General features: G+C 34.7%; 3 protein-coding genes across 3 annotated transcripts; 2 read left to right on the top strand and 1 right to left on the bottom strand.

The window, feature by feature from the left end:
• Positions 1-8,274: 8,274 nt before the first annotated feature.
• On the bottom strand, positions 8,275-14,635 carry LOC127838074 (uncharacterized). The gene is made up of 2 exons (XM_052365639.1): positions 14,465-14,635; positions 8,275-9,389 (listed from the first exon to the last, which is right to left on the bottom strand). Exon 2 carries the CDS (start codon positions 9,139-9,141, stop codon positions 8,563-8,565), a length of 579 nt encoding a protein of 192 aa, XP_052221599.1. The 5' UTR covers positions 9,142-9,389; positions 14,465-14,635; the 3' UTR covers positions 8,275-8,562.
• Positions 14,636-35,338: 20,703 nt separating this feature from the next.
• LOC127839639 (myosin-9-like) lies at positions 35,339-37,375 on the top strand. The gene has a single exon (XM_052368023.1). The coding sequence runs from the start codon at positions 35,339-35,341 to the stop codon at positions 37,373-37,375; it is 2,037 nt and encodes a 678-aa protein (XP_052223983.1).
• Positions 37,376-50,370: 12,995 nt separating this feature from the next.
• Positions 50,371-63,032, top strand: LOC127839637 (uncharacterized). The gene is made up of 6 exons (XM_052368022.1): positions 50,371-50,559; positions 54,437-54,563; positions 56,769-56,919; positions 57,284-57,395; positions 60,336-60,522; positions 62,667-63,032. Exons 1-6 carry the CDS (start codon positions 50,546-50,548, stop codon positions 62,889-62,891), a joined length of 816 nt encoding a protein of 271 aa, XP_052223982.1. The 5' UTR covers positions 50,371-50,545; the 3' UTR covers positions 62,892-63,032.
• Positions 63,033-72,089: the final 9,057 nt, after the last annotated feature.

Genomic DNA, 72,089 nt, shown 5'->3' with positions numbered 1-72,089 from the left:
AATACTAGGATTAGCGTTGAATACAGAGAAGTATGTTGCTCGGCTCGAACACCGAAAGCGCTCGCCAAGGCTCGCGCTTCCGGCGTTCTAAGCCTCGCAACATAAACTTCTCTGTATTTAACGCTAACCTAGTATTCTCTATATCAAAGCGTTCAGTAAACTCACACATTTCCTGGGTTGGCGGGTTTATTATTACTAAGTAAACATACTTATTGAAGTACCAGACAACTTCTCTAATTGAATCAGGCGGGTTTATCATTACTATGTAAACATACTTATTGAAGTACCATACAACTGCTCTAATTGAATCAGGCAGGTTTATCATTACTATGTAAACATACTTATTGAAGTACCAGACAACTGCTCTACTTTAAGGGTTTATCATTACTAAGTAAACATACTTATTGAAGTACCATACAACTGCTCTAATTGAATCAGGCGGGTTTATCATTGCTAAGTAAACATACTTATTGAAGTATCAGACAACTGCTCTACTTTAAGGGTTTATCATTACTAAGTAAACATACTTATTGAAGTACCAGACAATTGCTCTACTTGAATCAGGCGGGTTTATCATTACTAAGTAAACATACTTATTGAAGTATCAGACAACTGCTCTACTTTAAGGGTTTATCATTACTAAGTAAACATACTTATTGAAGTACCATACAACAGCTCTACTTGAAGGGTTTATCATTACTAAGTAAACATACTTATTGAAGTACCAGACAACTGCTCTACTTGAATCAGGCGGGTTTATCATTGCTAAGTAAACATACTTATTGAAGTATCAGACAATTACTCTACTTGAATCAGGCGGGTTAATCATTGCTAAGTAAACATACTTATTAAAGTACCAGACAACTGCTCTACTTTAAGGGTTTATCATTACTAAGTAAACATACTTATTGAAGTACCAGACAACTGCTCTACATGAATCAGGCGGGTTTATCATTACTTAGTAAACAAACTTATTGAAGTACCAGACAACTGCTCTACTTTAAGGGTTTATCATTACTATGTAAACATACTTATTGAAGTACCAGACAACTGCTCTACTTGAATCAGGCAGGTTTATCATTACTAAGTAAACATACTTATTGAAGTATCAGACAATAGCTCTAATTGAATCAGGCGGGTTTATCATTACTAAGTAAACATACTTATTGAAGTACCAGACAACTTCTCTAATTGAATCAGGCGGGTTTATCATTACTATGTAAACATACTTATTGAAGTACCAGACAACTGCTCTACTTTAAGGGTTTATCATTACTAAGTAAACATACTTATTGAAGTACCAGACAACTGCTCTAATTGAATCAGGCGGGTTTATCATTACTATGTAAACAAACGTATTGAAGTACCAGACAACTGCTCTGCTTGAATCAGGCAGGTTTATCCTTACTAAGTTAACATTCTAATTGAAGTACCAGACAATTGCTCTACTTGAATCAGGCGGCTTTATCATTACTAAGTAAACATACTTATTGAAGTACCAGACAACTGCTCTAATCGAATCAGGCGGGTTTATCATTACTAAGTAAACATACTTATTGAAGTACCAGACAACTGCTCTAATTGAATCAGGCGGGTTTATCATTACTAAGTAAACATACTTATTGAAGTACCAGACAATTGCTCTACTTAAATCAGGCAGGTTTATCATTACTAAGTAAACATACTTATTGAAGTACCAGACAATTGCTCTACTTAAATCAGGCAGGTTTATCATTACTAAGTAAACATACTTAATGAAGTACCAGACAATTGCTCTACTTGAATCAGGCGGGTTCATCATTGCTAAGTAAACATACTTATTGAAGTACCAGACAATAGCTCTACTTGAATCAGGCGGGTTAATCATTACTAAGTAAACATACTTATTGAAGTACCAGACAACTGCTCTAATTGAATCAGGCGGGTTTATCATTACTTAGTAAACATACTTATTGAAGTACCAGACAACTTCTCTAATTTAATCAGGCGGGTTTATCATTACTATGTAAACATACTTTTTGAAGTACCAGACAACTGCTCTACTTTAAGGGTTTATCATCACTAAATAAACATACTTATTGAAGTACCAGACAACTGCTCTCATTGAATCAGGCGGGTTTATCATTACTATGTAAACAAACTTATTGAAGTACCAGACAACTGCTCTGCTTGAATCAGGCAGGTTTATCATTACTAAGTAAACATACTTATTGAAGTACCAGACAACTGCTCTACTTGAATCAGGCGAGTTTATCATTACTAAGTAAACATACTTATTGAAGTACCAGACAACTGCTCTAATTGAATCAGGCGGGTTTATCATTACTTAGTAAACATACTTATTGAAGTACCAGACAACTGCTCTACTTGAATCAGGCAGGTTTATCATTACTAAGTAAACATTCTTATTGACGTACCAGACAACTGCTCTACTTGAATCAGGCGGGTTTATCATTACTAAGTAAACATACTTATTGAAATACCATACAACAGCTCTACTTGAAGGGTTTATCATTACTTAATAAACATACTTATTGAAGTACCAGACAACTGCTCTACTTGAACCAGGCGGGTTTATCATTACTTAGTAAACAAACTTATTGAAGTACCAGACAACTGCTCTACTTTTGAATAGTTAATCATTACTTAGTAAACAAACTTATTGAAGTACCAGACAACTGCTCTACTTTAAGGGTTTATCATTACTAAGTAAACATACTTATTGAAGTACCAGACAACTGCTCTACTTGAATCAGGAGGGTTTATCATTACTTAGAAAACATACTTAATGAAGTACCAGACAATTGCTCTACTTGAATCAGGCGGGTTTATCATTGCTAAGTAAACATACTTATTGAAGTACCAGACAATTGCTCTACTTTAAGGGTTTATCATTACTATGTAAACATACTTATTGAAGTACCAGACAACTGCTCTACTTGAATAAGGCAGGTTTATCATTACTAAGTAAACATTCTTATTGACGTACCAGACAATAGCTCTACTTGAATCAGGCGGGTTTATCATTACTAAGTAAACATACTTATTGAAATACCATACAACAGCTCTACTTGAAGGGTTTATCATTACTTAATAAACCTACTTATTGAAGTACCAGACAACTGCTCTACTTTAAGGGTTTATCATTACTAAGTAAACATACCTATTGAAGTACCAGACAACTGCTCTACTTGAATCAGGCGGGTTTATCATTACTAAGTAAACAAACTTATTGAAGTACCAGACAACTGCTCTACTTTTGAAGAGTTAATCATAACTAAGTAATCATGCATATTGAAGTACCATACAACTGCTCTACTTGAATCAGGCGGGTTTATCATTACTAAGTAAACATACTTATTGAAGTACCAGACAACTGCTCTAATTAAATCAGGCGGGTTTATAATTACGAAGTAAACAAACTTATTGAAGAACCAGACAACTGCTCTAATTGAATCAGGCGGGTTTATCATTACTAAGTAAACAAACTTATTAAAGTACCAGACAACTGCTCTACTTGAAGAGTTAATCATTACTAAGTAATCAAACTTATTGAAGTACCAGACAACTGCTCTACTTTTGAAGAGTTAATCATTACTTAGAAAACATACTTATTGAAGTACCAGACAACTTCTCTAATTGAATCAGGCGGGTTAATCATTACTTAGTAAAAACACTTATTGAAGTACCAGACAACTGCTCTAATTGAATCAGGCGGGTTTATCATTACTAAGAAAACAAACTTATTAAAGTACCAGACAACTGCTCTAATTGAATCAGGCGGGTTTATCATTACTAAGAAAACAAACTTATTTAAGTACCAGACAACTGCTCTAATTGAATCAGGCGGGTTTATCATTACTAAGAAAACAAACTTATTAAAGTACCAGACAACTGCTCTAATTGAATCAGGCGGGTTAATCAGTACTAAGTAAACATACTTATTAAAGTACCAGACAACTGCTCTAATTGAATCAGGCGGGTTTATCATTACTAAGTAAACATACTTAATGAAGTACCAGACAATAGCTCTTATTGAATCAGGCGGGTTAATCATTACTAAGTAAACATACTTATTGAAGTACCAGACAACTTCTCTAATTTAATCAGGCGGGTTTATCATTACTATGTAAACATACTTTTTGAAGTACCAGACAACTGCTCTACTTTAAGGGTTTATCATCACTAAGTAAACATACTTATTGTAGTACCAGACAACTGCTCTCATTGAATCAGGCGGGTTTATCATTACTATGTAAACAAACTTATTGAAGTACCAGACAACTGCTCTGCTTGAATCAGGCAGGTTTATCATTACTAAGTAAACATACTTATTGAAGTACCAGACAACTGCTCTACTTGAATCAGGCGAGTTTATCATTACTAAGTAAACATACTTATTGAAGTACCAGACAACTGCTCTAATTGAATCAGGCGGGTTTATCATTACTTAGTAAACATACTTATTGAAGTACCAGACAACTGCTCTACTTGAATCAGGCAGGTTTATCATTACTAAGTAAACATACTTATTGAAGTACCATACAACAGCTCTACTTGAAGGGTTTATCATTACTTAATAAACATACTTATTGAAGTACCAGACAACTGCTCTACTTGAACCAGGCGGGTTTATCATTACTTAGTAAACATACTTATTGAAGTACCAGACAACTGCTCTACTTGAATCAGGCAGGTTTATCATTACTAAGTAAACATTCTTATTGACCTACTAGACAACTGCTCTACTTGAATCGGGCGGGTTTATCATTACTAAGTAAACATACTTATTGAAGTACCAGACAACTGCTCTAATTGAATCAGGCGGGTTTATCATTACTTAGTAAACATACTTATTGAAGTACCAGACAACTGCTCTACTTGAATCAGGCAGGTTTATCATTACTAAGTAAACATTCTTATTGACCTACTAGACAACTGCTCTACTTGAATCGGGCGGGTTTATCATTACTAAGTAAACATACTTATTGAAATACCATACAACAGCTCTACTTGAAGGGTTTATCATTACTTAATAAACATACTTATTGAAGTACCAGACAACTGCTCTACTTGAACCAGGCGGGTTTATCATTACTTAGTAAACAAACTTATTGAAGTACCAGACAACTGCTCTACTTTTGAAGAGTTAATCATTACTTAGTAAACAAACTTATTGAAGTACCAGACAACTGCTCTACTTTAAGGGTTTATCATTACTATGTAAACATACTTATTGAAGTACCAGACAACTGCTCTACTTGAATCAGGCGGGTTTATCATTACTTAGAAAACATACTTAATGAAGTACCAGACAATTGCTCTACTTGAATCAGGCGGGTTTATCATTGCTTAGTAAACATACTTATTGAAGTACCAGACAACTGCTCTACTTTAAGGGTTTATCATTACTATGTAAACATACTTATTGAAGTACCAGACAACTGCTCTACTTGAATCAGGCAGGTTTATCATTACTAAGTAAACATACTTATTGAAATACCATACAACAGCTCTACTTGAAGGGTTTATCATTACTTAATAAACCTACTTATTGAAGTACCAGACAACTGCTCTACTTTAAGGGTTTATCATTACTAAGTAAACATACTTATTGAAGTACCAGACAACTGCTCTACTTGAATCAGGCGGGTTTATCATTACTAAGTAAACAAACTTATTGAAGTACCAGACAACTGCTCTACTTTTGAAGAGTTAATCATAACTAAGTAATCATGCATATTGAAGTACCATACAACTGCTCTACTTGAATCAGGCGGGTTTATCATTACTAAGTAAACATACTTATTGAAGTACCAGACAACTGCTCTAATTAAATCAGGCGGGTTTATAATTACGAAGTAAACAAACTTATTGAAGAACCAGACAACTGCTCTAATTGAATCAGGCGGGTTTATCATTACTAAGTAAACAAACTTATTAAAGTACCAGACAACTGCTCTACTTGAAGAGTTAATCATTACTAAGTAATCAAACTTATTGAAGTACCAGACAACTGCTCTACTTTTGAAGAGTTAATCATTACTTAGAAAACATACTTATTGAAGTACCAGACAACTTCTCTAATTGAATCAGGCGGGTTAATCATTACTTAGTAAAAACACTTATTGAAGTACCAGACAACTGCCCTAATTGAATCAGGCGGGTTTATCATTACTAAGAAAACTAACTTATTAAAGTACCAGACAACTGCTCTAATTGAATCAGGCGGGTTTATCATTACTAAGAAAACAAACTTATTTAAGTACCAGACAACTGCTCTAATTGAATCAGGCGGGTTTATCATTACTAAGAAAACAAACTTATTAAAGTACCAGACAACTGCTCTAATTGAATCAGGCGGGTTTATCAGTACTAAGTAAACATACTTATTAAAGTACCAGACAACTGCTCTAATTGAATCAGGCGGGTTTATCATTACTAAGTAAACATACTTATTGAAGTACCAGACAACTGCTCTAATTGAATCAGGCGGGTTTATCATTACTAAGTAAACATGCGTATTTTGAAGTACCAGACAACTGCTCTTCTTGAATCAGAGGAAGGGGAAGAATAGAAGTAAAAATGAGTCTTTAACAAATGCACAAAATCGTTATGTGACTAGGATGAAAATCGAAACCGCGATTCTTTGATTTGAAGTCCAGCACTCTGCAAACTAAAATACAAATCCGAGGACCGCGGACTCGATCCCCGGCCCAGTCACATAATTGATGTTGTTGTTTTATGTGAGCTTGTATAGATCTGCAAATGTTTAAGCAAGCGTTGAAAGACTGCTTGTGTAGCTCGGTGACTTAAGTGATTATAATATGGAGATCAGAACATAAAATTTGGAAGATTAAAAGACATTCCTCACAAGGAGTTTTAATTCACATTTTGTTCAACAAAAATGTAAATACACCGTAAAGACGACCTATTTACAAAAACATATACGTAAACATTTAAGACATTTGTCTAGTTAACGTCCTCTTTTGTTAATTTGCATGCAAATACAATGCAATTTTAATTGTAACATAGGTAATTAACACATTTTATCGCAACCGTTATCCAAAAAGGGGCATCTTAGTTCGATAACCAAAAATATTGCGCGCGATTCGCCACGAACATTTTAGACTGATCTCCAGCTTTTGATCTATATTATTATTTTCCATTAATTCAAAATCTCAAACATTAAAACGTATTTTGTTTCAAAGTTACAATGCAATTTTATGCAATGTATGAAACGCTTACACATGATTTCCACAATCGCTGATTGGGTTATCATGTAAGATAGTTTAAACATTATTGTGTCATGTTGAAGTGGCACATATCATTGGGACTCTTGAGTCGACAGAAAAGATTAGTAAACTGGGTCCAATATCTTGAAATTTCTCATGACCGATCAGCCAATATTTATATTGTTAAATAACAAAATTATAACTTAAGAACGATTGATTCAAACGTGCATATGATCGAGTAACATTTGTGTTGCGTGTGTCAGATATGAACTGCGTCTTGAGTAGTTTGAAATTGGTGGATCACTAGAACGATTTGCTAACACAACGAGTGTAATACACTAAAGTACATGTGCGGAAAAAAGCGTCATACTCGATGTATTATTCTTTTTTAATTGCTTTATCGCAGTAATAATTGATGCGATCACTAGTGTTATTTCAACACAGTTAAAGATGGCTCGAGCTGGTTTATTATTTTAATATCATTAACAAGACAAGACAATCCATGACTGTTTATAAAGATTTGAGCATATCACATCATCTATTCACACCATGACCTTACACGCTTTATCAGTTGATCTTACTCATACAATATTTTAAAACACGGTTAAACATTAATAGTTTTGCGAATGAAAGAAAAACTACGGTCAAGCTATTTTAATAAATTTACATTGAAGTATAAACTTTGTAACTGATGTTTAATATTTTTTACAGTGTATCTTTAATACGCAAAATATGTTGCCAATGGTTACATTCACATCACTTTTTGTCATGGGGACGTATATACGAAACTATAATGCCTAAGAAGCCGGTCCAAACTATTTTAAGGTGACACATTGAACGTCATTCCATCAAACGTTCTCGTATTGATGTTTTGTTTGTTATTTATAATACTGCACATGGCGTTGCGTGTTGTTAGTTTGCGTTTTGATATAATTTTTATAAAGTATTTTCATTTAAGATAATATAAACAATTATCATTAGTATTGTTATACTCGTATATAATCTGTTATTTTGTCAAATCTAAAAGATCAATTAACACTTGAAGTTTGTATTGTTTTATTATAGTCTGTCTATTTAATAATACCGCATTTGTTCGACAAAACCAACTTATACCTATATGCCACTGAACAGTTTTCCAGACAACGCGTCTGTAAATTTCATAAATCCGTTTTTATTAAACGACATTTATTTACGATATTTATTTATTTTTAATCACTTTCAGAACATTTCGAATTTAACCTGAGAATTTGTAAATATATTGTGATGACCCTGAAAACATGTCGACCTCTGGATGAACACATAAACTTCTAATAGAAGACCATTAACGTTATATATCATACATCCTGAACTCTTTAGCAAATCTTTGAGAGGGAACGCTTTCATATTTCTCGCAGATAATCTTCTGTTCCGGTGACGTCACATCTCGCAGTGACCTTTGACTTGACCTTATAGCAGCAGACAGTGTGGGAACGCTTAGTCGCTCAGTGATCTGTTCTACCTTTTCTCGGGTCGCGGGAGGCTGGGCCAACAAGGCTCGGCACTTCCGGTATCTTTCTGAGGCAGATCCTCGGACCTCCCGGTCGCATAAATCCGACGCTCGGCGACGCTCTCTAACTGTCGGTGATGATAACCGCTCCACGAGCTTTTCGACCTCGGCTTGCGGAAGTTGCCGGAACGCCGGGGCACGTGGGATCCGGGCGTTGTATTCGTAGTTAAACTCGTAATAACGATCCGAGAGGAATCTCTCACGGGGATTCGCCCGGTAGTATTGCTGGCTAGTCCGCTGTTGGCAGGTTAGAGATTTGGGCGAGGACAATGTTCGCAATCTGTACTCCTCCGGTAAGCCGCTGTATAGATTGCGTATGTTGTTTCTTGATAATGAATGGTAAGTCACTATAAACGCCATTTTTAGGGATTTCAGTCATGAAGACTTCAGAACATATAAACTATTTAATTACGCCATCGAACGCAACTCTAAGTATATCCACTAAGCAATCACGAGTGACTTCACTTATGTACGCAGCGTCAGCTCGGCTTATTATGATGCTTTAAACTGATCATTAAGTCAATAAATGTAGACAAAAAGTATAGTAAAAATCACTACGGTCTATCACGTCGTTTGGTACCGGCACATGAATCTCCACTCTCGGAACTCTGAAAATAAAGAGGAAGTGTTATAGGCCTACGGTCTGCAGTTAAATAGTTTATTTGTACTCTGGGGTATGATTGGTATGATTGGATCAAACCAAGCAGATGTAAAATGTTAAAAACACTGAATATCTAAGATTTGGGCGATGTGGTTACAGAGAACATTTTGTTATATTCTAGATGACCACTATAGGATGCTGAAGCGAGATTATACGATTTTTTTATATGTGTTAAATTGTAATATATTGATACAATTTGTTACAATAACACAAAATATGCAAGAAAAATTATACATTGAAGACGAATTTCATAAAATGCAGCCAATACAAATTAGGGCCCCGAGCCGATTGTGACGAAAATAGTTCGTACATATTTTCCTGCAATGACCGAAGCATTTTAGTTAGTGTTTGTGTGTCATATGAATATATATCCTTGCAGGAATTTCAAATGAACCGTTACACTAAATTTAGATTCACATCGTACATGCATAATTTACATGTTGGCGAATTCGAATGTACAGCCTTTTTCGATTTCAGAATTACATTTCTGGCTTATTTCGCATTTTTCGACACCTGTTCTTTTTAACATTTTAATTAATATTGAACTATATGTTTAATAAACGGTTTACACTTTTTATATTAATTAATAAATATATAACAAAATCGTATACTCTCGCTTTAAGTGCTAATTATTAAAGCTTTGCATCTTGTCGGTTTAGAAAAGAAGAGTTTCAAATATTCATTTTGCTGTATGCGTCTTTCTAAATCAAGTTGCCCTCTTGGTTATGGTAAGTTTTGACCCAATATGTCACCATTTGCATCATTTGACAATGTCAAAACATGTGTAGAAAAAAACACTATATTATAATAAATACCAAACACCGAAGCTGTGGGACTTCAGCGAACAGAGGTGAATATTTTTATCACATGCCACACCCTGTTTCCCATGTAATATAACCATTACGAATATTTTTATGTTGCACATGTGTATATACTTTTTAAGCGTTTTAATTGGCTTATTTTCGTTCGATTGACCAATCGTATTTTGTTATTTTGCTAAATCACGTTGGGACGTCAAATGACGTCACCAAATGTTAACAACATTCGGGATTTATCATTATGTTTTCGTAAATATTTGTTGAATTTTATCATTTAAAAGCATGTGATGAAAAAGATCTGACACTCGTTGTCATTTCATACCATATTTTATTAAACTCGTCCAGGAAATTCGTTAGTAAGCTCGCCAAAGGCTCGCTTACTAACAAAATTCCTGAACGTGTTTAATAAAATATGGTATGATATGACCACTCGTGCCAGATCCTATAGAAGTTTTATGTTATTTAAATAATTGATAATGCATATAACAATCCACCCCACCCGCAGGCGTGCCAAGTTTTTGTCCCAGAGCCCGTATTAACCAACCCCGTTCTTAGACCTGATAATAAAGAATAATATTAGAACCAAGAAATATACAGCCAGCATTGAATATTCATAGGCGACTACTGGAGATACTGTCCTTAACAGAAATTATATAAGAACTGAGTTGGCAAACGCCATAAATAATAAATAAAGAAAGCTTGTATATTTATTTAGTAACAAACTTAGTTGGCTTCATGTAATATGTCATCCAAAGTGGAAATAACAGACTTATTTAGTTTCAATCATCCTGTGGTGTGAACATAGTTAAGCCAGTATTGACTAATTACAGAAAAATGAATTTACCCGGAACTGACCTTTATGCATTAATATATTAGAATACCGTTACGATGAATATATTTGTTTCCGTACTGAAAGCGGTTTGAATATATTCAAGCAAATCTAAGTGAGTATATTGTTTTGACCTCGATAAATTCGTGAAAAACAAGCACGAATATAACCGAATAGATATATACGAAAAAAAATTCAAGCGTATAACGTATGTTAATCAAGTTCACGAACGCTAGGTCAATGTTATCGAGATACAGTTGTAAAGAACCATGATCATTAACACTTAGAAACACGAGAATTGTGGGCAGTTGTGTCAATACACATATATGAAAACGAAAAATAATGGACTCTAAAGATGAAAGAACCACTCCAAAACTAGAAATATATGCTGTAAAACCACTTATATTATATATTATACTCGTGATTAATTTTCGTTGATTCCGTGGGTTGACCAATCATCTAATTCACCACAAACACATCGGGCAGAATTGAGCACAAACACATCGGGAAGTATTGAACACAAACACATCGGGAAGAATTGAATAAAAACACATCAGGGAAAATTCAACACAAACACATCGGGAAGAAGTGCACACAAACAAATAAGGAAATGATCGAAAGAACAAAAAAACTTTTTTTTCAAAGACCAGAAATCCACAAAATTCTTTTTTTTTAACCACACGATTTTACGCCGACGAATATAAATGAGTTTACGAAAAACTATTGGATTAAATGAAAACAATCACTTGAGTAAGATAAAATGAAGGTCATGTAACACTTTTCAATTGTATATTTACAATCACATTAAAATATATATATATATATATATATATATATATATATATATATATATATATATATATATATATATATATATATATATATATATATATATATATATATATATATATATATATATATACATATATATTATAAACAATATGGAGGACAGTCGACTCTTATCCCGAAGCACCCGGTGAGACTTGTATTGATATGAGCCGTGCTCTGTGAAAAGGGGGTTTAATGCATGTGCGTAAAGTGGCGTCCCAGATTAGCTTGCGCAGTCTGCACAGGCTAATGAGGGACGACACTTTTCGCCTAAACTGGACTTTTGCTTAGAAGATACTTAAACTGAAAATGTTATACAAGCGCAAAGTGTTGTCCCTGATTAGCCTGTGCGGACTGCATAGGAAATTCTGGGATGACACTTTACGAACATGCATTAAACACCCTTATCACAGAGCACGGCTCATATGTCTTCGAATGACCGGATACTTTACATTTTACAGATTAAATATGGAAGAGCACAAAATAAACATGCACTTGTTTAATCCCGTTCACCTGCCAATAAATACTCGAAATACAATAGTTTATAGAGACGGTACATAGCAATATTTTCCCTCCTAACTTCCGAAGAAGCATTTATTTTGTGATAATAACAATATAGTCCTTACACAAACTATTTTGAGTGTGCAAATATTGATACAAGTTTTGAATGCAAATATCGTATTAAATTGCATTCAACTATCGATTAAGTTGGTCGGCAGGTAAACAAGATGTTCACTGTATAAGTAAATACATCGCCAATCAACCATAATGTAATGAACATGTACAATTAAAGCGAGATTATACGATTTTGTCATATTTATTGATTTATATAAACTGTGTAAACAATTTTTAAAACATATATTCAAATATAAATTAAAATAAAGGTTAAGAAGAACATGTGTCGAAAAATGCGAAATAAGCCAGATATTAAATTCTGAAATCGAAAATGTATGTACAGTCGAATTCGCCAGCATGTAAATCATGCATGTACGACGTGAATCTAAACGTAGTTTAACGGTTCATTTTAAATTCCTTTAAACGAACACTAACTAAAAACTCGAATGCTACGGCTATTGTAGGACAATATGTACGAAATATTTTCGTCACAATCGGCTCGGGGCGCTTATTTGTTTTTGCTGCATTTTATGAAATTCGTCTTCATTCTATCATTTTTCTTGCCTATTCCGTGTTATTGTAACATATTTTATCAATATATTACAATTTAACAAATATAACAAATCGTATAATCTCGCTTTAATGTCTGTCCGTAAAATATTTTCCTCCGTAATTGATTTGAATGCTCACACAAAATTACATTATTTCAGATGCCGTTGCATTGGGTATTTGTTTTATTCTAACACATCATTTCTTGTTTTCTGGCAAAGAACATAGTGTATCGTTATAAATTTTCAAGATTAAACAGCTCACAAAAAGTCGCGGTCCTGAGAATATCGTCTATATGTACAGTGACCTATGCAGTTTTCAAGTGTAAAGTATTTGTTTGAGTGTATTTACACCGAAATAAGATTCGCATTACACAGGTTTATCGACCAATAAACATGTGTTAGTCTGCTCAATGCAATCGTTATTTAAAAACAACGCACATTGGGCATGCCTTATCACGCCTCTTTAGACAACATTTAAGGTGCAATCCAAAATTAAAGATTATAAGTCAATCGTAAGTGCCATTTATTTTAAGAGTAAATTTATCCCATGCGTCCATTTTGTTGTGAGCTAAAACAAGTCGTTACTCAACTTTGCTGCAAGACGTTTCATAATACCGGGAGAAAAATCCACATCGTTGTTAATTGGCTGATAAACAACAATCAAATGTTTTTGATATCACAGGTATCAATCCGACTTAATATTATGTATGAGGTAACAAGCGACAATCTCATATAAACATTGCCATAAACATGACGCAATATTTGTGCAGGATAAGCCATATCTGTTATAAGTATAATTGTATTTGTATATGCTTCACCTTGTTGATGAAGACATTAAGCACAAAAAAACCTCTATCGCAAAATGGTTAAATCGATCTGTATCACTAATAGTGATATACATAAACCCATTAATGTACCGTAATTATAAGCTTCGAATATTATCAATACCTTGCATTTTGTATACAACTTTACCCTTTGCATGCTGGGTAATTTGTCTTCTGCTAAAATGTCGTCTGCAGAATTTCTAAAATTAGCATTTTCTTCGATTTTTTTCAAAGAATACTATCAGAATAGCAAACAGTTTGGATCCTGATGAGACGCCACGTTCTGTGGCGTCTCATCTGGATCCAAACTGTTTGCAAAGGCCTTTAAAATTCAGCTCCAGCGCTTTAAGGGTTAAAAGCAAGTTTAAACGTCATCAAAATGTAAATGCACTTTGTATTCAATTCCTTATACAAATTTGTATGTAACTATATTCCGTAAAATACTGCCACATGTACAATAACATTTGTAACATTAATGTTATGTATGTAATCAAATAACCGCTTTACTTATTATGTATTCCATAAAAGAGGAAATAAAAACGTAAATAAATACATACATAGAGTGCTGTCATCCATTCACACGAATGCAATTTCGATTGAGCAATAGTTGTGTTTAAATGAAATATATATAAAGGCATGTTGAAATTTTAAGTACGGTTGATTTAACAAAAGTAATTTATTTCCCAATAAAGACATCTTGTCAATATATCACTGTTCAAGCTTTATGCGACACGGTTCTTTAAAATGCCGCTTACAGCGGTGGTTTACTGATATTTGATTAAGACAATTTAGGCCATACATATTAGATTCTATAGTTGAGGTTCCTTAGTCAGTGAGTTTATGGATACTATAAAATGTCGAAAGCGTTTACTAATTGAGAAAAACAAATGAAGTGTTTGTTTATATTACATATTTTTTATTTTGAACAAATTAGTACTTTCAAAATGAAAGAGGATCCCACGCATATAATGATATTAGAGCAAGCATACGATTAAGTATTTGCTGAAGTTTTTGCAACTACAATGAATAAGTTTTCAACAAAATTAAATATCTACCTGTTGTTAGTCAATGCGATGATTAATTGTAAAATATATGTGTGGGTCGATGGTTTGACCTTTGGCTACAGAGTCTGAAATTAAATCAAATACAAAGTCGTTTTAACAGCTGGCTTTTTTTAATTGACATTCAATCGTGTCAATTTGAAAAAAATGTAGCGGTTAACTCGACTGCGTACTTTGATGTAAGATATATTTGGAGCGAAACAAGGGGAAAATGTTTACACAATTTTTTATTGTAAACATAACACGCGCGTTTTGACTTCCTAGCGTGTTTTACATCGGTAAAAACATCTACGTGAAACCAAGATTTACATCAACGTGTCGTAAAAGCTCTCGAGCTGTCTTGTGTTTATTTTACTGAAGCAAAGTAGGAAGTAGTTTAAAGATATTGGGTGGGTAAGTGGGTAGTTATCTATGCCAGATGTTTTCTTAAACTAAATCTCTTATAAATTTAATATATTGAAGCCGTATCCAATAATCTATGGGGTAGAATTTTATTGTAATGTTAACTGTTAACTGTTATTTAGAGAGTTATATTGTTCGCCATGCATGTAAATTAATAATAAATAAAAAAATATATTTATAATCTGATATTAATCACTGTCCAAGCGACGCCGGTCGATATGACTTACGCGGTGAATAAAATTGTAGCTATATGTGAATTTCAACATTTTTTGTCAACAATTACTACCATGTTTAAAAGTATGCACATTGTTGTTTGCGACGTTTAATGTGCGAACATTATCATAGCAACGAAAATTATATAATTTGTGTATAAGACGATTCACCAAACTGCACGATAAAGAGAAAATACAAAAATAAATTTCCCGCTTTTCTCGGGACGCATTTTGTTTCATTGAGAGCTCGATAGATAATTTTGGATATAAATTTTCAGCACGACTTAATACAATTTCGGCCACACATTCACGTAATATCAGGCAATTTAAAGCATATGCTAAACTCATCAAACATGTCAGCCGCTAAAGTCTGCTAGAAGTAAGTTATGCACGTGAACACGCCAGTACAAGAAGCTTACCGCTGGTCTCCACGCAGAGTTATAGTTCCTTGCTCTCACATTCAATATCTGCCTCCACAACAAAATCCTACCATATTTGGTAGTATTGTATTTATTTTTTTGGTTTAAGTTTTATATTATAAAAAAGTAGTATCATTTTATTTTTCATTTTGAAAATAGTGTTCAGTTTAGGTTCATAATAAAAGATAATTACCTAAATTAAAAACGTAAAAATAATAACGGTAAAATGATTATACCAAGTGGCTAGGCTATCATCATGTGGTTGGTAATGAAGGCAGGGATTTGATCCAGCTTTGCTGGTTCCAGTCAAATCTCTGCGCGGAGGTGTGCTTACTGGACCAGTCAGGAGCCAGTGCGTTCATTAATTAGTAAACCAACCAGGCGGTTAATGCTAATGATGATGGGTATCAACTCATTTCGAAAAGAAGTGTACACTCTATCATAAGCCATTAAAAGAAATTTAACAACGTACAAGTTATAAATTCATAATTCTCAATTTTTTAACGCAACAACACATGTATGTTGTTAACTGCAGTAATGAAATACAAAAAATACGAAAATATTACAACTGGTCAAAGCTCACTAAAAACAAAAACGCTCCATATCCTATCATTTACTGAAGGTATCAGGTGCTGGGCTGTGGCATATTTTCAAGACACAGCGTTTTTTTGGATACTTGTTTTTTTACATCATTTTATCGTGCCTTACTTGAAATTATTTCACTTTGGTGAAATATTAACCAGTTAAATAAATGTTATCCTTTTTAGCTGCTTAATTTGAGAATCGCTGATGTAAGTAAATAATCTTAATAATGAACTTATAGTGGTGCTCACATCGATCTTATCAAGTATTAATGCCACTCTTGGATATTGTGTTTATCGTTTGGCATTTTTGAACGGTGCACTTATTCAATTTGGATACGATTAACGCTATCGGCTTTCAATGCCTGTTTATCGTCGTCAACAGTAGATTATTGTATGCTATGGCATAGTTTTCAAGCGAAAAAAAGAATATAATTGTTAGTCGACAATATCAAATTCGCAATCGAGGACATGAAAGGTACTAGTCCTGTACCGTTCCGATTGCTACGGTTTGCTTCCATCCATTCTAGTAGTTGAATTATACTTAAATTTCAAATTAAACAGTCTATTATTTATTGATTGTTATTGATGTGAAAAATGTGATTTCCGTATGTTAATTGTATGAACATATAAATACTCTTAACATAATTGAGTGTGAAGTTTTGACTCTATAAAACAATTAAAACCTAAGAGCTTTTTATTGACCATTCCAAGAAGGTGACCTCATTTATTTTAATATTTTTGTGCTTGCCGTTTTCCCTTGAATTGTGTAGAGTTATATAACAATAGATCACTTGTCAAAATTAAAAGCCTTACCCTAAAATAGTTAAGCTACTGTGTTTCGTAAATTAGCGTCATAGCGAAACCTGTAGAAGACCTGTTTCTTAATTAAAAAAAAACACTTTACAGTTTAACAATATATCTTTGACCGGTTAATACATTAAACTCATGAGCACAATTGTACTTTACATTTCAATAGTAAGCGAGTTAAAAGGGATCATTAAATACGGTATCAGATTCTCATAACCCATATGAACCTAAACTTTAAACCGGTTTAAGCCGCCCGTATGTGTAGATTGACCATTCTTAGGCGATAAAGAATGATGTGCGTAAAGTGTCGTCCCAGATTAGCCTGTGCAGTCGTCACAGGCTAATCAGACACTTTCCGCTTTTATGATATTTTTCGTTTAAAGAAAGTCTCTTCTTAGCAAAAATCCAGCTAAGGCGGAAAGTGTCGTCCCTGATTAGCCTGTGCAAACTGCACAGGCTAATCTGGGACGACACTTTACGTACATTCATTAAACCCCCCTTTCACAGAGAGCGGCTCTTTTATTTTAAATAATGATACTCCAAAAATATTATCAGGAAATACATTACTATAAATCTTTAATTAAGGAAATTAACCAATTTCTAGTACAATACAGGACTTGAGAAATGAAGATATCTATTGAGTTGCATAATTTTAACTTGGACAAATATGGGAAACAGAATGTTCACCTTTCATTTTTAACGTCAAATATTTCTAAATAACTCTTTAATTCGTGGCAGGCAATTCAAATCATTCAATAGTGCAAATTATTTATTTATTTAATTAATTTGTACACATATAAAAGCTGAATATAATTAATTACTCATGAACATTTCAACTTTTAAGAGTCTCAAATTAAGATTGTATATTAAAATGTGTTCTGTCGCGAAAACTTTAACCAAACAGAATATTGTTGTTCTCGCTGGCAATCAACCTGAAAATTAAAAAGAAGCCTCAATAAAAAAAGTTGAACAAAAGGCAATTAAACAACTACTTGAGTAATAAAAAAATCAACAATTTATTATTTAACAATTATTTTTACTTGAGATCTATACCATTAAAATATAAACTATATACTCGTATAAACTACATGATCACATCATTGAAAAGGTAAATAATGCCAAACATCTATGTCTTACATTCCAAACTAACCTAAATTAGAATAAACATATTTACTCAAACACTAATATTTAAAACCAGGCACTCGTATTTCTTCGCCGCAACCTACAAATTATCTTATCAGAAGTTAAAGATCAGGCTAACAAAGCAACAGTTAGTTGTCTGAGACTCACATAAAGAAGCTTATAAACATCAACTGGAAAAGTATAAAGACGTGCAGCCTGATTCGTAACAATACAAGCTCATTAACTAATATGATAGACACCCTGAATTGGCCCACTCTTGAAACACGCAGATCAAAATTCCGTCTCATCATGCTATATACAATTATACACCATGTAGTTGCCATCTCTCATCTTTATTATCTCAATGTTCTTGTCGACAGCCGATCAAGACCCCTTTATCCACCTGTAAACACTCACAATGTTAATCATTTTAAATGAAAACCCAACTGACCACATTTGTACAGTGTTTACCCCTAACAAAATAGGCGCCGACACAAACTCATTTTTTAAGAAGAAATGCTGCGTCGGAAAATGAAGAAGACGACGAAGAAAAACAAACAAGCACGAATAACAATGACAGTCCAACCACAGGCAATGAGACTTGGTTCATCAGTTTGGAAATGGGTGCGGACAAAAACATATGTGAAGTAAGCATACTAGCCTTGTTAGCCTATTTAGAAGGTTAAGTACATTGGTTGATACGCACAACCTGTAAAGGCTATTTAACATATTTAACTGAAATATTATGCTTATTTCGCCTATTTAGCACGTTTGGTACAATGTTGAAGAAAATATTATATATTTTTGCGTTCTTCACATAGCGAACAGGTATGTACCTTTAAAGGCCCCTTTTGGGCAAAGAGTTATCCGCCAGTTCGGCCCGGGGATTTAATATGGGTCGGCGTCTGATACAGCCTATACAAGGTATTATGCTTTTTTTACATGGCAGGTGGGTATGTACTTTGAGGGCGCCTTTCGGACATATAAGAGGTATCCCCCTGAAGCGACCTATTGCACGCTGACCTCCCGTCGGCTGCTTATCGGGCTGATCTAGTTTCGAACCGGTGTTTTAAATAGGCTTTTCGTTACATAAAGCCTAATTCATGTAGTATGCTCTTTTGCGTGGCCAGTGGGTGAACACCTTTTAGGGTCACTTTTGCGCGATTAATAGTTATATCCCGAGAGCAACCTATTGCACGATGACCTCACATCGGATGCCTGTCGGGCTGATCTAGTGTCGGTCCGTGGTTTCAAATTGAGTCGGTGTCACATACAGCCTATTTAGCGTAGTATACGCTATCTACATGGCGATTGAGTATGTACCTTCAAGAGCCCTTTCCGACAAACAAGAGTTATCCCCCGAAAATGACCTAGTGCATGCAAAACTCAGCCCAGCTACCTGTCGGGCTTACCTGATTTAGGCACGGGGTTTTAAATAGGGTTGGTGCCACATGCATCCTTTTAAGCGTATTATGCGTTAGTAACAGTTCGAGTGGTTATCCACATTTGAGGGCCCATTTCGGACAAATAAGAGTTATCCACCGGAAGTTACCTAGTGAACGCAAACCTCCCGTCGGCAGTATGTCGTGCTGATCTAGTTTCGACCCGGTGTTTTAATAAAGGTCGTCGTCACATACAGCATATTAAGCGTTGTATGCGCTTTTTACGTTGCGAGTGGTAATGCACGTTTACGAGTCCCTTTCGGACAAACAAGAATGATACCAGGGAAGCGACCTGGTGCACGCAAAACTCAAACAGGCTGCATGTCGGGCTGAACTAGTTTTGGCCCGGGGTTATAATAAGTGTCTGCGTCACATAAACTCTTGTAAGCGTATCATGCGCTAGTTACATGGCGAGTGGGTATGCACATTTAAGGGCCCTTTTCAGACGAAAAAGAGTTATTCGAAAGCGCTTTCAATACAATTGCAATACTTCGGTGCAAGTACTTAAGAAAGCAGTGATTATTATTTAACTAAGTCAGCCTCAATCGTGCTGATATTGGTGTGTAAGCAGTAATGTAACATGTGTATAATTCTATTTGGAATGCATCAACAATATCATGATTATTTTATAAAGAAGGAAAGAATCTATAACAGTAATAATCTGTTATTACAACAGTTTAACAAACACAACTTGATTGTGTAGTTTGAATTTGAGATGATATGGTGATGCATTTAAATGTCAAATTCAAATGCGGAAGAGGTTGCATACTATTACAATCAAGTACATAGACGTAAATTATTAAGCTTTACTTTTTTAAGACCTGTTGTGTTGGAAAGTTAAACGACAACTCCGCTATCGTAATTTAAAGGGATCTTTTCACGGTTTGGTAAATTGACAAAATTGAAAAAAGTTGTTTCAGATTCGCAAATTTTCGTTTTAGTTATAATATTTGTGAGGAAACACTATTACTGAACATTAACCATAGTCCAATATAGCCATTATATGTATTATTTGACGATTTGAAAACCTAAAAATTATAAAGCGTTGCAACGCAAAACGATTGAATAATTTGGAGAGTTCTGTTGTTGTTGTTTAAATTTACGAAACTACGAAGATTGCTTATATAAGGTATAAAATACTTTAATAGTGTATACTCGGCGGAATAGCCGAGAGGGCTTATGCGTTTTTACTTCAGAATAATTCCTGGACTCCGGGGGTTAATGGTTCGAGCCCTGGTACCGGCTACTTTTTTTTCCTTTTTTTTAAATTTTATTCTTGATTTTTTTACTGGAGCTTTTAAGATCCAATGTTTACATATATCAATATAAAGCATTTTATGACAAACTTCAAAATATGCCAAAATCTGTGAAAAGGCCAATTTAATGACTTGAGTTACAGTAAGTTGAACACCCAGGCAGATTCATCGTTTTATATGCATTGAACTGTGATAAAAATAGATTGTACATAGTGTAGTAGCAAATAAGTGTAAATACAGAATTATCAATTATTATATCAAATGATTATCAAACAATTGGGGTTGCCAAATTTCATATGATGTCTGCCTAGCTACCAGTCAGTTACAGTTTGATCCTCGTTCGCACGGAGGGAGCGTTTTTACTATCTCTTAACACATCAAGAAATTGTTCAATCCAGAAAACCGTTTCGAGAGCGGTTCAATAAACCTCATATGTTCAGTGCAATATTCAGTTGAAAATAAACTGGTTTATACTAATAACTAATATAAACGTCATTAAAATTATATCATGCACATTTATGAATGTTACCTCTATGCAGGTACGATTTCAGTATTGGAGGTTGGTTATTTATTTCAAAGGCGCAAAAAATCATGAAACTCTATTATGCATATATTGCAGTGTGCCAAAGGAATAACGCTGATGGTTACTCAACATAGTGATGACAGATGAGATTTCTTCATATGTCCATTTTCAGTGACGATTTTACAATTTCCTGTTCAAAAACTTCGAACTCAGCTGAAGCACATTTCCACTTCCAATGGGACCACTTATTAGTCAACGTTCTCTTCATTGCGTACATATGTTATACCACTGCGCTTTCCGCTTACCGTGCTTGCTAATAATTAAAACATTGTGTCTAGAAATGTTCAATTGTAGTTGTCATGCCTATTGGCGATGTAGTATTGAAAATAGTACACAATGTCGCTCCATGTATCAACGTTTGAGTTATGCAATAACTCGTTTGCTGAATCATATTTTACCACCCGGCATCCTCCGTAATCGACCGGCCATCTCCGTTAACGCCCAGCCACATACGGAACCGCCCGGCCTATTCCGTAGACATACTATGAATACTTGCATACATGGATATCGACTGATGTGAAGAATCCCGTCTCTCACACGATGAAATGTTAAAGGCAATGTTTTAAGCCAATACGATCGGTATCGGCTAATGTTCGGTGTTGACGGTTGGTTGAAATTGTATACGAAGGCGTGGTTATCAATAAAGTTTAGAAATATCAATTTATATAATCACAGTTGATGTACGAACCAATCAAATGCTGAACTTACACGGTTCGGTTCGTTTAATGTTCTCTTTCATCTAGTTATATTATCAGTTAATTGGGTTTACGTCGAACACCTCTGTAAGGCAATTTATAATTAAATGAAATAACTTATATACACTAGCATATTAGATTTGAACAATACGTACCAACTAACAAAACAAATCATGGAAATCAAAGTTCGTGTAATATTTGTTTCGCTTGTAATCGGTGGAAACTGCAATCAAAGGAACATTCAGTTTGCAAAGGATTCTGCACTTTCGGGGTTCATATGTTCAGCTACGGAACAAATTGGCGATGCCATTCTAACACAGACCATCCAGATGTGCATGAGCGTGTGCGCTAGTACCGACGGTTGCAAGTCGGTATTTTACACGCATTCTGAGTGCGTTTGCTGCCGGTCTCGATACAGGAAGGCTGGCGATGTGAGGCTGCTGCCGATGGCGGGAAGTTTAAGCTACAGAACCGGCAGAGTAAAAGATGCGATATGTTATATCGTTTGTATTACGCGCTCTAGCGCAAATTGCCCTCATTGACACTCTCCTATTTGATATGTGCTTTGACATTTGAAAAGGGACCGTGCTCTCTGAAAGGAAAGTTAATGCATGTGCGTAAAGTGTAGTCTCTTATTAACCTCTGCGGACTACACAGGCTAATCTGGGACGACACTTTATGAGCATGCATTAAACCCCATTTTCACAGAGCTCGGCTAAAATTTCATACGAAATCACTCGCGTTAAATGGTATGCTCACGTCTAATATCAAATAGTTGTATAGAATATTAAAGTAAACTATTTATCCAGTCTCATTGTATCATATGTTTTAAACGATACTCTTATACTTTTTGAACTGCTCTGCTTGTGAATTGCGAATGAGAAAGTCGTGAAATAAAATGTATCATCAACTGTAGCAATATAACAAAATACTTACCAAAACAATCGGTTGTTAATATAAGTGTTAAAATAGTGTAAATACCGGTAAGATGATAGTTCAGCAGTAATTCATTGGTTGTGATATTATAAAAACAAGAGTTAAAGGTATAGTCTTTATTACGGTATATATATTCTTCAGTTGTGCGCTGTAATCCGGGATGGTTGTCGCTCCTGGACTCGTGCTATATGATGAATTCGTCAACACTGATGACCTTTGATGAAGCGAATGTAAATTCGTTTTCTCGTTTGCATTTATTCGCATAGTGTTTAGGCATAATTCATCAACAACAAAAAAGTGTTAAATAATAAATCATATCATAATTGCATTTTCCATAAAAATACTTTACATTCCAATTTGGCACTGTCGTCATTATATAATCATCACCGTATTTTATAAAATAATTCTTTAAATATATATTTGAACAGGATTATTGCTCGAGTCTTGGTGTTAGTGCGCACGTCCTGTATATTGATTCGGAAGAGGAAAAAGATGTCGCTTCAAACGTCCTACCAGGTAAACTTGTTTGGCAGTATTTCAATCGTTTCAATTTCCCGAATATACATAACATAGAGTAGTATAGCCTTAAGCATATTTAAGGCGACTCAATTGTGATACAAGGTTTCATTTTAGTGTTAATTAGTGAAGATTGTAAATCCTTACATTATGTCTATGATAAGCAATTCGAACGCGTTTGCATAGTGTCAACAAACGTAATCACATATTGCCAATATCTTTTAAAAATTGATGGTTTAACTTTCAGAAATGGCCGACAGACAGGCTTGGATAGGCATACACTTTAAAGATGGTAGCTGGATCTCGTCCAATGACGGCAGATTGGCTGCGTATGTTAATTGGGCGTTGGGTGAGCCGAATGACGGAAACGTAGAACCTTGCGCTATCACGTGGGGACGTTTTCAATGGCGATGGGCAGATGTTGGGTGTACCCATGAAACACATGCCGTCTGTGAAATAGACATGTAGTTTAAATTGTACCCATCTTCTATCTACAGTGCGCGTAAACGTCAAGAAAGCTAATAAATGCATAGTTCATTGAGGACCTCTTCACTGCCGACTGCGTTTGACAGTTTTTTACTCGAAGCAGTCGTTGTAATTTATTCCATAGCGTAAATATCATCGATAACCAATAAAAACGAACATGGATCGCTCCTTGTATATATTTTTTCTATGATTTTATGTAAATTAGTTGGATTTAACAAATGGTTGCTATTAATAACCCCTAAAGTATCAACCCTTATTTGTTTAGCTCATGTTAAGTTCCTGATCATGTTTATAGGTGATATGTATATCCCACAACGAATTTTTAGACACACACTTTCAGTTTAGTGCATTTGCAGGATAATTAATAATTAGTGAAAGTTTGATTTGCTTAAAACAAATGCCGAAACATAAAACGTTCGTTTTTTTCAATAGAAGAATGGAAGAGTGGTTTTCGCATAGGACATTTCTGAAGGCATGCGTAGCTCTTTTGAGATTGACTTTTCAATTCATGATGTGATGTTGTTGTGTTTTTTCTCCTTTTATAATATATAAATAGTGCGTATATAATTTGCATTTTTATATTTATTCAACTTACTTGACGAAAACAACAGTGACATAACTGTTATCAATAACTCCTTCAACATTTTGCACGACCGAAATAATTTTCGAAGGATTGAGTTGTTATCGAAATATTATCGAAATAAGTTTGCATTGATTTATATTGCTACACTTTTCACAGCAAGATGTTTCGTATTGATCTGTACCTCAACATTTATTGTCACAACTTGTCCATAGACGTTTAATTTACTGTGTATACGCTTGTTTATCAAATTAACACTTAATATGCCACCAACTTGCATTATTTCATTAACATCATTATTTTATCCTTATTTATTTGTCTTTTATTTTGAACTGCATACAAGCTGTAAACATTTATGCTGATGTATTTATTCTGAGATAAGTGATTTGTTTTCTTCGCAAAACAAAATATTGTCATTACAACAAGGTATACATGATAAACTTGAAATGTTATATTAAGAAATGAATTAAGAAAGAGCCAGCGTTAACATAGACATATATTACAAAACTGAACTACCATCTCTGTATTAATATTTACTGAAAACTCACAATGAAAAAGGTCTTAAAACATGCAAGTCGTACGACATTCTTTGAAAATTATTTTTAGTGTGAATTTGGTTCCATGAAGTTAGAGGCATATCACTAACTTCATATAATGTACTTATCTATATAAATGAGGCTTTAAATATAAAGGGAAATACGTTTCGTATTTTGTTTTATACTTCTTACTAAGAAAAACGCCATAAAACATTTAAGTTTTCTGTATTTTGTTTTTCTTTTTGGTTAATTTTAAAATCCGATACGAGCAAAAATGTGTTGATTTTCTGGTTTCGTTTTTATCATGATGAACAAAACAAAAATATGGCATATACACTGAACGTATTGTCAACACATATTAGTTAGTATTCCCGTTTTCAACTTATTTAAACACAAAATACGGAAACAATACAAATTGATTTATGGCGCCTTCATTTGTACCAAATTTAACAAATACCAATTATCATATTTCACTATTGATATTTCAATCTTAATGATGTAAACATAAATGTTTTAACATTGGAAAGAAGTATGTTTCATTCTACCGTGTGTTGATTGCAACTATTTTCTATTTAATTGAAAAGATCTTAAAAGGCATTACGAATTAATTGCCAGCAATGTTAAAACATAGTCGCTAACGAACTTTGTTTACACGTTTACACTTTATACATTATTTAATCCCGAATGCATCATGTTTTAAGAAATAAAACATTTCAAAGTCGAAGTATTAAAACGAAGTATATGCACGAAGTAAACGGACCTGCACGAATTTTCACACTTCATCTGTATAGCATCTTTGTAGACTTGCATGCCAAAAATTAGCTTAATATCTGAAAGCGTTGCGTATAAAACTTCCGGAAAACTGTTATTACAAAGAACATTTTTAAGTCCAATCTAATGTCGGAGTTGTAGATAATTGATATTGTTCATCTGTGTTGATGATGGCAAAATGTAACATGTGAAGTAGATGATAAACATTTTATTAGGAATTAACTTTAAAACTTTAGAGGAGTTTCGAATTCAAGGAGAGAAAAAACAATTACGGTTATATGTCAGTCATACTTTATGATACCGTTATAAATACAGTTTTTTGCTTGTCAAAGTTTGCTTTCAATAGACTCTTTAGATTGGCGGGACCCCTAGTGCTTTGGTATTTAAATATGTTAAAAATGTCAATTTTAGTTGTACAAAATCATCAGTGTGATATTTCAGAATAGTAAAGATATGGATAAACCCATTCGAACTGGAAATATAAATTCATGTGCCTGACAGAATTCTTTGTCAATTGTCGTGTGAATAATATGTTAGCGTTGAATAGAGAGAGGTCTATGTTGCGATACTTAGAACACCGGGAGCGCAAGCCCTGGCGAGCTTTCAGTGTTTCAGCCGAGCAACATATACTTCTCTCTTTTTAACCCTAATCCCAATATTCTATTTATCCCATTGATTATTTATCAACGTGACATTTTACATAAGTATATATTATAACCTTAACAATCATTTTAATTCATTCTTAAAAACGCTTAAAATCTATATAATATTATAACGAATAAAACCATGCGTATTGATATAGAATGTATTTGTTCTGGTTCGCAAAAAAGTCTTAAAAAAAATCAAACAAAAACTGTAAAACGAGAAAAAATATCACCATATGCATCAATTCAATTGTACGCAGCATGCACATTGTAACGCATTACGACCGCAATAAGGAGATTTTACTTTAATATAATTAATTTTATTTTCGAAAGAAAATGATCAATATGGCGGCGATTGCTCCTGACAAAATGATGTCGATGTCAACATAAATGTACATGTAGATTTACACACAGAGTCGTTCTAAACATAAATCATTAAACAAACTTAACTCGCCTAATTTTTCGTGGACGCTACATAATTTGATGGCGACTGAGTCTAGCCTTCACATCCTGTAGTTTGTGACCCAAACACACGATAATCCGTAATAAGTTTATTAAGCTTTAAAACACTTGCTGCAAACGGGTTATTCCCTCTTTATAGACTTTCTTTAATAAAATAACAAAGACAAAGTTTATTAAAAAAAATAAATACCCTTACGTTTACTTAAATCCAAAAGCAAAACAATTCGAATAAACTACTGAACCTAAATACACACCCATCAGTATGTTGTACACACACATCCAAATAGACACGCAAATTTTGAAAATCAATATTACAAATAAGCTAGATCTACATAATGATCTAAATGCTTCGTCTCAACGGTTCCATCCGAGGTAAGGAGTCCATAGAATATGCACTTTTTCATAATTACATCAAGGATACATTAACAAGAAAAAATGCGCATCTTCAATGCTTTATTCCCAGACATCGCATACTAGTTTCGTGTACACCAAAAGATGACATCACATATTATTGGAAAATGACGCAATACGTATTTCATTTATTACGACGTCAATCACCTGATTTATTATACGGATTGCGAAAAATTATGTCCCTTGACTAGATCTAAAGGTTCAAGGTCGTATAATTTTAAAGCTAAAGTTTTCTCGACTCTATATATTTCTTATGAAGAATCATTCAGTGGTAGAATAAAAAGTAGTCCGTGCACGCGACAGGTTTAATCAACAAGTTTGGATACAGGTTAGTTTATTTCGTGGGGTGTAATACCGTCAATGTCGCTACCCCCTCATCGAGTAAACAGAGACATATATGTCCGTTAAAAATAAGAATTGCCGAGGGTACTCGTCGTTTTGGAATAATTATTAAATATGATGTTATATGAAAACCTATTTTATACGGTTGAAATTGAAGATTTGTATACAAAAAAATGTTTTATGCTTAAAATAGATATACTCCATACCAATTGTACATCGAAATCCAAAATGTTTTCGTATACACTTGAATATGATGCATGTGACCGATCATACAATGCGATATAAATATGTTAGATCATCACTTTGTTGAAGCCATGATGCTAAATTGGCAACATGCATTAGATAAATGTTTCAGATTTGTTTGTAAAATATACCGTGGTTGCCTTTGGGATTGCTTTGTCAACTATGATTGGCAGTAGTGATATCGCGTTTCATTATTATTTCATCATTATTAAACCGCTTGCAAAGGTTTATTGTGGGCTATACTTAATTCTTAAAAAAAGACATACAGTGGAGATGCCCTGGCCATTGAAAGCTAATGATTCATTTATCCGCCAGAAATATATACAGACAGACGTTTTCAATCGCTTACCGTTGTGTAAATGATCAATGCAACCATTTACTATCAACAAACCATTGCCCGCTGTGAATCTGTGTATTTCAAAGTTTATGAGGTCCTTCCGAACCTATGGCTGAATAGTTTGTGGAGTATTTCAAAGCGCTCCTATCGAATCAACGTTTTATTCTCAGTCTGTTAAGACGAAATAGGGCTGCAATTTCCAGCTAGTGTTGTCCATATTGTTGTTGTGATGTGAAGATAAAAGACGCCAAGCTTAAATACCCGGAGGACACCTCAGTTTTCAGATATGGTAACCAGCCACTGAACTCACATGCCCCTGGCGTGGGGATTGAACCCGGGTAACCTAGGTGAGAAGCGTTTGTACCAACTAATTAGTGTTTCTCCCAGGCTCTTTTGTAATGCACTTGGGGGCAGCCTCCGCAACCAGATTTTATTAAGGGCATTTTGAAGAACTGCCACCACATCAGACTATGCTTTATTTTGACCACTTACCAAATATGACATGGGTTGGAGAAGGTGAACTTTTGAACTTAAATGATTGCAGTATATATCAGTACTTTCGGAGAAAACTGCTGTAGCAATGACAAGACACTGATGCAAATGCAGTATATATGAGTAGATATTATTGATTGCAGTAGATATGAACAATTATTGTGTTGAGTACGTTTTAAACGATACATTACTGATTATATTGCGGAAGATAACATAAGTGCATTATTTGACTACAGTATATATGGGTTGTGGCTAATGTAACTGCAGTATATATGAGTATCGACTGATATGACTGACGTAAATATGCATAGTTACTAATATGACTGAGTGAGTTTTGGTCTTGACTGATTGGGGTGCAATATATCTGAGTGGTTACTGATCGGATAGCAGTATTTATTTATATATTAGTACTGACTGATGAGATTGTAGTATATATGAATAGTGAAAGTTGTGACAACAAAAGATAAGAGTAGTGTCGTGTGCATCTGCAATAGATATGCGTAGTGACGTTTGCCTCAGCAGTAGATATGAATATTGACGTATGCATCTGCGGCATATATGAGCAGTGACAAATGCATCTGTACTTGACTAATGACTAAATTAATTGAAGTATATAAGAATAGTGAACGCAATGATTGCAGTGATTGCAGTTTATATTGCTTGTTACTGATGTTATAGAAGCAGGTACGGGTATATACTGGCGTGATTGCAATAAATATGACTACTTACTGATGTGACTGCATATTATATATGTAGTGAGAGTTAAGCATTCGGTAGCAATTACAAATGAATGATGTAACTGAAGAAGACATGAGTAGTGTATGTATTGAATGCAGTAGCTATAAGCAGCGTCTTTATTGATTGCAGTATAATAATAACTTATGTGATTGAATGAGTTTAGACAAGTGAGTTATGTGGCTTCAGTATGGCATGTGGAACACGAGTGATTTGACGGCAGTAGATGTAAGTTGTGACTGATATGACTGCAATAGATAAGGGAAGTAACTGAGGTTAGTTTTCATCTCAACATTGTTCGGAATGATATGTTTAAATTTATGATATATTGCTGAAGTTACATAAAGAAAAATGTGTTATTTGCCACTATTTGGAGCATGGGCGTTTTAATATGACAAAAGCCTTTCAGCTATGGCTGTTGTGTTTGGGTAAACACACGAAGTGAAACGCATATAATTTCAGTAGCTACTTTGTTATCATTCAACGATAGAAGCGATCAATGCCTAACAACTAACTAACACAAGTAGGCGTGGCGTAGCGGCATTATCTAAATACACAACAACGGCAACATATCTTGTCAGCTAAGCTCGTTATAAAGTGTGAAGTGCGTGTGGCAAATTGTTTTACACTTCAACACCGTTATTTCGAAGTCGTCGGGACCGGTAAAAAACTTCGGATTACCGATGATTCGAAATAAACATTTGACAGAAGACTTCTTTGTTTCTGTAAAAATAAAACGTTGTGGAATTCGCATGGTTCGGTTACACGCTTACAAAAAAAAGTAAACTAGTCAGATGGCAATATATTTCCACTTTTAACAAACGGAGGAATAAAACGAGTATTTTTCTTGTTTTTATTTTTGTCTAATTACAGAACATATAAAATATAACGATTGGCACAAATTATCAGACATACATACATATGAATACATTTTCGGAAATAAATTATCATTTTTTTAACTAATGCGCGATGTCTCTCTGAACACCGTCGTTCGCGCAGAAAATTGTCCAATGACGATAAAGTTACAGTCTGTTGCATTTGCTCGTGTTTAAGCGTATTTGTTTCGTAATACCAATTAGTTTGTATAAAATGCTGCCTGTCCCGAAGACTTAAAAGATTGTAGCTGATCATCAACGTAAGTGTAATAGTCTATTGAACCTACATTACTGTTTTAAATGCATCTAACAAAAGATGTCTATTTCTTTGTTTAATTTATAAAACTGGCACACAGCAAATCGATTGTAAATATTCCCTGCGAGTAAATGATTCACGTTATCATATGAAGCAACATAATGTATCATTTGAAGATATTAAGCATTTTGAAGCCATCATATTGAATAAGAATCAGGCGTTAATTTACTGTTCCAATTCATTTATAACAAATATCGTTGTTGTATATAGGTTTGCTCGGTTACAAATGGTTGTAAATGGTAATATTACATGTATTACAAGCGTTTATTTTTGTTTGATATGGATTCCAACATTTTTTTAATGTTCTATAAATTATCGGCAATCAAATATGATTTGTTTTAATGCGTTCATTGTGTTTAGAACAATGTTTCTGATTGATCAAGACGTTCCAGTGGAAAATACATTCATGACTTATACCATACATTTTTCAACAATACGTGATCTGAAGCAAAACGACATTTAAATGGTAATTTATTCTTTTATGTTGAGCGTCTGTAATGATTTATTGTGGGTTATAATAAATTATATACAGAAATGAAGACAAACCGAGGTAAACACATGCATCAAATGCTAAAATATTCGTCCATTTGCATTTTAATACATTCACAACAATATACACTTTTTCCATTGCTTACTGTATTTTGGATCATCTATGAAACCACAAAGTATCAACTTAAAAACAAGCGTTGGCCCACTACAATGTGATAGATAGATAGATAGATAGATAGATAGATGTTTATTCAGGAAAAAAGGCAATATGCCCATCATTCCGCATGCAACACATGACAAAGAAATATACAACCGGTTAATGGTGAGATAGATAGATAGATATTTGCATATATATATGGGGAGATATAGATACATTTTGATTGTGAAGATGCAATAAAAAGATAAATAAATAAATAAACGTTTGGAAGCAATGGAAGGAAAAAAAAAATATAGCGTGTATTTGTCTTAGACCAGGGTTATTGGGTCATTTCGGAGAAAAATGTAAGTTCTAGTCTAATGAAATGTAACTAGAGTTTATGTATTAAAAAGTGTAAATTTAAATATGAACGGTATATTTAGTATATATTTGACACACAAAGTTGAGTTAACCAAAAATGGATATTGAATCTAGGTAGCCTTTTTTTTGGGGGGGTTAGATTGTATATTCCTTGTTAGAGAGCCAAAAATATAGAAAAACTCACGTAGGCATGCTATAGTGTTTGATTTCAGGTACATGTACATATCAGGTGCATTTATCAGTAAAAGTTATTTACATATATATTTACATACATGTTTAACAGTTTACAAAATAACATTTGTTATTTACACACACATACACACACGCTTATATATATATATATATATATATATATATATATATATATATATATATATATATATACATACATATACATATATATATATATATATGTTACAGGTCAATAATTGAATCTTTTATAAATAAAATGTATAAATGCTTGAAATGATTTTGTTTTACTTTACATCACCTAATTTATACAGTTCAGGTCCGTCCGTCAAGTTCATCGTATTCGTAGATGTACGTAGGCGTAGGTTGACATATACAGTATCAGGTAAACTAACATCTATATTTATCTTCACCTGTCCACCTGTCCACTCTCCTTTGTTATGCTAATTCCCCTCTAGCGCTGACCAATCGTATGTATATAACATCAATCGTTGATGCTATGCCTTGTTGATGTTGTATACATACGATGAACGGCATTCTTTGATATTCATTAAATATATAGTATTTAAATATATATTTGCAGTTAGTTGTATTTTACCTGCCGTCAGACCAGCCTAAAAGAACCACGTACTGTAACACTGGCGCCCAACGTAGTAAAGCTGGCAGGGGTAACGATACACAAGCATAGATGAATACAGACGCTGTATGGATATGAATACAGATGCACAGATCGGTACCGAGGTATTTTGTAGAAATACAACATGTACATGTACACATATCAACTGGAAGGCAAGTGGGCCCTACATACCTTTATTCTGCCATAAACTGTGTGCACACGAGATCTAGTATAGCTAGCTAGCAGGATTGCCAGGATACCCAAAGTTAACCCCGGGGATAGGATCGTTTTCGCCGACTCACTATTCTACGGATGTTCTAAGGGATCAAAACTTTGGTGTCATTATGTGTGACACTACTTAAATCATAACAATTGAGTTATTCTATATAAACTCTATTTAGTTATTGGAGTTATTTCATATAAACTCTATTTAGTGTGTCATTGTGTTTATCATACACATATTGATTAGTGTTATTCATATAGAAGTGGTTAAATTGTTTTAATTGTGTGCATAATTGTCATTGTTTAAACTTATATGCAACCAACTCACTGACAGGTATATGTTCAGATTATATACACATGTAGATTAGTCCTACATTTTAAACTCCGTATAACAATAGATACCTGGCGGTCAGTCGGCTGTTTATAGGTAAGTGATCAACTGTCTGTCATAACATAGGTAAGGTGTATTGTTGTGTGAATTACCCATTTTACTTTTGCACTTTTTTTTTGTGAAGAACTATTACTTAATTGTAGAACCATCAGCCACCAAATATCCCACTCTTTATTCTAGTCTATAGCTATACTCCTTACACTCTTTATACTAACACTTTTCTAGAAAAAAAGATCTAGTAGAAATGTGTAGGAGTTACACCTAGCTTCATATATTAGTTTATACAGATCACAGTAAAGTTTTGCCTAGATTAGTCTGTAGTCTAATATTAACCCATTGAAGAAAATAAATTATATGAAAAAGGCCTGAGAAATAGAAATTGTATGCATGTAAATGCATATTATTTCATACAGTATTCATGCGTGAAAATTTTCATTTTTACACAGTATTCATTACTTTGTAATTATGAAAGTGGTAGAAAATTAAAACAAAACGCTGTCAATGATTGGAATTCCATCGCGACGTTTGCACGGAGTTTTCGCGTAGCGTGTACATTTTATAAATCGTAAAGTCACGTTTACGATTTATAGATGTAAAGAAATTTCTCAGTCGGAAAAATTTCTTGGATTGAATCGGATTTTAACAGCATGTGAACAAAATAAACACGCAAAGTTTATCGATAGTTTGTCACGTGTTATTGGCGGTATTGAATCTCACAAGCAATGGTTTACCGTTTGCGGGATAGCCGTGACAGTAAAGCCATTGTTTAGAGAAGCGTAATAGTGTTTAAGTGTTGGTTCGAAGTGGGTTCGAATCATCACCAGAGCACATTTTTTTTTGTTTTTGTTTTTCAAGATAATAAATATTGGTTGAATAATAAACATATATAAAATACATAATGTGTGTTGTATATCCTATACTACATACATTTTCTCTATAATATTGGTTCAACAATAATAAAATACATAGACTATAAATGTGTTGTTTACTTGGTATAAATTGAAATAAATAATAACACATACAATATTGTGGCAAAATAAAATACTTGCAAAGATAAATAAAAATTAAAGTGTGTAAAGATACATATGTAATAATAAACATATAGAATAAACAGAGATATTGGGGATAAAATATAAAAGGTGTCAATTGATGATAGAAAGTTGTCACAAGTGGATTGAAAAATACATGATATATGATTTGAAAAGTATGGTATATAATTAATGTCATTGTTTAATTCTGTGAAAGTGAAAGCAGTTAGCTGATGAAGTTGGAGTATAACTGCAAGAATTGTGAAAGTATCGAAGTGTGCACATATAATACTTGAGAGGTGCATGAGGAGTACCATTGTTAGAAAAGGGTTTGAAAAGTTGAATTTGAATTGAAGTGACTACTTTGAAAGTAGCTTTTGAAGTAAGGTGTACTAGAAAGGTTATTGAATAGGAACTTGGAAATTGAATGGTTTGGTGGTAAGGAGTATATATACATACTTGAAAGTTATACTAGTATATGTGAATGTGAAGTTGTAGTGTACTGAATCAGGTGAACTTCTATGAATGAAACAGTGAGATAAGATTTAATATACTTGACTTGATCTAAACTGTATCTACCAGATAAATTTCAATATGGATGAGGATCATATAGTCAGTGAAAGGGAAGAGAGAGCATTAAGAAGGAATATAGAAAGGGAAATTCGAGAAGTAATTTTACAAAGAGATCAATTACTAAGGGAACATAGAGCACAAATGTCTCAAGTAGAGTCGTCTGACACACCCAGAGATAGGGACATATTATCTCAACACGATGACAATGGGAGTCAAAGAAGACGGTCATTTGTTACAACAGAACAAGTGAGTGGGCTTACAATAAATCCATCAGCAGAATTGACTGGTTGTATAGATAGAGACATGAGCAGACGAAATACTCAAGGCACAGGGCCAACTTTATGCAACAGAAATCCGAGCCCACCTATAAATACATCTGTTAGTGATCAGCTTGATTGCGCTTTTGACGTCTCATTAGATGATGTTTTTCGAAGCGTGAGAGATAGGTTACAGGGGTTGTCAAGTAGTATGTTCAACACTGCAGATGAGGATGAAAGTAACAAGCAGAGTAGCGCGGTACAAAGAGATGTAGAACACACATGGAGGAAAGAGTTGGAGGAAAATGAGGTAACACTCCATGATAGTCGAGGTAGAGGACGAGATGTAGAACACAATTGGAGGAAAGAGTTAGAGGAAAAAGAAGTTACACTTCAGGATAGAGAGAGGTTGTTAATGAATAGGGACCAATATATGCAAGCGAAAGAGAGGAAGCTAGAAGATTTTGAGAAAGCTATGCTCGACAGAATGAATAAGATAGAACAAGAATACAAAACAAAGGAAAGAAAGATGAATGAGAAGGAATCAGAAATACATCTGTATATGAGAGATACAGAGAAAAGATTAAATGAAAGACTACAAGAGATGGAAATGAAACATAAGCGTAAAGAACAGGAATTGATAGACAAAGAAAGAAATATAGAGAGATTAAAGAACGAATGGCACGAGAAATTTTTACACCTAAACCTTCTTCAGAGAATACAGGAAGATATGATAAGAGATAGAGATACGCCCTTACACCAGCATGACTACTTTTACCACGAGCAGGAAAGCAGAAAAGAGAGTCCAAAGGACATGGATCATGAGACCTTCTTGAAAGAAGTCACAACAGAAAAGAAAGTTAAAATAGGTGGTGCCTATAGTAAGGAAGCAGATGCACACCGAGGTAAAGATATAGAAATCAAGCAACCGAAAGAGGCTACTGAAATGAAAGGTGTTGAAAGTGCAGATGAAACAAGAAAGAAGTATGATGATAGAAATGACTTAAGATGTCGTGAGAAGTCAGAGGATATAAATAGCAAGTTGAATTTGACATCATTTTCGGGTATGGAGCCAGTACCTCGAAATGAAGCCACTTTTGAAGAATGGAAGCTAGAAGTAGAATGTGTAAAGGCAATTTATTCTGAGATGGTTGTGTTGCAGGCTATAAGAAAAGCCTTAAAAGGACAAGCGAAACGAATTATGCTTCACCTTGGTCCTTATGCTACGGTGGAGATGATAGAAATGAAACTAGAAGATGCATTTGGAAACATAGCAAGTAGAGATAGCATCTTGTCCCATTTCTTTTTGGCAGAGCAGAAGGAGACCGAGTCGATAGTTGAGTGGGGTCTCAGGCTAGAAGAGATGCTTTTACAAGCAAGTAGAAAGACAGCAATAAATGCAAGCGAGAAAGAGGATATGCTGAAAAGGAAATTTTGGAGAGGGCTTCAGAATGAAGAATTGAAGAATGCAACTAGAGTGCACTTTGAGTCAGACATTAGCTATGCAGATTTACAGAAGAAAGTAAGAGCTGAAGAGTTTGAAATAAGGGTACAGAGAGAAAAGAAAGAGAAAGGTAAAGAGAAGCCGTCGTACAAAGCTCGACAGTCTGTTATCAGTTCTTCTGATGACAACAGTGAAGAAATGATGAAACTGCTTATACAGAAGATTGAGCAGTTGGATAAAAAGGTAGATGCACTCCAGAAAGAAAACGAGGAATACAAAAGCAAAACAACTACTCCAGGAAATAGAGACAGAGACTACAGACATTTTAGAGGCCGAGGGTATGCTAGAGGAAGAAACAATCGTGGTAGAGGAAAAGGAAGTGTTCAGTCTGAAAAGGAGCAAAAGAGTGAGGATACGAAGCCTGTAGATGATTTAAACCAGAAAAGTTCTCCACAAAAGGGGGCCTGGAGAACGTAGAGAGAAGACCTCCACAAAAGATTAACATTTTTGACAGACTTATCGGACATTCAAATGAGAGCGAAGTAACTATAAATGGAAAAAAATCATCTTGCCTGGTTGACACAGGATCTATGATCACCACAGTTAGTGAAGATTGGTACAAGCAACTAGACCCGTTACCAGAAATACACACCATAGAGGAATTCATTGTCCAAGGTCCAGATGGAAATAGTTCACCTTATATTGGTTATATCGAGGCAGTTGTCAATGTACCAGGAGTTCCCAATCATGATATTCTTGTACCTGTACTTGTTGTTCCGAATACAGACTATAATTTGGAAGTCCCTGTTATTGTCGGAACCAATGTCCTGAAGTTCATACCACAGTCCGCTGAAGGAAACTTAAGGAGTGGTTGGAGAACAGCTGTTTCTTTTATCAATCACAGAAAGCCGATTGGAATAGTCCGCTCTACGAATGATAAAGAAATCAGCATACAACCCTTTGAATCGATTGTTTTATCAGGGTTTGTAAGGAAATCCGATACAGTGGATTCTGCAATAACGGAGCCATCTGAAAATGTATCCAGCCGGATCGGAGTTTGTCCGCGAGTTGTTAAGCTTAACAATCCGGGTAAATCTTCAAGAGTACCGGTTAAGATTTTCAACATGTCGGCTAAACCGGTGAAGATTCTGCCGAAGTCTGTATTGTGTGAACTTCAAGAGGTAAAGGTGTTGCGAAACTGGGAACCTGAAGTGAATTCAGATGGAGTTCAAAGACAACCCAACAAGCCTGAAAGTGAGGATCAGAAACAAGAATTTATTAAAAATCTTAACCTTAAGATAGATCATTTAGATCCTGATCAGCAGAGACAATTACAAGACCTGTGTTACAAGTGGAAAGATGTGTTTTCACAAGGTCCTTTGGATTTGGGAAACACGGATCTGGTTAAACATGAAATTAAACTGGAAGACGACCGTCCATTTAAAGATCCGTATAGGAGGATTCCACCAGCTCTGTTTAACGAGGTCCGTGAACATCTGCAAGAGATGTTGAACATGGGAGCCATTCGTCCATCTTGCAGTCCGTTCTCGTCAAATGTCGTGATTGTCAGAAAGAAAGATGGATCAATACGATTCTGTATTGACTACCGGAAGCTTAACAATCGAACACACAAGGATGCATACGCAATCCCCAGGATCGACGACACACTCCATCTTCTTTCTGGCTCACAATATTTCACGACGCTCGACTTGAAAGCGGGATATTGGCAAGTGGAGTTGGCGGAGGATGATAAAGAAAAGACTGCATTCCAGGTCGGCAATCTTGGCTTCTTTGAGTGCAACCGGATGCCGTTTGGTCTATGCAATGCCCCCGCGACCTTTCAAAGGTTGATGGAGCGTTGCATGGGCGAAATGAATCTCAAAGAATGCCTTATATATCTTGACGATATTATTATCTTCTCCTCGTCATTTTCTCAGCATTTGGAACGTTTGGAAGCTGTGTTCAGTCGACTCCATGCTCATAATTTGAAGCTTAAGGGTTCAAAGTGTGAGTTCCTCCAAAGCGAAGTTACCTACCTAGGGCACGTTGTGTCCAAGGACGGCATCAAGACCGACCCAGACAAGATAGATGCGGTTCGCAAATGGCCTGTCCCAACCAGTGTTAAGGAGGTACGGAGTTTCCTTGGATTCGCCGGCTATTTCCGTAAATTTGTCCCAGGGTTTGCCAGTATCACACGGCCACTCAATGACCTGATTGGTGGACCAATGACTGAGAAAAAGAAATCATCACCTAAAGTTCCAATTGTGTGGGGAGAGAAACAGCAGTCAGCGTTTGAGACCATCATTGAGAAGCTCACCACAGCACCAGTATTGGCATACGCGGATTACTCCAAGACATTCATTTTACATACTGATGCATCTATCAGTGGTCTTGGAGCAGTCTTACTACAGAGGCAAGATGACGGCACAGAGAGACCCATTGCATACGCCAGCAGAAGTCTCAAGCCCTCCGAACGGAACTACCATTCAAGTAGACTGGAATTTCTTGCACTTAAATGGGCAGTAACGGAGAAATTCCATGACTACTTGTATGGAGCGAAGTTCGAGGTGCTTACGGATAATAATCCACTCACTTACGTCAAGACAACTGCCAAGCTCGATGCCACTGGTCACCGCTGGGAAGCTGCCTTAGCTAACTACAACTATGATATCAGCTATCGCAGTGGTAGGAAGAACACCGATGCAGATTCTTTGTCTCGTCAAAGGAGCAACTGTGAAGACAAGCCAGATGACTTCAAGCAGGTTAATAGCGATGTGGTAAAGGCGATGCTCTGTGCCAGACATTGTTCTTCGCCTTATGCTTTATGTCCGGATGCCAGCGATGAGATGGACGATGATGATGACGAACCTGAAGATCTTCCTGTGGACGCCATTGAAACACATGCACTGAAATCACATGACTGGATCAAAGGGCAGGATGCGGATCCCACCATTTCGACAGTGAAGACTTGTGTTTCTCTGGGTACACGACCTAACCAAGTTCAGATGCAAAACTACTCTATAGAGGCAAGGAAGTACCTCAGGAACTGGAAGCACCTGACTTTGAAGGAGGCAGTATTGTTCCACAGGACATCTATCCGAGGAGAGCCAGTGGATCAAGTTGTCCTTCCAAGATCTGCAAGAGAGATCGTATTCAAGGCGTTGCATGACGACATGGGCCATCAAGGACGGGATAGGACGCTTAGCCTGTTCAAGGAGCGGTTTTATTGGCCGGGTATGGATGCTGATATTGCGTTGTGGGTGAGTAGTTGTGACCGGTGCATTCGCCGCAAGGTGGCTCCGACGGTAGCGACTGGGTTGGTGAACATCACTTCTTCGGCGCCGATGGAATTAGTGTCTATTGACTACCTATCGCTTGAGCCATCTAAGGGTGGGCATGAAAATGTTTTAGTCATAATGGACCATTTCACACGTTTTGCTCAGGCCATACCCACCAAGAACCAGACAGCCCGTACCACAGCACGAGTCCTTTACGATCAATTTTTCATGTATTACGGTTTCCCTGTTAGACTTCACAGCGACAGAGGCCAAAATTTTCTGTCCAAAGTGATACAGAGGTTGTGCAAGATTGTAGGGATTAAAAGGTCAAGAACGACACCTTACCATGCCCAAGGAAATGGTCAGGTGGAGAGATACAACCAGACTCTTCTTCAGATGCTTGGAACCCTTTCAGATGAGAAGAAAAAGGACTGGAAGTCATTTGTACCGAGCCTTGTCCACGCCTACAATGCGACGCGACATGAAAGCACAGGCTACTCACCGTATCAACTCATGTTTGGTCGTCCACCTCGGTTGGCTTTAGATGCGTTCTTGGGGCTTAAACGACAACACTGCAGCGGGACGTCACCGACTTACTACATGCAGAAGTTGGAGAAGGTACTCTCGGAGGCATACAGTAAAGCTAATGATGCTGCACTCAGAAGTGGACACAGGGGCAAGAAGCACTATGATCGGAAAGTTCGGGAATGTAAGCTACTACCTGGCGACCGTGTACTTGTGAGAAACGTCGGTCTGAAGGGAAAACACAAGTTAGCTAACATCTGGGAAGAGATGCCCTATGTGATTCTCGCTCAACCGGATCAAGACCTTCCTGTTTTTGAAGTGCAGAAGGAAGATGGTCAAGGAAGAAAACGGATTCTTCATAGAAACCATCTTCTACCATTTATCAGCCTGCCTATTGAAGACATTGGAAGTGCCACGTCCAGCGAAGCAAATTCGGATACTGAGTCAGCTGAACAGGTCACAGATTGCGATGACTCCGAAGCAGTTTCTGTTAGTGACCATGCTAATTCTGATTCGTCTTCTTCGTCTGGGTCAAGTGCACCGAGATATCGTCCTCCACATAGAAGAAAGCCTGGTGAAACAGGGTTATTACCGCGTAGGACCTCACGACAGCGGAAACCAAGCAGAGTGATTACCTGTGGTGATTTTGTTGTTGGTCAGCAGAGAGGGTCAGTGACAGCAATAGGTGCAAGACACTGATGGTGCATTATATGGGATGATGTTTGGAGAAGATTACAACAGTACAGAACAGCAGTCACTTTTGTTTTATTTGTATAACCATATTATTGAGATGATTTCTGTAAGTGTTGTAACATTTACATTTTGCAATTGTTATATGCACATTTTGACTTTTGTTTTATTTGTATTACCATAATATATTATTGAGATGATTTCTGTAAGTGTTGAAACATTTACATTTTGCAATTGTTATATGCACATTTTGACTTTTGTTTTATTTGTATTACCATAATATATTATTGAGCTGATTTCTGTCAGTGTTGTAACATTGACATTTTGCAATTGTTGCATGCACATTTTGACTTATGTGTGTGTACTGTATTTTAAAGATAGTATCTTGCAGTATTGTCAAATGAAATAACGCATTTCTAGCTTGTCAGCTTCAGTTTAGATTGAAATTGTACCGTAGAGTAATGATATGCCGTTATGTTTGTGTGATTATTCAGATGGAATAATATAGCTGTAGTATTATAGCCACGCATTAGTTTGATTGTAGCTATAGTATAGTGGTATATGTTTGTAGGCATTTGACACTGCAGTACTGTATTGTAATGACACCTGGATGTTAAGGTTTCATTTGATGTATGCAAATGTGATTATGTATTTTGCTATTTTCATGTGATTATTATTTGAATGCTTATTTGATCATGTTAGTATAACGCTTTTACTTGTGTACATTTATATATAGATGTCGAGGACGCCATTTCTTCGGAGGAGGGAAATATGTTACAGGTCAATAATTGAATCTTTTATAAATAAAATGTATAAATGCTTGAAATGATTTTGTTTTACTTTACATCACCTAATTTATACAGTTCAGGTCCGTCCGTCAAGTTCATCGTATTCGTAGATGTACGTAGGCGTAGGTTGACATATACAGTATCAGGTAAACTAACATCTATATTTATCTTCACCTGTCCACCTGTCCACTCTCCTTTGTTATGCTAATTCCCCTCTAGCGCTGACCAATCGTATGTATATAACATCAATCGTTGATGCTATGCCTTGTTGATGTTGTATACATACGATGAACGGCATTCTTTGATATTCATTAAATATATAGTATTTAAATATATATTTGCAGGTAAATTGCTTTAGTAACATTGTTTTATGTTTATGTATGTTTTAAGCCATTTTCATATTGTATTTTATGTAACATGTAAGTAAGATTGAATTACCTGTGCGACCTGTATTCAAGTATTCATAACATCCATCGTCGCCATTGTTATTTATGTTTACGTTGTTTACATTGTCGTCAAGTATGGATATAACATCAATCGTTGATGCTATGCCTTGTTGATGTTGTATACATACGATGAACGGCATTCTTTGATATTCATTAAATATATAGTATTTAAATATATATTTGCAGTTAGTTGTATTTTACCTGCCGTCAGACCAGCCTAAAAGAACCACGTACTGTAACATATACACAAAGTATCATATAGTATTTTTACAACGTTGGTGATGTAATTGGTGCATGTGTATTTTGCGATTGATGTTGGTGTTGTGTAGCCTTTCATGTTCAAGCTCATAACGATATTAATATCCGATATATCAACTCGTGCTTCCGTTACACAATCGATTTATAATTGGAGAAATCATCAAATGTGTCTGGAAATAATCTGATTTACTACCGTCGTGGATACAGTTAAATGGATTTTATCATGGTAAGTCAACGTTGTAAGTGTAGTACAGTTTTACAAGCTTGACAACCTAACCCGAAATCAAAACGTTAGGTTGAGGCGCATGTGTAAAATTGACCAGCTTACTGGTCATGTACGTATCTATCTATCTATCTATCTGTATCGACTGTCCAAGTAGCAATTTAAAAGCGTCCTGTATGACTTCAAACTAATGAGCAAGTCTGCATAGTACGTAGTAAATAGAAACAAGGTAAATATTTTGCTGGCATTGTTTTCCGACGATGCTGCGAAATTCAAGTTATTTAAATTCAGCTCGGTGAAAATTGATATTGTCATATAGTTTGTATTACGTTTTCAAATTCTACGTACATCAATAATGAAGACGTCGTCGATTGTTGTCCTCAACAAAAACAAATCATGAACCTTTGAATTATCCGTTTTAGAATTAACCTTTAGTATGTTAACGTTCTAAAACTCTACTTTAGTCAATAATTATGATTAAATAAAACTTGAAGCACGCGGAAAAACGTTTGTAGTTGTTTTTGTATTACTAGTTTCATTCTTGTGTATCAAATGTATTGATTTTGTCAAATTTGTTAAAATGTTTAAGGCAAGTAACGATTTCTTTGTCAACATTTCGTCGTATTTTTATGCTGCAATTAAAAGCTGTTGCGTTTTCTTGCTTCAGAGTTGACATTATTATATTAATGCTTGTCGTTAAACATATCGTGGTTAGCCATAAATAAAATCACTCTTAGCTCGTAGTAAGAGTTATAAAACGAGGGGATTATCACATTTTAACATTTCACGACACTCATTAGGGACATATAAAGACGATTAAATGTATACGACAAGTAAGGCAATGAAAAGTTTACAAAGTTCTGGAATGTTGTTCGGTTTGAATCAAACATGCACCTTCATTTCCGTTTACTCATACTGATTGGCTATTGCAATACAGTATATTCTTCGAACTTCTTCACGTAAAACAACACGTGCAATGATCAAATGAACCCTATAATGTTTTGCATGTAGAACAAGCGGTAGTGCATAATATTTGAATACCATTTATTACTTAGTAACACCAGAGTTACACATTGACGTCACGAGCGAGTCGTTATTCATTTACGCTGGGCTATATTTTCATATCGATGACACCATATGAGCTTTAAAAGAAGTCATAAAAATAATATAAACGACACCTCCATCTCAATGAAAACTTTAATCTAATACGTATTACAGTAACAATAAAACAATATGCATTTCCATTGTCGGTTCGTCCATCCATTTATTAGAATTTTAATTACACCACCTATCTTTACAAAATGTTTGTATCGAATGCTATCCGTCCTTCCAAAAACACGATTTACAAATTCCAAGGACTGGAGCGATTCATTTTATTTCTGATTAAGTTTACAATACATGTTTTGTTTGTGTATTATGCATACATTTAGTTATTTTCTAAAATAGAAAATTTGACTTAAAATATCGACGTGTGGTGTTCGATTCCTCGAAGTGAGATGTTAAACTTTATCTCAGATTGCTCTTGAATTTGGAAAAAAAGCAACTGTTGCCGGTTCAAGTGAAATAACATTATCCACCTCGCGTGCAATCCACCGTATTGTACATTTCGGACAACCCCCACATGGCAGAGCATATAGGATACAGCATGCTCATTATAACCTCCCCATCAACAACCAATTATAATAATGCGTCTACATTCGCATGTTATTACCTACACGATGAACAATGTTCATATCGTACTGCCAACTCCTCAATCCAAAGAGCTATCCGCTAATGTGGCTCTTTTAAATTGAATAAAAATGTAAGGCTACTCTGATCGGTGCAGACCAAGCAGGTAGTGACGGAAGTGCCGCATAATGCCCACTTCCGTTAGCAATTCCTTTCGCGTGGTATAATTCCGCCGCTTTTCCTTAATGAAAGCATATGACCCATAACAGAAAACCCTTGATATCCCGCCCTGTATTTATTTAGCACAGATCGCTTCATCAGACGCATCGGTGTCAAGCTCAAAAGGGTCATTCCGGTAAGGAAGTCCCAGGTCTAGGGATGACATCAGGGCCTCCTTTAGATCAAGCAAAGCCGCATCCTGATACTAGCCTCACTGGAAGTCTTTGACGTTTTATAAACCTTCAAGCACAATACGGTTTAATCATACGGAGGTAGTTTACCAGCTTTAGGAACCGCTCTTTATCTTAAGAGCTAGTTGGCACCACTCTAGCATCTATTGGGGACGAACCAAAAGCCTCTTTTTTCACAATACAGTCCAAAAACGCCACCCACCGTTTGCTGGAATAGCTCTCATTTCTTGAGTTTGAACCATAATTGGTATGGTCAAGTCTGGACCCTTTATCCTGAACCCGTGCCATTTTAATAAGAAAATGACACTTTCCTACCATTTCTAGGGTATCATCCGCTATCAGTCGCGGCTTTGGGACAGTATCATTCAAAATGTTCCGTCTCTTTGCAATTAAAAATTTTCCGGCTGGCTACGGATGGTAATTAACCTCTCGATAGCTTTGTTAAAAGCAAGCCGATCTACCCCATCAATATGCCCATGTTCTCCTCTAACTTTACCACCGTTCTCTCTAGGGCCACCACCATGTACACAAGCCTACTCTGAAGGGCCACCTACCCTTTTGTCATCTCTACATGCCCTTTACACTCCACTCTCTGTGGTCTTTCATACATCCATTCGTAAATGTGGATGACCAACATTTTCTTGGCTATGGCCAATTCTATGGACAAAGTCCTGATTGATTATTTGCTCCCATGACTCTCTTTCTTTGGCACCCATGCATAATTCAATATGATTCTGCATCATTTACTCTTCTGACATGTCCTTAAATGATTTTCAAGCGAGAGTCAATACCATGTCAGCCCAGTCATCCACAGACTTCCCCATTACATGCCATTCACTCGAGCATTTAAACCTTGCCGTTTCCGGCAATTCTTGGTAACCAAACAACCTCTCTATCTTGTCAAATACTTACAAGTAACCAAGCTCCACCTCCCTGTCCCAACCGTCTTACACCAGCGCAGTTGGCAACGACTACAGCCTGTATTTCTGCTGACCCGGACGCAAAGATCTCTTGCCAACAGGTGTCCCAACATCATTATTGGTATCGCGACGCACCGTATGTGAAGAAGCCCGCGATAATCATACGAGGTGTTGCGCCGCTCCTGTCATCCTGCGGTGCAGGTACCATCTGTGACGAGGTAACATACCCGGACTGTACTGGTGGGAGCACATACCTTAAGTGTTGTTGGCTGCCCAATTAAATATTTTGATAAAGACCGCCCACCAATTTTTATTTCAGCTGTCTCACCCCAAGTAAAACCGACACCTACGCCATTAGTCAGTACAGAACAGTCTCTGCCCCCTGCACCATGACATCGTACTGTATAGGGCACGACCCGTGTTCCAAGAGTTACCTGAGTAATTTTCTGGTCATTCCCGACTGTACCCCATGGTTCGACGGCATGTACGCGTCCTTGTGATATTGCACAGTATGCGCTTTCTTTGTCACAAGCAGCTCAATTGACCCCTAATAGCAACCTACTTCCAACTTGGGGTGTGCAAATTTAGAACTCTTTCCCTGCTTTTCCGACTGAGCATCATGTAAGTGAAAATAAACGCACGAGGTCTACTGAGGCATTCGCAATAACTGCCTTCAATCTCGCTTCCGCGTAAAACCCCTCATCGACTGGTTGCCTTAACAGTCCGATAGCCTCCATCAACGCCTCCCCGTCCCCATCCTCATCAACTTCCTTCTCGGTCATCGTCACAGATTCAGATGTACTGATCCAGAGTCTGTCCCACATCTGACTAGAAAGTCTGATATGCGGTATGCTAGCCAAAGCCCCAGGCGTAATGCTAGTGTGCATTTTCCGGTAAAATACAATTGCCTAAGCCACCTTGGCGCCAATACCTTAAAACTTCTGTGGTTCCACGCTCTGTCAACCTCAACCAATTGTGCACGATCCATGATTTCTCGTTATGTAGTTATGTCCGTTGATTGCTGATATACGTGCACACAAAGGATTCTAATCTAATCAGTGACAGGACATATACATGAAGCATGTACAAGGAGAAAAACAACCAAGACATACAAACAATGAAGTCTTCAAAGAGGCTAATAGTGTAATGACTTGTGAGTTCTTACTGTTGAAATTGTGACATATTCACAAGCTAGAGGAGTCAGAAAATACTCAGGCGCAATGCAATGAAACGCTACTCAAAAGTTAGCAGTGTGATGAATCACCTAAGCAATCGCCTAAGCAATATTTGCAACACTCCAGAACAGAAATATACACAGCTAGTAACATTTAGAACACAGAGATAAAGCATTTTACAGTTCAACTTACCGCAATAGGACACGATCATCTAAAACTCAAAATCAGAAAATTAGCTAATAACTCAAACATACGTAAAGTTTGGTACTCGCAAATTGTAAGACTACTGGACTTACATTTCTACACTGGTGGAAGTAACGTAGCCTGGATAGTATATGGGCCCAGGAGCCCAATGTTTAATGAGAGAAAAATTGACAAAGACCCATGAAAAAAAATCCCCACACTGTGATTTTGAAATCATAACAAGGTCATTATCTAGAATTTATCAAAGACCTGTCTTCGAGAGCCGCAAAAATTTCAAAAATAGCTTTAATCGAAAGCACCCCTTGGTCCTCTTATGGGCAACTGGACAACCTTTCAAAAAGAAAATACTTCAAAGAAATCTGTCCAGCCGTTTACTCACAGTCGGCCGATAACCAAGCAATATTTCGAGCCCATTTGTCCATGAGAATAAATCTTGAAAAGACTTTCAAACAATATTTTTGAGTTGTCTCCCCTTAATCAATAGCTCGCCTCTTATTCCTTTAAAACAACAAGGCATGTCACATAATGCATGCATATGTAATCACTCATCCCTAAAATCTAATTCCAAAAGTTTGTATTTTCTGTGCAACAACTGTTTAAACCTATTTGATTTACTTGAAAAAGAAAGTCGCCATTCATTTCCGCTGCTCTTGAACCCGGCTTAGCAGTGAATTACATTGACAGAGCCAGGCACAGAATCATCCAAGCAACAACAACAACGACGCTTTGACAAATGTAAATAAATGAAAAATTATGATTGTATTGCAATTAGTTTTTAATCTTATCTAAAATTAGCGATAGAATAAAGCTACAGTTTATACGATCGTTGTTATACTATCGATTTTCATCTGGCAATAGAATAAAATAGAATATTATGTGAGTTTTGGTTGTAAGACTCGCATGGCAAACTTATCCAAAACGCACATAATATTCTATATTTATACTGTGACAGACGATTTGCTTTTTACATGCCTATGATGTTTGTCTACAAAAGAGACCTACCTTAAAATTCACGGATGCAATAAAAAGAATGCAAAGCTTCGTTCAAATTTTAAATTTGCGGTGTATTAATACTGTATAGAAATAGCTGAATCTAATTAGATACCCACAATACGAGAAGCGATTTCGCAGGACACTTGAGATTCTCGTGAAACCAATTAATATGTGCGAAATAACGCTTTGATTATTTATTTCATTGAACTGTCAATAACATTTTTAAGGAAACTGGCACTGGAAGTCTGCATTTCAACTTCAATTCTTCAGCAACTAACGGTCATATATGCACAGGTATAGACACAACAAACACACACATGGACAATGAAAGGCATGACCAACAACACAAAAATGATCTCCTTTTATATTAAATTATGAATTATATAGAGAGTTTCAAGTTCAATTTAATTGTATACTTCAGTTTAAATTAAAATATTCAATATTGTCAGCAAATTGTGTGATATCAATGTTCCTTAAGTTCAATGTTGTTTCAATGATATATTTGTTTAAAAACAAAGGCATTTTTTGTTCTTTTTAATGGAAAAATAAATTTATGTGTATCAAATAAGATCGTTTTCTACATTGCAGATAACTAGATAATTGGGAATAGTATATGTATATATATATTTGAAACGTATAATTGGGTAGTTATAACAAATCATTAAATGAGGCATGCTTACGAAATGGAAAGTCAAGTGAGGTTTCCCAAACAGCACAATTTATAAAAATGTGGGTTTTAATGTTTGGGATTTCACAACTTAAATTTCCTTATGACAAAGTTCTAATATTAAATTTGTATGATACACTATTTTCAATGAAAGCCGACTATTTTAAAGTGAAGGGCGTTTTATTCACAGTGTCAAAGAAAATAAATACGCATGGACGCGTTTCTTTTGAATTACGATCACCTATACAAATACAACAGTTTGAACGTGAATACTTTTTTCCAAAATAAGAATATTGATTTTTCTGTCAACAAATAATCAAAGTAAAATCAATTTATCAATTATGTGTCAGTGTTTCCCATAATAAAGTATCTTTGATAAAGCGTACGTTTTTTTCTGGTATGAAAATTGTGTTATTTTTTTCATTCGAACTAATTCTGAAATCTTATTATGTATTTCGGTAGGTGTATTTCTGTTCAGATCGTTAATTTGTTTGCGGCGTATAATTATTTAACCACTAATAATCACATTTTTTAAGGAAGAAACATGAGCTATAAACTATGAGCATATTACACCATTTTTAAAGTCTCTGCAATATATAAGATTAAACAGAAAACCATGTAGGTCATTTTATATCTCAAAGTTATCATACTTTTTGTATCCAATATCGTACGATAAATTTGATATTCATGTTTACATAGCTCATTTGATATCAGCAGACCTATCTTGTTTACAAGAGATTCCTCGAAGTTCATGGCTGCAATGAAACGAAAGCAAAGTTACGGCCAAAGTCGTGGTTTTATCAGTATGCACTAAAATCGATTTAACTGATTAGATACCCGCGCAACGAGAAGCCATATCTCATAACATTAAAAGGACACGTGACGCCCAATTAATAAATGCAAACAACTCTTTGAATGTTCACTAAATTGAACCTACAATGCATTTTATTAGAAAGCTGACACTGGATGTGCTTTTCACCGTCCAAGCGGTATTACATTTCAGCAACATTCGGTTAACTATGCAAAAACATCCCCTTTGTTTATATGTAAGTCCATTTTATTTGCATTGAACTCCATTCTGTTTTTTAAATAAATGTATTTTACCAATTATTAAGAATGTGGAATAATATATATTTACGGTTTCCCAATTCACTATATTAAAACGGTATTCCCAATATACTAAATTTAAACGGTATTCCCAATAAACTATTTCTGTACCAAAGTTGCTACAAAAGTGTTAAGCATAACAATTTAATCTCCGTCCGTAAAATTAACCAGGTTTAGTTCTACAATCAAGCACATCAAGTGTTTATAATGTTATTAAAAATTCTTTAAAAAAAAGTACAGGAATATTTTTTTAAACAATTGCTTATAGACAGATTTTAAAACGAAACACAAAGAAATGAAGATCTTGAGGTTGGTCCATTTATTATAATTTGGTCTGTTGATCATAAAGTTCAATGTTATTTGAATACTGGACGCTTTAATACAAGGGCAGACGAATAACTGTAATATATCATAGCGTTATTCACATTAGAGATGATTAGGAATATATATAATTTAGACGCATGATAATGCATTCAAACCGTTTTGTGCACAAACTGAAGCCAAAACATGCAGTAAGCAATGGTTACGAAGTGGAATTTCCAATTATGATGGTTCACATGCTGTTTCATTTGAGGCAGAAAGACAGATAGACAGACAGACAGACAGACAGACAGACAGACAGACAGACAGACAGACAGACAGACAGACAGACAGACAGACAGACAGACAGACAGACAGACAGACAGTTTATTCAGACGTATACATAAGTACATCGTCTTCATAATAAAGTATACATATTATTTTCTGTCACGTAACTAGGTATAACAAAATAACATTACATAACGTTAAATAGACACTTACAAATACACATATTAATAAACTATCAAAGCGGTAATGAAATTACTGAACATAATTATTTAGAATCGCATTTCTTATCACAAGAACTTCTTTGATATATTTACATACATTGTAACTAACTGATTTGTCACATGAAACTAATCAAAGCGCTGAGGGCACTTAAGTTGTTTTCTATTGTAAGACGGAACTCATTTTTTAAAATTAATCGCAAGTTTGAAATAAACCAAGCCATTCAAATTTATAAAGAGTGTGTCTTAACGTTTTATCATCCTTATTTATTTTTTAGCGATCACTTCGACAAAATAAGAACACCATGGCCCTTTTTATACGTTCTGAAAGCATAGAAAGTATGATTAAAATAGTAATGAGAACTGAATTTAAAAACAATTTGCAATCACCATCTTATTAAATGAATATTGTTGGAATACCGAATACCTATCTCACTAAGAATATACTTCATGATGTTAATTCCCTGTTCAAAACTTGTGATTTTTGACACCATACACACATTAAAACTATACAATAAGATAATTGATAAAAATAAATATAAAATAAATCTGCGAGCAATACTTTATACTCACGGATTAGGTAGTCAAAACGACAGCCCTGTTAACCCGTACTTTGTTGTTTAAGCATTACTTGTCACCCTAGCCGTTCACACGGTGTCTAAAAATCTGACCTAAACATGGGAATGAAGCACTAATACGCCTTTTCTGCGTAGCAGTTTTAACCAGTTTTTCAAATTTGCTAACATAACTCCAGCAGACACGCATGAATATATTCGAATACAGTATTTCATAGGCTGTTTCGAGATAAAACCTCTGAACTTTTGCTACATCACTGTGTCTGTGCTCAGCGCAAAGGATGTAGCACTGGTTAGTGTAATGAATTCCGGACTATTCTTTGTATGTTCAAAAGACACAAATTGTGGCCCACTTATAATCCATCTCGCAGAATTTCAGGGTCGGTACTTGTTCACTTAATCGGCCGGGAAATATATAATTTACAATCGATAAACACATTTAAGCTGTGTAATTAAAATATTTGTTTACATTTCGTTTAATTGAATAATTGGCATAGTATATAACTTTAAGATGTATGTGCGTGATTTAAGATCAAACAACTAGGTTATTGTATATTCCAAAGTTATTCTTGCGACAGTTTTACATGCATGCTTATAAGGGGCATATTATAAATTATCAGACCTATTAATGTTTGTTAACGTGAGATGACATGTAGTTCACGGCTGCAATGAAACGAAAGCAAAGTAGCGGTTAAATTCGCGGTATACTTATTATACGAGGAAATAGCTTCATCTTATAATAAACCCACACAACGAGAGGCCATTACGCAATTTAGTCAGGATACACGTAACACCCAATTAATATATACAAATCAACGCTTTGCTAATTTACTGAATTAAAACTATAGTGTATTTTATCGGGAAACTGAAGTTAACACTGGATATCTACATTTCGGCTTCAAATTTTTATTTCATTTCAGTAAAATACGGATATCTATGCAAACATTTTCTTTTATATTTAAGTAAATTTCATGTTTATTAAACTTCATTCTGTTTTGAGAAAAAGATTTAAAACACCAGGCATTGATAATATGGACTGATATTAAAAGTTTCCCAATGTCATGTATTTAAATGGTATTCCCAATAAACAATTTCTGAATCAAAGTCGCGAATACGCGTTCCGTATAACATTTCAATCTCTGTCCGTAAAATAAACACGGTTTATTAGTAATTCAACAATTGAGCAAAGCAACCGTTTTGAACTTCAATTAAAGCTAAAAATAAAGTTAATGAAAAATTCTACTTAAGATATTGATTTTAGCAAATGCGAATAGCCAGATGATAAAACGAAATTTAAAGAAATGAACATGTTGAGGTAGGTTTAATCTTTATATTTTCTTCAAATGATCATAAAATTTAATGTTATTGATTGATTTTTAAATAAAATGTCAAAATTGCTTAACTGTTCTGAACAAATAACGATACGTAGGTAAAATATCAGATTATTATATAAAGAAAATGATTGAAATAGATATAATTAAGACGCATGTTACTGCATTAATATCGGTGTTTGCACAAACTGAAGTCAAAACATGCTATGAGTCATGGTTACTAAGTGGAAATATCAATTATGAAGGTTCTCATCAGTACTGTTTAGAAACATATGGCTGTTAGCGTCTTACTTATGATCCAGTTTTATCGAGGGGGATTTAACAAGAAGTACGTAAAATTTCTCAAAAGCAATATTAATTTTCGTAACGATCATTATTAGTTGATATTATTAGATGCCAAAAAATATACACATACATGCGTTTTTTATCATATCAACTAGGCAAATTATAATCTCCAAAGTAAAACTATTTTTAAAATATGACTATTAATTATTCAGCAAAGTTGTATAGTAGTCAAATGATTTGATGTGGGGAGGGGGGGCGTTAAACGTCGTTAAACGTTTGGCGTTCAAGTTGTGTACATTTTGAAATAAATGTTCAATTCACTCAGATTGGTTTTCTGTACCTTCTTCGTTACCTCATGCTAATCGCCAGCTGGTTATAGTCATGTTTGTGGAAGGGCGATTCAAAAATAATATGTATTGTATCACACGGCTAATTTATATCTTTTTTTGCGAAACGATCGGTGTGTATTTTTCACACCGACTTTATTCCGATGCAAATGAGTGTCTCGTATTTTTATAAAGATGAAAGACAACGTATGAATACAATTGTACACTAATAGTACTTCATATTATGTCGTTGAATTATAATTCAGGTGTAATAATGTTTATTTTATCATTACTTATCAATTAAATGACTAAACACATGTCTGTATGCATATGTCTTATATTATTGACACCAGTGTGCATTTGCATAACAAAAGAAAATACTGTTACACGTTCGTCCTTGGTCTGATATTCAAAGCGTCACGTGATATCTAAAAATAGAAGCAGTGTAGGTATTTTAAAACTGGTCTATTACTCCGACAAGTCGATTGCATCACGCTTTTGTCTATGCTAGCCCTACCAAATAATTAATTAATAAGCATATCATATCGCATTATTCATCTATTGAGCTGATTATGAACATTAGTTATTCCTGCGACCAAAAAACTTAGTTCGAGTCTGCTGTTCCGTTCAATAACACTTTGTAAATACCGTTTTCATATTCGGAACCGGTAGAATGATGTGTAATACAAAGGTCAAGGTTTACACATATACGAACATTCGTTGCCCCAAAATTCAATTTCATTACATGGACGTTCAGAAAATATGTTCAGTGCATTTGTATAATGCATTTTGTAGACCAGCTAATATAATTTTTTTTATAATTTAAATGTATATAATTATTTTATTGGCGAGTATTGTTACAGATTACTATTAATACTTGCCAAGCTGACATTAAGCTGTATGCAGACCTGTGATCCAACACCAGACCCATGCGCTAAACAAAATAATACGGCCTACGAGCGCGTGAAAGAGAGCCTACACAGTGTCAAGGTAGTGTGTTATACATACGTGAACATTTTTACAGTGTTGATAATTGCTTTCCATTATTTCTATATTTAATATATATTCTTGTTTCATAACGTTGCATAAAGCTGTCAGTGTATTACTGTCCACATTTTTGTTTTGATAGGTAATATATATAAGCTGAATACTGTTTGGTATGTAAAAAATCGGACAGTCTGAGGCCAACTGCGCTGAAGACGTTTCGATACTTTGCATAAGCGACATTCTTAGTTTTATATATCAATTTAAACATTGCCAACGTATTTCCTAATGCCCGCCTCGCACGCGGTGTCTATTATTAACATTACATGCTACTATTGTAGCGTAATTGAGTGTCTAACGTATTTAATTTAACTTATATAAACAAGACAAGTCTCTGAATGATTCATAACTATTTCTTTTATTTCTCTACCAAACTATTTTCTAACACCAATTCTAAAATATATATATATATAAGTTTCAATGTTTCTTTCAAATCTAACCGCAGAATTTCCTATCTACATAAAACATCTCGTTTTATACTGAAATACATATGAACATAAAATAACACTTTACCTTAGAACATATTTGATTGGTCAAAGCGTTCTACTGACTACTCGTTGATTTCTAATTGGTTTGGTCAAAGAGCTCCCTTACTACTTGTTACTTGCCGATTGACTGACCGCTAAAGTACTGTTCCGAATGAAGTAATCATATTATTCATGTGTTTACCCATTTATCGAATAATCCTTTCAGACATCTGATTTGACTACTTGTGGTGATAAAATGGTATTTTTGTAATCGTCTTCATCGAATAGTTCAATGGATTCGAGAGATAATTTAATAAGATTAGGATTTCCGCTGCAGTACTTTGTATGTCTTGTGCTAATAAGGTATTATTGTACTCATCTTCATCGGCATAGTTCAATGGATGTACGAAATAATTCAATAAGATAAGAATTCCCGTGTCAATACTTTTGACCATTTTATCAACTGGGAAACATTGTTAAATACACGTCGCTGAGTAACAGATTCATACATCTAGAGTATCTCATCTTTGACCTTTCAAATTGTTGATTTAGCATACTTTAACAATGAATGTCCAGGTATGTCTGGTTTCTACTTGCAAGAGATCTTAAATAAAGTTCTATTTTATGTATATTCTTATATTATTTATAATTTAACAAATAATAATAATTTAAAAATCCGATAATCATGGCCAATATATCACAAAGATTTATTACTAAATTTCCAAACTTCATTTATGTTATTATTTTTTCTAACATTCAAATATTTCCTTTATAGAACCCTTATTATTATACATGTAATATGTATCATTAATTACAAAAGTAATTTTATTTATAAAAATTAATGTAAATAAATTTTAATATTTTCTTATATTATTAAAACATCTATTTAATTTCTGAAATGCATACATGATTTTGTCATATTATTAAAACATCTCCTGATAATTTCTGACATACAGTTATGATAATTAAATTTGATTATAGATACTAAATTATACGGCTACATAAAAGATGGACCCCATCGTTAATTCGGGATTTGGAATTTATTAGCGAGGGTTTGTATTTCGCATACCGCTGCTACGAGTAAGACCACATATGCGAAGGAGGAAATCGTTGGTTATATATACCATGCCTGAAATACAGCTCTTTTTGTGGTTTCTGATGGTTGGCGAAAGTCTAATATTAACTTTATGTTAAATAGAGATATTATGGGCATTTTTCACTGTTGAATTGAGCTGAAAAGAATTAACAGGTGAAAAGAGATAGTTAAAATGTGGTTACTGACCAATTATCTACAACTAATCTTGCTACCAGTTGTTTATAAAAAATATATATTATATTCAATATTTTACGTGACTCATCCAGTCCTCTAAGCCGAAATGATCCGTAAATCAAAATAGTGCATTTGTGTCGTATGAAAGAATCTGCACTAAAACTAGATTTAAATTTACATCGTAAATCGAATTATTTCTGTCGTCAGTTGTCAAAACGAAAGCACGGTTGATATTCAAATGCATTATTTTGCTCTTTCCGGGATATTGTTTTAGTATGTTGATGCTGCATTAACAAATATTAGTGTATATGAAGTGAAACCACCAAAAATTAACAACGGTTGCGAAAGACACCTATTAACTGTAAGATGCCCATAATATCACTTTAAGTTTTTTCATTGTTTGTTATGTTGAAGGTCTGCAAGTATGACGCTACCGAAACAGAGCGACAGCTGAAGGGCGAGTTGGTTGATCATTGGAACGAGAAAACTGATATCGTGAAGCAGACAAAGATTCCGATATCGGACCTCCCGAAATTTCTTGATCATCTCCACGACGCATATGAAGGTAGACGTGTAGATAAGATTATAAACGTTTTGTTGGTGAATATGCCATATGCTTCTTCCTTAAATATTTTGAAAATTTCTTTGATGCTTGCATTTCGGGAATCTATTTCGTCTGTGCTTATTAACAATTGTATACTTAATCATAAAGTATTAATTATACTTTTATTTGAAATTTTGAAACTTCTATCAATAAGTTACAGATGAGGTTCTAGTGAAATTCTTACGATTAAGAGTTTCAATATTTTTTCAACATCTTATACGTACAAAATGATCGTAAAAGACTTTACGATCACAACATTTCTTCCAAATTAATCATTTAAGCATACATGGACCGCGGTCAATTTTTCGATTAATATAACTTTTAGGGATTGACGAAGGGACTAGAAAGAAGATGAATAGTGTGTTTTTCGCGAAAGGAGGATGGGAACACAAGTTGATGGAATGGAAAATGGTCAAAGGCGATGACGCCGTTGCAAGGTATTTTCGCCTTGTTATATAGAATAAACAACATGTTCATAACAAAGTATCCTCATTTCAATTGTATCAGCCTTATGGCAGTCTGTGCACACATTTATTAAGAAAATATACAAATGCATATTAATTTTGAATAATCAAACTTATCAGTAAAGAGTTGAAATTATTAAAGAAAACACTCAAATTTTACGTTAACGCCATTTGCATGACGTAAAGAAAATTACATATAGATTCAGTGCCCTGATTGCTGATAATGAATCAAGCAAATAAGCAACGTCATCGGCGCTGATTTCTCGATAATTAAAAATATGTACATTTGCTACTCGGTAGACAGCTTCCACTTTGGGATAAATTAACCGTTTATCACACTTTATGTGTATACAACGTTAAATAGATTATTCTTCTACCCACCATCCTTCTCCTACCCTTCGAAAAAAGAGCGGTTTATAACGTTTCACCTTTCCGTCTTTTACTCGGATGGATGGTTGGTCGGTTGGTCTATACACCATATCTTCAGAACGTTAAAATGATTTTAAATAGTTCAAAGATCAATGTCTCAATTTAACGATCATCTCAATTAGTGTGCTTGTTAGAAGACAGAAAGGTAATTATTGATTTTGAGGTAAAAAGGTGAAAGGTCAATATCATAGATGTTTTAACTAAAAAACATTCCGCTACGTTGAAATCGCTTTGACACACGATATGGTTAGTTTGGATGAAAGGAGGATGCCTAGTGATTAGGTCACAGGGCTTTCACATTGAAATTATGTGCCGATAAATATTTTACCTGCGATCATTGGTATGCTGAATACTTGATAGAAAGTTGATTTTGAGGTCACCAGTTCATTGGTCAAGATCAGGGTAACAGGAGCTTATATCATATATTTGGTTTGACATACGATCATCTAACTCGATATGCTGGTTATCGGTTTTTGGTGAACAGGTCAACGGTAAAAGTGAATGGGCCTACTGGACAAAATCTCTTAACAATTTCATATATTGACTATATATTGGGGGCATAAATGTTATACAAACTTACTCATAGTTATGAGTAAATTTATTATTCTCTATTCTCTAAATACTATTAAAATCTCATCATCTTTATAACCCATATCATCATCATTATCATTATCAAACAAATAATAAACCAAAGACAAAATAGGAGTGAGTGCTTGTATTTGACAGGACTTTCAACATATAAATGCAAAAAACAATTCTTCTGACGCCCGTATGTGTTGTATGTGCAATGGATATAGACCTCAACGGCACCGCTCAATTGATGAGCCTCGAGACGACTGGAAACAGTGTAACATCTTTGTTCAGGTGTATAAAGAACTGAAACGATACTATTTAAATGCTGTAGGGCATGTAATTATGAATTCTTCACATGCACATGTGTGTCATGTGAAAAAATGCAAATTTATTCATAACAATTAGACGTCATGTATATATCTCAAATAAAGAGTTACTGTTTGAATAAACTGATCCCGGCCGATGCCCAAAGTGCACACAGGACGCCCACAATGCCCATCAATCACGCTAACTTGCTTAAATATTATAAATTAACAATTGTGAAACATTAATTTGTTCAAAGAAGCTGCTAATATCTGCAAGATTCATCCATCACCACCAATCAAGAGAAGTGTACATGACTTCACGTACACCCCATACAATAATCAGTAGTAATAAACGATTCAGGTAAAACCGCGAGCGGGATACGCAACCCTACTGCCATTTTTGTTTTCTTATTTTTTCTTTTAATGGCAGGGGGACGTATGAGGACCCAAGGCTCGAGACCGGTGTCTAGGTGCCTTCATCACCTCCCGAAACCTCTAATTTTAGAGAAATCTACAAATAAGCAGCTATTATTATACTGTAAACATTAAGTATTATTTAGTAAAAAAATGTAATTAAAACATTATCAATTTCATTGCGCAAATTAACATAACAAACAAACATCAAAAGCATCCCGCACACACCCCGGACATCAACATAAAAACAAACAAATCACTCAAACCATAAAATCCATAAAGCACCTAAAAAGAATGTTAATAAATCATAAGTATTCCGAGAAATATATAAATGCATATGACGAACAGCTATATTAAACCGACTTCAACATCTAACCAGTCACACCAAAATGAAAATATTAAGTAATCGTACAATAAGAATGTCTTTAAAATTAAACGTTCATTACGAAAGACAACAAAAAATAATAACACTGAAATTTAAACATACCAATATTTCAATAAATATGCTGGAGGTACTATCTCCAGGAAGTGAGAGTCTCGAAAAACATGACACCCATAACTTAAAAAAACCTCATTCAAACACAATATTAAGTAAAAAATGAGTCAAAATAATCAAGAAAACTTAGCTGCTTCAGACTTAAATGAAAATGCACCCATCGTCTTTCCCAGTAAAGGAATCGGTTTGTGTTAAGATCCCATCTCACATGTACTAAAAACCGAACTGAAAATATACTGAATATAGACTTTATAATTGCAAAATTATAAACATAAAAGCAATGTAACCAATTATTTAACCATACATATGTTCATTAAGGGCGGGCGGGCGGGGTTATCACCCTTTCGTTTTCTTGCTCCATAACTTTGCCTGTCAAAAACAACCCTCGAATGGCGTCTCACTAGATGTGCAAATCATATATACCCCAAAACGAAAAACTCGTGCGCTTTCGCGCTAAAACATGCACACAAAACCCGTGCATTATACGCGCTAAACCATTACCATAATCTCTCTTCTAAATAACACGTATTAAACCATACTATACCGTATTTATCAAACCGAGAATAATTTCATATATGTAGTAATATTTGCATTTTTTTAATCAAATGATTGTGTAATGAAAGTCAACCGTATTACAACACGCAACCGTACATTTATATGTACGGAAAGCAGTAAACGTATTTATCAATTGATTAGGTATGGAATGATCGCCTTCGGACGCTCTCCCGACAAGGAGTTCGTGGATTGTATGTTTGTCATCTATAAGTTGGACTTCAAGGTACTTTGCATTCATGTTTTATCTATCATTCTACCACGGCACGTGACTTGTTTTCTATACACAAAGAAGAAAAACTACTGTTGGTTATTACCCCGATATACCAACGGTTGTTTAAAGTGACGTCATTTTGATTGTCCGCGCACATTTTATGAATGAAGACGACGTCATTTGATTGTAATTGTTGTGGTGACGTCACGTTTTCGCGGAAAAGTGGAGGACGTTCGGTTAATATAATTCTCATTTATAACCTTTAAATCGCGGATAACTTATTAATAAAATCGTGTTAGAATCGAAATAATCCACGGGTAACCGTTAATTATTGCGGTAATAACCAACGGTATGTCGTTCCGATGCTTGTTATCAAACCACTCGGGCTACGCCCTCGTGGTTTAATTCCTACGCATCGGAACTCCATACCGTTTGTTATTACCGCAATAACCAACGGTTACCCGTGGATTATTTCTTAATTATATAATATCTTGTTACACTGTTCATAAGCTGATTCTTCATGAGTATGTTACAAATGTGACATTTGGCGTGTATGTGTGTTGGTCTGTTCTTCTCTTCATGTGTAAATAAAGCAGGTTTGAATGTAATATTGATTATTTTTAGTTTGGGTCATCCAGAGGGTTATTGTCGCTACGAATGTTTTCCATACATGTGCGGATTAGATATAGCAATGAAAATTTGGTCATCATTTTGAGACAAAGTTCCCGTAAAAATAACTAGATCGAGATTCAGAGTCAAAATTCAGATATAAGAAGTCTTACCTATGCATTAACCTTTTTGTGAGTAAATTATGTCATTAAACTGAACTGTTTTTCTTAAAAACCAAGTAATTGAAAAACGTATACGTATCTGCGGAAAACGTTTATAAATTGCGTTTTACTAAACGTATAAATACGTTGATTTAAATATATTATGTTTCCTTAATAATTTTGACGATTATCTTGAATTCGTAATATCGGTATATGATGGTAGACTCTTAAATCTTGTCCTTAAGGGATTTAGCTGATACTTAATTTTACTTAATTTCATCGTGCCTCAGACAGATTTTATTTTTCTCTACAATATCTACACAAAGTTTGAATCAGGGTCGTTTTGGAGAGTACATAAGCCAATTGGTCATTGGGTCACTGGGTCAGTTATGTTAAGAAACTAGGTCAACATGTCGAAAAGTCGTGTTTCCACTTCGAATGTGCATGTAAGACTCGTGGACGAAATTGTCTTGTGCAGCTTTTACTTCGGTTAAAGTGGGGTCGAATTTAGCTCACTGAGTATAATTCTCGAATAATTTTAGAAGTTATCACTCTAGAAGCAACATTTATGATTGAATCTTAATAAGTGTTAGTGTGGAAGTTCTGATCTTGAAAATGTCTAAACCGAGTTTGAATTTGGGTCAACTGGGGAAAAATCATAGGTCAACGGATCAAATCTATAAAAAAAATGTTTTTAAAACCTAGAAGCCACATTAATAATTCAATTTGGATGAGTCTTGGTAAGAATGCTATCGATGGAATATCTAAACCAGGTTCGAATCTTTATCCGGTATCTCTATAACCTATGTCAGTAGGTCAAATCTAAGAAAAACCTTGTTGCCATTTGATTACTTTTCGTTGACTGCTTATCTTGATACCTTAAAGCGTTATTTCAAATTTAAATCAAGTGCAGTCAAAAACAAGGTAACCCGGTAAAATCTAAGAAAAACACATATAACCATTTTAAATGTTATGTTTATGATTAACTCTCTTCAAATCAAAACGAAAAACCTTATAAACACATTCAAACCCACGTTTCTGATTAAATATAGACTAAACTTGGTCTGAATGTTTTGACCAACTTCAGGTTTGAATCAAGCGAACGTGTTGACCAAGTAAAATCTTTTTTACAGTATTTAATTTTTATTTATAGATACCCAAAAGCCACTATAATGCTAGTTTTACCTTTGACTCAGACAGGCGCTTAAATGTTATGATGGTCCCCTTATTTATTTGAATAAAATTGCTATGATTGTGTATGCATGTGTGTGTTTTGCTTAATGCTGTGTGTGAGTTAGATGCTTGCCATTAGACCGTTTTAAATCCCAAACTATTGTTGTGTACGTTCTATGCACAAAAAGCAGGTCAACGAGCCAATGTACATATATATTTTTTAATGTTGTGAAGTCTGAAAATCTTTTGGGATGAGATTTTCGTCATATTATGAAGTTTCCAATTGGTTTATTTAAAATAATAAAATTTTCGTTACAGATTGCGCCGAAAGTTATTGTCACAGAGAACAAGCACTCTATGTTTTTCGACTTTATTAAATGGACGATCCATACTCAAGAAACCGAGGAACAAACCCTGGGTGTAAGAACCATAAAGGCATTTCAGAATTTTGTAAGATCAAAGGCGCTAAAGGGATTCGTCGAAGAAGGTCTCATAGAGCAAATCAATTATGTCGGGTCCTTGGATGAAATTCCAGACGCTTGATGGGCTGTTTATGCTGGTGCACGAGCGTTTAAAGCCTTATTGACTTTTGTGCTTATTCACTTTTATACATTCCGTTTAAAGTTAGTGGTTTAATTGTTTGTTTGTTGACTTCAACTGCGAGTGACAGCGGATCACACTTAATGCATTTTTACAAACAACTGGGATGCAAACATATCTAACACAAATGAAAATGTTATGCAATATGTTACAATTTTTGCAATGCGTGTCTTCGACTTTTTCAAATATAACAGTTTTTAGTTTTCACTGAAAACGTTAACGTTAATGTGTCGTGAGCGAACAACATGAAAATACTTCTTTTTGTAAGAATATCAAATGATTTAAGTGTTATAACATATGTAACCATAACACATTCGATTGCAACAAATTGAATTATTCTGTAGTATCCAGTAAAGGCAAAGAAAACAACTATAATCATATATAATCATATAGTTATTTAAGCATATTCCTAACATTTCAAACTTTCCTGTACTTTCTTAAACTTATAGTGTAGTGGGTTTTTAATTCAGGTATCTATATTAAATGTACCTATAGTACCTTTATGCCTTATTAAGTAAAAATGTACCAGTAACTCATTTTTTAGAATCATCGTCATACTCTTCGTTACTTTTATAAAACGTTCCATAAAATGATTATCATATTAATGTGAAATTTGATATTTTTCTATTGATTATTGACAGTAATATGTAGTAATATGTAGCATAGACACTTAATATTAAAAAATCATTTAATTCTAGCAATAATCGTTCAAATGGGCGTTCAATTCTGACACGAACAAACACTTGTTGTTATGGTTTTGTTACAATTAAGGTATCTCTATCACATGTACGAGACACTTTATTAAAGCTCTATTTCATAAAAATGTACTTGTATCTCATGTGGCTTATAAAATGTGTACAATTACATATTAAATAATTATTTTGATTATTTTATGTATATATTACATGTTTAAAGATCTGCACACACATAATTTCTTGCTAAGTAAATTGTAACGTATCTCGTTTTTTATATTTCTTTAAGAAAGTTATACAAATTATTTCAAAAGAATGTATAACAATATATTATATAATGTTAACAACTATGGCAAAACCGTTACTCAAACTTTACATTCGAAGTCAACGATTGTGTTAAAAAATGTAAAAATGTTCAAAAACCTCATATCGTTACTAAGAATATTAAACCAAAGTACTGACAGTACTGGTGTGACGATGCTTTTGAAGAAGATGGATATAAAAGCATCAATTTAAGTTCATCTACATCACCACAATTGTGAATTTTTTTATTGTTTGTCAAGTATCCGCATCCTTAATTTAAGATTTGGCATAGCTACAGTGTACATGGACTTTTAGACGATCCACAATTCTTTGTAAAACTATATTAACAACAAGAGGCTTTCTTGGCATAATGGTTTCGTACCCAAAATTGTCGTACCCAATTTTGTTTCGTACCCCAAAAAAATGTGGGTACGAAAATTTTGGGTACGAATAAATTATGCCAAAAAAAACTGGGTAGGAAAAAAAATTGGTACGAAAAAATTTAGGTACGAAAAAAAAATGGGTACAAAAAAAGGCACGAAAATAATTGGTTGCGAAAAAAAATTGGGTACGAATTTTTTTAACTAGAAAGATGGGGTACCTGTAAGTATACCGGGGTACCCAAAAGTATCATTTGAAAATCGGTGTACGTCGAAGTATACTTCAAAGTACCGTGGCACGGGAAAGTAGTACCCGTGGGGAACTCTATGTTCTACATAAAGAAAAAAATTTGGGTACAAAAAATGGGTACGAAAAAAATTAGGATACGAAAAAATTTGGGTACGAAAAAAAACTTGGGTGTCTGGTTCCTGTCCCGAAACTCTCGATAAATCTGAAAGAATATGTGAACCAAGCTGCCTTTACCTTTATCAATGATAATCAGCGAGTTAACCGATTGAGAAAATTTCGCTAACTCAATCGGACTGGCTCGGTGTTTTACATAGTTCGCCATTGTGAAGATTTTTTTCACGGTATGATAACTTAGACGAGCTGCTTCGCTGGAGCAGCATCGTCAAAAATGATGTCGCGAGCATGCCGTTGTTCGTATCTAGCGGGACAATATAAATTATATTGGCCCGATGAGCCGGGACGATTTTTCATTTCTGAATATAATCGGATCGCGCATCCTCAACTCACCAAAATGGCGTCTTATCAAACGGTGATTAATACAATTAATCCACAAATCCACGAATTTATAAAAACAAAAATGATTCATGTGCTTTCTGCGGGTTTTCAACGTTAGAACACGTACACGCACAACCATATGCTTTCCTGGGAGTGACCAACATTCGAACGCACATGCCCGACAAACTGTTAATTTTTGTAACACACTAACTTCCGCACCCGATAAGACGAAAATCATGAGGAAAAATCAGGTAATAACATAACAAATATGATATACACTTATAATAATTACATATATTGCCCGTTCTTCTGACCTCGTTCAAATAAAAGTAGCCTTAACAATGTTAAAAATACTGCAAAATTCCTTCACCAGACGAACGCCGCCATGTTTGTCAATGTCTTGATCGAAAATGTAAGGGTTGTTTCCCTTGGAGCCCCGTCTCGAATGTTTATTGTGCTCTCTGTTATGAATACTTTGCATTACAATACGATTAAAAATCGAATACCGTAATTATTCTAAGATTTCGGTCACTTAAAATAATAAAAAAATTCGTGTCCGAAAATTTAGATACGGAAAATATTCAAAATTTACGGGTGTCCGAAAATTAAGATACAAAAATTCAGTGTCCTAAAATTATAATTATATCGAAATAAAAGCAACAAATCAATGCACAAAAGTTGTATTGTGATGTTTTCTCTTTTTTCTACTTTGAAATAAATACAACTTCCCAGCTTTGCTAACTCTTGCTTGAAATGATAAGGACAAAAAAGTAAAAACATTAAACATATTGCGTCTTTAATAGGACGATATCATTTCATACGCTGCTTCGTGAATCATTTGCTATCTTACGATATTCCAAAACACGTATGTCCGAAAATTAAAAGTGTCCAAAAACTTATAGTTATTAAGGTACTTCTCATCTCCTTCAGCCGCTTGATGTGGGAATATTCGGACCCTCCAATGGTTATTATTATAGGGAATGTGCTTTTTTATAAGAGCAAATATGGGAAAGTCCGTAACAAAGTATAAGTTGACGGATATTGCGTGTAAAGCGTACCTTCTAGCTTTGTGCCCCTCAAATATTAGTGCCGCCTTTAAAAAGCCGAACTTTTCCTGTAGATTGAAACGGGGTCAAAGAAATTGTTTCCCTGTGAAGCATTTACAGACATTACACCCGTTCAGAAGATCATGGCAATTTAGTCAGGAAAAGATGCTGTCGAAGCATATTTAAAAATAAAAATGGAAAATGAGGAGATCACTGCCAAGAAAGCATGCGGTTGTGCGTGCACGTGTTCTAACGTTTAAAACCCGAAAAAAATCAAAGCCACGCCTTTCCAAACCTAGACCTGGGGGAAAACATGACAGCTCCATCATTAATGGAAACATTATTCCAGTATGAATAGGGTAAATAAAACACGCATAACAAAGTAAAGGGAAAGACGAAAAAAAAGATATCCGCATGTTGAGACATAATGGATCAACTCAATCACAATCCATCGACCAATGGGCTTAATACAAAGGGATACGAGTTCGTATCGGATTATTAGAGAATTCACGACGACGAAGAATTGTACTTTGTATGTGAAAAGTTTTATCCAGCAAATATTGACATTAAAAGGGGAATATCGACGGTATTAGTTGAAATTCTTGGCATGACTTGATCAATGCAAAAGTAGATTTTAATTTAAGTGAAAACTCAAATTATGTGTAGCAAGATCAAACAAATATAAGTGTATACTGAACCAAACAACAACAAGATAATTGAATACATTTAAAAAGGGCATACCCCAATATGTTTTTGAAATTCTTGACATGACTTTACCAATGAATTGTTGTATGCAAATGTAGCTTTGAATATAATGAAAATTCAAATTATAAATGATGTGTATCGAGATCATTACATCAGGTTAATTAAGTATTCAATTAAAAAACAATACGTATACAATACACTTAAAGGGGCAAATCAACGGTATTAATTGTGATTCTTGATATGATTTCACCAATTCACGGCATATCATTTGTATGAATTAATGTATATTAACGCAATACCATACTATTGGAACTGCTAGGAAAATACATATGAAAAACAATTTTATCCGAGTACGATAAAAATTTAATTCAACACAAGTATTGCATTTTTAGGAAAACGTTTACATACTACAAACAAGTTTGCATGTGAACAGAGATACTACAGAAAGCAATTATGACCTATATGTAAAGCAATCATCATTTACCTACATGCACTTCGGTAATTTAACCTATTTATGCCTAGTGGACTCTCATCATACGGCGTTTCATCTGCGTCTACGCTGTTTGCCAAGGCCTTTTTTCTAGACGCTAGGCATAAATGAGTAAAATTATTTTTTATTACATACAGCATAATGTTGATAGATCCATCTTTTGCTAATATTAAAATAAAATAAAAATCGGGGGTGATTTTAAGCAAGTCGTACTTGCGACACAAACATTTTCAGTTATAAGGAAGTATTGACTCTTTCCCGTAATGAGATTCTTTGTTGTTGTTACAAACACGCGATAAAAAGGTTTTTGTTGTCGCAGGAATGAGGGTCGATTCTTACTGTGTTATTTAGGGGGTACAAATTGTATATAATTTTTCTTAACTTCATAATACTTTTTTTCTTGGTATCATTCGCTTATTGAATATTCATTCTGTTTTTATTACAATATCCGAAAAAGCATACACTTATTGCGCAAACGGTGTTACAGTGATAACAAATTTGCGTAAAACTAAACAGCCGCGTACGTCCTTAAGTATAGGTTTATTAGACGACTCCTCCCTTACCATAAAACGAAAGCTTTATTTGCTCACAATAATTGGACTTCTCTTAGTAAACATCATGCTTTTGTTTAACATTTTCTTTTACGGGAAACAAACACGAGAATGTGAACAAGACAGTCAAAATATAACTGATCAAATTCGATTGATGCTGATGAAATGAGCCGCGTTCTGAGATAACTGGAGTGAATGTATGTGAGTAAAGTGTCATCCTAGATTAGCCTGTGCAGTCCGCACAGGCTAATCAGGGACGACACATTCCGTTTTTATGATATTTTTCGTTTCAAGAAAGTCTCTTCCTTCCTAATCAAGTTAAGGCGGAAAGTGTCGTCCTTGATTAGCCTGTGCGTACAAGCATTATGCCCAGTTTTCTCAGAGCGCGACTCAAATGTATAATTACAATTAGGCATAACGCTATATTCTATGTATTTTTAGTCTTATCTTGGTTTAAATATAGATCTACTTGTTTGTTTTATTCCTAACGATAAAATATAACATTTTTGCAGTGAAATAACAGCAGTGAAAAGAACAAATTGTTTTTTTCACCAGTGAAAAGGACAAATCTTCGGAACTCCTGTTTCTATTTTAAGATTATCATAAATAATTTTTTATATATTTTCTATGATCACGAGTTAATTAAAATCCACATTCCACCGAATCCAACAAATTTGCTTTTCACCGTTTATATACATTGTAAAAGAGTTAAACTGGAGAATGACGTCATTTCGTGTTTTCAAATATATTGAGGCACGCCACGGGAGAAACTCCGAGAAAGGGTAACTTTTCAGCGAAAGGGTAACAGCTTTTAATTATTTTTTTAAAAAGGGGGCATAAAAGAAACAGAAAATTTGGTCATGTCAGTGTAAAATCGTTTGTTATTTCACGAGTGATCATAGAAAAAAAAATGCTGCGCCACTCGTGAAAATATATTTTCTATGATCACTCGTGAAATAACAAACGATCTTACACTGACATGAACAAATATCCTCTATGTCATTTGTATTGCACCCTGAATGTTACTCTGTTTCAAATTAACAATTGAACAAGTCTTAGAGTGTATATATGTTTGTAAATGAAGAAGTCCTCTTTTCTTAATGACTTTGATAAGTTGAATTGTATGTACATGTATATACAAATATTGCCAAATAATCATGTTCATATATTATCACATAAACTTAATCAAAAGTACTGTAGTTGTTGTTTTTGCTTTCCTTAACTGTGCCTGATTTTCTTTTTACTTATGTATCATAATATGTTAACACCTGACATTTGTTTTGCAGATGATAGAATTCGTTCATGAAAATATGAGTTCCAATTATCTTAATCACATTTGTGGTTGGCGTTGTATGCTGCTGTTGTAGGCAAAAGCCTATTGAGAGTAAAATACTGATATTGGAGAGAACTTGTCTTTTCAGATCCGAATAACAACCACTCTTCCAATTTTGGGTGCAGAGCTTTTAATCAATTTTCTCTTTGCTCTTTGGTTGGAGGTCTAATTTGTACGAAAATAAGAGTACACAATGACAACATTTACATTAAGTATTGGAGATTTTAATTAAATTATTATAGTGGTGCGGCCAGTTTCTTTCAAAGTTGAAGTATTGGCAAATATTTGAAAATAAACGCAAACTATTTATGACATTTGAAACCCCGTTAACCCTTGAATTAAGTTTGGTTTTACAGAAAAGGGTTTTGAGTTGTGGTCTTAAATGGATCTTTTCACGGTTTGGTAAATTGACAAAATTGAAAAAAGTTGTTTCAGATTCGCACATTTTCGTTTTAGTTATGATATTTGTGAGGAAACCGTATTACTGAACATTTACCATAGTCCAATATAGCCATAATATGTATCTTTTGACGATTTGAAAACCTAAAAATTATAAAGCGTTGCAACGCGAAACGATTGAATAATTTGGAGAGTTCTGTTGTTGTCGTTTAAATTTACGAAACTACGAAGATTGCGTATATATCGTATAAAATACATTCACATGTGTATACCCGGCGGAATAGCCGAGAGGGTTAATGCGTTTTTACTTCAGACCAACTCCAGGACCCCCGGGGTCACTGGTTTGAGTCATGGTACCGGCTACTTTTTTTTTCCTTTTTAAATTTTATTCTTGATTTTTTACTAAAGCTTTTAAGATCCAATGTTTACATTTATCAATATAAAGCATTTAATGACAAACTTCAAAATATGCCAAAATCTGTGAAAAGGCTCCTTTAAAACAAGATATCAATTAAACGTGAATTTTTAAAATAGAGTTGTTGAATCTATAAAAACTTTCACAGTTACATTGTTATGTTTGGGTTGCAAATTATATGAAAATGCATTTTTATCCATTGCGCCTTTTGTTGTCAAAAATACTAAATATAACAACAAGCTACATTTTTTCTTAAATTAACATATGTCTTACAAAACTGAGTCATGCACAATCAACGAGGTTGAAAAATCAGGTATGCCCTTTTATAGAACAGAATAATGTCACTTAAATGTTTGTATAGTTGAAACCTTATTAGTATAGCTCGATTGCCTCGAAAGCCTCGAGTTTATTAAGCGGTCTAGAGTATGTTTCCTGGGAAGTACCAGTACTTGGTGGATTTGAAGATATCTAAAGAACGCTCGAATAGCGCGAACCGAACCCGTGACCGTCCGGTCGCAAGGCGGACAGCATATTAACTATAAAAACGAAGAAAATTCCGGGGTCAATAAACATCAACAGCGGACAATCCGCCGTCTGTTAACCGATAATTTACTAAGTAACACAATCGGCTACAATTACACTCTTATCTTGATGCAATGCTTTGGTTATCGACCAAACATGTATTAAATATGTAATATACAAGACGTAAATACTCGAGTTTGGATTAGGATTAACTAATCTGAAAGATCAGACTGGAATGACACAAGAATCTAAGTGATGAACCAGTGTGTGTATTTTCATTCAAAATCGGGTCCGGTTATCGGCCCTATACCCAATGGAAAAATGTAGATTTTTTTTCCCAAATGGGAGCTAAAAAGTCCAATTTATTTGTTTCAAAAAAAGTTTTTTAGATCTCAATTTTGTGTTCATCTCCCATCCATATAAATTCAACCTTAGTAAATATAATACTGAAAACACTTGTAGTCTCATTTTTGAGGCATTTGTAGCAAAACAACAACAACACTAATTTCCCAATTTTAGTCAAAACGCCGCAAATTTTCCCAATCCAAAGGGACCCGGTCCCTTTCTCAAAATGGTGAGAAAAAACACTGTGAACATTCACGCCCCTCTCTCCAATGACCATGGAAGTAAACAATGGCAATATAACTAACATTATGATTACTTATTATACTCATATAATAAAAATAAAATAGCAGCCGGTAAAAAATATGTATTTCCACGTCGTTTATTGACCACAGTTCTCAGATCGGCAACGTTTTGTTAATAAACCAACTACAAATCGGAAACTCCCTAACACGTTCTGCAATGTAATCGCAACCGTTCTATTATGCGACCTTCGGTATCATTCCGCGTCTGATCCGGATCATTCGTTTCTTTTAATCTTGGTGCATATCGAAACCTGGTTTAAGCATCTTTTTTTAAATACTTGCCGTGCGCGAATAATGGTCTTATTCCGCCTATTTTATCCCACTTGTTGCCTAAAAGAAAGCACACCGCAAAGCATACTCAGTTAAGTTTCCTTTCGTGTGTTTGTCCTGTTTGAAGTTTGTAATGCCCGGAAGTGCATTCCGATGCATGTTTAATTCAAATTGTACACTTAATCTTATGTCCGCGTGTACTGATAAATTAAAATTATTAATTTATTCTGAAAAAATTCTTAAATGTATGAAAAAAGTTTATCTAGAATAGAACAATACTTATAAAGCTATTCGATTGAATAAAATAATAATTGTCTGTTCACTGTACTGTTAATTATTTTTAGATCTGCATATGAAAATACCGCGTGTAAAAATAAATACGCAACGATATGATACAAAGTACGGAATACCGTTAGGGTCATCGTGGTTACACATTAAAATCCAGAGGGCGACAATGAGTTAGTGCGATATTACGATGGCGACAATGCGATAGTACGATGGCGACAATGCGATATTACGATGGCGACAATGCGACAACGCGATATTACGATGGCGACATGCGATATTACGATGGATTTTAATGTGTAACCACGAGGGCCCTAACGGTATTCCGTACAAAGCGATTTGATTTCGAAATGCACAC

This window comes from Dreissena polymorpha, chromosome 7 (genome assembly GCF_020536995.1).
Source record: "Dreissena polymorpha isolate Duluth1 chromosome 7, UMN_Dpol_1.0, whole genome shotgun sequence".
Classification (NCBI taxonomy): Eukaryota; Metazoa; Mollusca; class Bivalvia; order Myida; family Dreissenidae; genus Dreissena; species Dreissena polymorpha.
The sequence above is the reverse complement of the archived record's forward strand: the minus strand, read 5'-3'. Positions and strand labels throughout refer to the sequence as shown.

Bases quoted from the DNA above. Each gene is read 5' to 3' on its own strand.
- LOC127838074 (XM_052365639.1), bottom strand. From the start codon at position 9,141: ATGGCGTTTATAGTGACTTACCATTCATTATCAAGAAACAACATACGC.
- LOC127839639 (XM_052368023.1), top strand. From the start codon at position 35,339: ATGTCTCAAGTAGAGTCGTCTGACACACCCAGAGATAGGGACATATTA.
- LOC127839637 (XM_052368022.1), top strand. The intron at 56,920-57,283 runs GTAGACGTGTAG...TATAACTTTTAG, and splicing joins TCTCCACGACGCATATGAAG to GGATTGACGAAGGGACTAGA. The intron at 57,396-60,335 runs GTATTTTCGCCT...TCAATTGATTAG, and splicing joins GGCGATGACGCCGTTGCAAG to GTATGGAATGATCGCCTTCG.